The sequence below is a fragment of the Tamandua tetradactyla genome, chromosome 4, assembly GCF_023851605.1.
Source record: "Tamandua tetradactyla isolate mTamTet1 chromosome 4, mTamTet1.pri, whole genome shotgun sequence".
NCBI lineage: Eukaryota > Metazoa > Chordata > Mammalia > Pilosa > Myrmecophagidae > Tamandua > Tamandua tetradactyla.
The window spans coordinates 120,863,148-120,935,236 of NC_135330.1; positions in this window are offsets into that span (position 1 = coordinate 120,863,148).

Sequence of the window (72,089 nt, forward strand, 5' to 3'; positions counted from 1 at the left end):
TATTAGAAAAAGCCTCAGGCATTTTCAGTTGTCAACCCTGACCAGGCAAAGGCAGAATCAACATATGCCTGGGAGACAAAGTCACAAATCAGATGAAGGAGATAATTTCCTAAAGGGTGTATCTTCCCCAAGAAAATGGAGAGCAGGGCCCAGCTCAAGTGGTGGCCTTCCTTCAGAGAATTTAGACCCTAGGTTCTGGGAATCAGAAACAGTGTAAGCTTGCCTTCCATTTCAGCTTCTGTCTCCCACATCCTTGGTAGGCTGAGAATTAAAGACTGTACACCACTTTTGTATCATTGGGGAGCTATGAGCTGAAAAGCAACACTTGCTAGGTAGAATAGGAAAAGTAGAGGTTAAGAGCATCTCAGAAAGGATTATCAAGCTGTTGAGTCTCATCCCCAGGGATATTTGATACTGATTACACCCTCCTCCTGACCTATGGAACTCCAATGTTTGTTACTGGCTCCTCTTATCTTTTACATATAAAATATATAATATATAAGTAATATACATATATATGTAAAGAAACTATATATTACTTTTTGTTTTCCACTCTTATAATCAGGAAAATTTTTGACGTTTTATTTTCTAAAACTTCTGTTTAAGTTTTCTGTACAACAACTTTATTTTAATTTCAAAAAGCACATTCTTATTCTTTCCTTGGAGCATTTTTTTCAAGGTAAAATACGTTTTAAATAATCAAAAAGCAAGCAAGGTCCTGCACTATCCTTTAACATGCTAACTGATAGATAATAATGTGGCTTAAGAGAGAAAAACATCATTGTGGTCAAGAAGTTCCTATGCATAGAATTCATTGTGCCTGTATGTAAGAAACAACAGTACAGTTCTTACAAAGGGGAGAAAGAGAAAGAAAAACAGAGGTCATCATACCAACATGATATCATCAATATAATGGACCAGTGTGATGTCTTGTGGAAGGGAGAAATGACAAGTTCCCTGCGGACAAGATTATCACATAGGACTGGAGAGTTAATATACCCCTGAGGTACGACAGTGAAACTATATTGCTGACCTTGCCAGCTGAAAGCAAACTGTTTCTGGTGGTTCTTACTAACAGCTATTAAGAAAAAAGCATTTGCCAAGTCAATAGCTGAATACCAGGTACCAGGGGATATACTGCTTTGCTCAAGCAATGATACCACATATGAAACAACAGCTGCAACTGAAGTCAACACTTGGTTGAGTTTATGGTAATCCACTGTCATCCTCCAAGACCCATTTGTTTTCTGCACAAGCCAAATAGGAGAGTTGAATGGGGATGTGGTGGGAATCACCACCCCTACATCCTTCAAGTCTTTAACTGTGGCACTAATCTCTGAAATCCCTCAAGGAATCCAGTATTGCTTCTGATTTACTATTTTGTTAAGTGTGGGCAGTTCTAGTGGCTTCCATTTGTCCTTTCCTACAATAATAGCCCTTACTCCATGAGTCAGAGAGTCAATGTGGGGATTCTGCCAGTTGCTCGGTATGTCTATTCTAATTATGCATTTTGGAACAGGGAAAATAACTACAGTATGGGTCTGGGGTCCCACTGGACCCACTGTGAGATGGACTTGAGCTAAAACTCCATCGATCACCTGACCTTCATAAACCCCCATCTGACTGGTGGACCAGAGTGACATTTTGGGTTTCCTGGAATTAACGTCACTTCTGAATCAGTGTCCAATAATTCCTGAAATACCTGATCATTTCCTTTTCCCCAATGCCAGTTACCCTGGTAAAACACTCTCAGTCTCCTTGGGGAAGGCTTGGAAGAAGATTAACAGTATAGATCAGTGACAGTGTAACAGGATCCTCCCCCATTGGGACCTGGTCTCCCCTTCATTAAAGGGGCTCTGGGTCTGTAAACTGTTTCAAGTCTGGGAAATTGATTAAGGGGCCATGACTCTGTTTTTGTAGTTCAAGTTAGATTTCTGTTCACTTGAGCTAGAACTCTTTTGCTTATACAGCTCAAACAAGAATTTAGTCAACTGCCCATCTATTGTACTTCTAGCCAACACAGGTCTCTGGGAATCAGATTATTTCGACTCCTGCTCTAGGTCTGCTGTCCATTATGATAGCTGCATCCACCTTGTCTTTGGCAATTACGTGCTGGTCCCTGGCTTCTGCTAACTAAGGATCTGATCATCCCCAGTGTGTTTAAAGATTCTAGCTCAGTGACAGCAGTCCCCACAGTAATATCTGAACTACAGAGAAGGGTGATTACAGAGCTCTTCAGGGATGATGAAGGTAGTCTTACAATTTTTTTCTCACAGTTCTGTTAAAAGGTGTATCCTCTAGATATTCCTGGGGTGTAGGAGCACGCTTTCCATGATAAATCCACTCTAACATTCCAATCTCTCTAAGCCTCTGGATCCCTTCATCCACATCATACCAGGGCATTTCTGGAATTTCAACTTCAGATAATGTCAGCCACCTTTTCCAAGTTTCAGCCAACTATCCAAAGAAACTATTAATGCCTTTCTAACCCCTCAAGCTATAACACTGGATGCAAAATCTCTGCTTAGTGAGCCCATGTCAATGAATTCAGCTTGATTCAGCTTTATATCCCTCCCTACATTATCCCACACCTTTAAAATCCATCGTCATATATATTCCCCTGATTTCTGCCTATATAAATTGGAAAATTCATGCAGTTCTTTTGGAGCATAGTATACCTCCTCATGGGTGACACTTTGTACCTCACCTTTTGGGGCCTTTTGGGACTTTAGCCTAGTTATATGTCTGGAAGAAATGAGGGGTGTAAATTTGTAACTTAATAAATCCTCTTTATAAAGGCCAATCCATTTCTGATATATGACATTCTGGCAGCTTTAGCAAACCAAACAGTCACATTTCCTAATTACTTGCATGTCAAATACTTGTTGCGATGTTTGTATACTGGACATTGTGGATAATTATTGGTCAACATAAATGATTCACTGTAGAGACCTCTACATTCCTTTTGTTTATCTTTCTAAAACTTTTTTCTTTTAACATACTGTTAAATTAATACTTGGTGACCTTGAATTTGAGGATTCTTCATTTAATATTTTGTCAGAGTCATCTTCTTTGGTTTTGCTCTTATTCTTTGAATGTATCCTTAGTCTGGGGAAAAATTCTCACTCTAAAGTTATGGGTTTTCTGAAATTTGAATGGAAACTTTAAGGTGTTTACAAGTCTCTCAAGGTTGAAGGGTTACAAACTTTAAACTTTCTCTCTTCTGAAATCCATGTTTGGTTTGCTTATTTGTTTGTTTTAAATTCTAGCTGTTTTTTTTTTTTTTTTCAATTTTTGTCTTCTAAGTTCTTTGGACTTTCTTTTATACATGTCCAGACCAGAGTCAGCCATGGATTTGAGGTAACTTTATATGAAGATTTGGGGTTTAGCTGTTGGAACAAGTTGCTATTTGATGCATCATGGGAACACAGGCTCAGGCACAACAGAAACTTCCAGCAAACGACCCCTTAATACTTACACAGAACAAAGGGGAAATAATTCTATCATTGCCACTGTCCCAGGGAGGCCAATGGCTTGGGTCAGGATTAGTGGATGACAGCTTTGCATGCCCCATTTTGTGTTGGAGAGGAGAGGCCTTATGCTGTTTAAGTGTTGAATATTATATACAACCCTAGGGAGAGGGGACCTGACCACTGAGAGTTCTTGCCCTGATAAGCAGCTGGAGCTGCTTATTCCTAGTTTCTGGGTTTAAGGTAGGGTTAGACCTTTTCATTAGACCTTAGGTATCTCCAGGGCTGATGAATAAAAACACACTCAAACATCTGCACACAACAGAAAATGAGGTGGGGCAAGGAGAAAACTGGGAGATGACAAGTAGATGTGTCCCTGACTTTCTCAGTGCCTCACTTAGAAGATCTCTCCTTGCCAGGATTTACCACTTCAATTTAAAGCAGCAAGCCCCAGGTTCTCTGACATGTCAAGTCCCTAAGACTGTGGATTTCTGTTTCAATTATTGCCACCTTCATGGACTAGAGAAACTCTAATAATCATTGATGTCATCCAATGAGGGACCATTTATGTGGGTCAAATCTGCTACAGTATCTGCAGTATCTACATGTGTTATGTCACTTTCAGTGAATTCAAGTGGTATATTTTAATTTTTTTGGTCCAGAATTTGTGATTGTTAATGTATAAGGACTTATTCAAAATAAGGGATTCCATTATTACGGAGCTTGATGTATGTGTACATGACAACATTTTTATATAAAAAGTATATATTATTTGTTTTTTACAGTGATGATATAAGGCTTAGATTTAAAATAAATTCACCTAACAAAATGTACTGATTCATGAAAAAGTATTAAGAATATTAATTCACATAGAAGTAAGTATGTCAAAAATCATGAGGGTGTGACAATGAAAGATGAAAATTTAAGGAACATTTCATTGGCTCTCTTAACCTTTCAGAATTCTTAGCTGGCTATATGACTGAAATAAATTGATGAAATAATCTATGAGAGGCAATAATTAAAAAGGCTCTTAAGGAAATGTTATTTATAACTCCTTTACATTACAAAAATAGAGTTTATTTTGAATTTATTTAATAACTTAAAATTTTATTGGGTTTGTTCTAAATCTTTGATAACCATTGAATTGAGAAGAAGATATAAAATGTTCTCCAAACAAATATAAATATTGCAGGGTCATTTAACACATCATAGCACAGACTTCTGGACTGCTATCAACATGTACACAAAATGATCTTCATTATAACTTCAGTTTAGTAACTGTTTTTTGTAGGTTGAGCTGAGAATTGAAGAGTAACTGGAAATATCCTTTGACCTAAGTTGAAAGGTCTTTTACGTCAGGAAAATGGGTAAGTAAAATGATAATGACAGCAGATATTTCATAGGAAGTTTAAATTATATAAAGTGTTCACAGAACATTTAGAATAGTGCTTGGCACCTAGTAAAGATTATTATATTGTCATTGCTATTAAGGACATGCAGAACTTGAATAAGACTATTTCCTAGAATGATGCAGCTGTGGGTAGAGTGGAAACTAAGTTGGAAAATGCTAGACATTAGAGGCAATTATTAATTTGAATAGAATTGTGGTAGTTTAGTTAAATGATGGAGAGGGAAATGGAAAAAAGGAATGACTATTAAAGACTTGGTGACTATTAATTGAGTGAGCAATGGAAGTAGTCAAAGATGGTACCAATATTCTTCAGTTATGTACTTGGCTATATAATGATATCTCTAAGAAGCATAAGTAATGTAGAATGAAATAGAGAGATAAGGCACCCTAATTTTTTTTGAGGTGGGGTTGGTGCATAGTCCAGGAATCAAACCCAGGTCTCCTGATGAAAGGTTGGTGTTCTAACCTCTGACCTACCCATGCACCCAATTCACCCTAATTTTAATATGTTGACTGAGTGCATTTGGAGTGACCAGCTATTAATGTCTAAGATCTAGTGACTAATTGGAAAAATGACATCAGGAGAGTAATCAGGGTTATCTACTCAACACAAAAGAGAGAACATTGTGCGAGATTACCTTCTGTTTTCTCAAAATCCATGGAATTTTTAATTGTTTATAAATCCACCGACTGGTTCTGTGACATATCTTGCTATTTGCAACTTAGTTTGAGAATCACTCATACAGGGAGAGAATAAGTAAAGAAAGCACATACCTAAATTATGGGAATAATCATGAGATGACCACAGCAGAAGATATACAGGAAGAAAATAGACATATTCAGTGCTTAAGGAGAAAGAGTTATAAGGAAGAATCTTGTGGAAGACATCAAAGCGAAAGAGAAAGAATTAAGAAAAAAAAATGACAACTGCAAAAGGTAAGAAAAGAAAGGATTTTGAAGTGAACATTAGTTGCATTTTAGTATATCATATTTTGAATAAAATACCTTTTGCAGTTATGATTAGTTGTTTATTACTTAGTGCTCTTTAACTGTTATGACTACATGTTAAATATGTCCTGTGGAAAAATGTCATAAAAGGAATATATTAAGTCAAATTATTTAGTGGTTATAGCATCAATGACAAAAGCATTATTATCTAATTTAACCAGTATGGTAAGTTCATTCAACCACCATAATTACATGGGCTCTTGAATAGGATGTGAGATCTTGTTGGTTTGTTAAGATTAGTGTGATGCCCTGATACATCACAGAGTAATTTGGGCAGACAATAAAACAGTATTTGCAAAGTCCCCTTGGAGGACTGGTGAGAAAGGAGGAAATATTAAACTTTCCCATCTTGGAAACTCCTGATATTCTCACAAGCAGTGGAGACAACCAATGCAAACTTATTCCTGCAAAGGAGACACTAAGCCTACTTATAATTATGTCTGAGTCCCCCTCAGAAGAACTTTTTGTTGCTCAGATGTGACCGCTCTCTCTAAGCCAACTGTGCAGGTGAACTCACTGCCCTCTCTCCTATGTGGGACCTGACTCCAGGGTGTAAATGACCCTGGCAATGTGAGCCAGGACTCCTGGGATGAGCTGGGACCCAGCATGGAGGGATTGAGAAAGACTTCTTGACCAAAAAGGGAGATAGAGAAATGAGACAAAGAAAAGTTTCAGTGGCTGAGAGATTTCAAAAAGTCAAGAGGTTATCCTGGAGATTGTTCTTTGCATTATATAGAAATCCTTTTGTAGTTTAGGGTGTATTGGAGTGGCTAGTTGGAAGTACCTGAAACTGTATTCCAGTAGCCTTGATTCTTCATAATGTAATGTTTTTACTGTAAAGGCAGTGCTTTCTCCCTCTATTTTGTCTTTTGGTTTTTATATGTCATATCTATTTTTTTCTCTTTTTTTCTTAACTGATCGTCTTCATTTCTACACCCTTCTCCAGACCTCTCATTCCTGCCTTTTCGTATTGCCTGCAGTGCTCCTTTTATTATTTCTTGCAGAGACAGTCTCTTAGTCACAAATTCTCTCAGTGATTGGTTGTCTGACAATAGTTTACTCTCCCCATCATTTTGACGGACAATTTCCGTGGGTATAGAATTTTTGGTTGGCAGTTTTTCTTTTTTAGAATCTTAAATATACCACACCACTGCCTTCTAACCTCCATGGTTTCTGCTGAGGAATCCACACAGTTCTACTGAGCTTCCTTGTATGTGAGGGATTGATTTTCTCTTGGTGCTTTCAAAATTCTCTCTTTGTCTTTGATATTTGAAAATCTTATTAGTAAGTGTCATGGAGTATATCCATTAAGGTCTATTCTGTTTGAAGTATACTGCATTTCTTGGATCTGTAATTTCATGTCTTTCATAAGAGATGGGAAATTACTGATGATTATTTCTCCTTTTCTCTTCTCTTCTCTTCTTCTTCTGGGACATCCACAACATATATATTCTTCATACATAATTCTTCTCAATTCCCTGAGACCCTGCTCATATGTTTCCATTCTTTCCCCTGTATTTTATTTTGTGTTTTGGATTTCACATATACAGTCCTCTAGTTCACTAATCCTTTCTTTTCAAATGTATTATATCCATTTTTTTTATCTCTTCTATTATGCCTTTCATTCCCATAAGTTTTTTGAGTTGTTTTCTCAAATTTTCAAGTAATTTTTCTTCGTCCAGTATTTTCCTTATATCCTCCCTGAACTTGTTGATTTCAGTTTTGATGAGATTTTACATGTCTGTTTGAACATCTTGAATTAGTTGTTTCAACTTCCGTATCTCATTTGAAGTGTTGGTTTGTTCCTTTAACAGGGCCGTAGCTTAGATTTTTTTAGTGTGATTCACTGTTTTTAGCTGGTTTCTAAGCATTTCACTTCCTTAATTAGTTTATTCTGGTGATTGTTTTCATTCTTTTACCTGGGTTTTCTTGCTGGATGGCTTTGTCTCTAACTGTTCTTTGACGTTCAGTTCAACTTATTCTATACCTCTAGGATAGGTTCTGTTTAACTGATCAGAATTTTTCATTTCTCGCTTTTCTGTTTCTTATGGAGGCTTTTTATGATTTTTTTTGGAGGAGGGCCTCTTCATATATTATAGACCCCAGTCATATTTTCCCATATTTCAAGAGGAAAGAGTAGTCAGCATCAGTTTTCTCTGAGGGTGAGATCCACCTGGTTATCAGACTTTCCTATGAAGCTTCTAAACTCCATGCTTTTCTTATCCTGCCCAGTGTGTAGTGCTTGACTGCTTGTGGCTTCCCACCAACTTAAAATGATGCAGTGCTTTTAATTTCAGCAAACTCTCCCTGCCAGGGGTATGGTTCAGGCAGAGGTGAGGTAGTAGGATGGCTTTAATTGCTTCTGTTTTCCAGGTACTGTGGCCAAAATTCTTGAAAGAGGGGTTCCACTTGAGCTGGAACCCACTCCGTTTTTCTTAGGGAAGGTGCACCCTTTACTTCTACTTACTAGTTACTTTGTCTCTCAGACAAGCTTAATTCTACCCTTCTCTGGAATAGTGCTGGAAGTCTAAGAATGCTTCCAGTTCCATCTAATGAGCTGTTTAAGGATTAAAATAAAAATGAAAAAAGCAAAAAAGTCTTTTCAGAGTCAGATCCCTGCTCTTCAGGTTTGTCAATCAAGAGCTTCAGTTGGTATGTGACTCTATATATCTCCTGGCTCTATATGCTCCCTTTTCCTGGGGTCTAGCCCTTTTCCAGTATTTTGTGCTGTCTTATTAAAACAGCCTCTGTTTTTGTTTTTTGTTTTTTTTTCTGTCAGTACTGCCCCCTCCATGCCAGGGCAAAAACCCCTATATCTTTTAGTGCTTATTCCAGGTTTATCTGTACTGGCGGCCTGTTTCAGTAGTCAGAATTCATTCATTAATTCACAATTGGAGCTTGGTTGAACTAAGCCCTTGCTACTAGTAAAGTGTGTTTTCTTTCCTCTCAGGGAACTAGCTTTCCATGCCCATGCGGGAGGGGTGCCATGGCTGTGGCTTGGGGAACTTACAGTTCCATGTGGGATCTCTGCTATTTCACCTGTTCCAGACTGGTGTACAGTGTGTGTTCAGCCACTGATGCTCCCCCAGAAGTTGTTCTGTACTTTTACTGTCTATTTTCTAACTGCTTTGGAGGATGAATTAAATTCCACATGTCACTATTCTGCCATCTTGCCCACCTTTCCCCACATTTTTTGAAGACAACTGTATATCTATATAGCTTTGACAGTGTGACCATGTAATTGTGAAAACCTTGTGTCTGATGCTCCTTTTATCCAGGGTGTGGATGGATAAGTAAAAGAAATAAGGATAATAAATATATAAATAATAGGATAAGGGGTAAAAAGAAATGGGTAGACTGAAATACTAGAAGTCAATGAAAAGGAGTAAAGGGTATGGGATGTATGATCATTTTTCTTTTTTTTTTAAATTTCTTTTTCTCAAATGATGCAAATGTTCTAAAAATGATCATGGTGATGAATACACAACTGTGGGATGATATCGTGAGCCACTGATTGTGTATTTTGAATAGATTTTATGTATACCTATCAAGAAGGTATCTTGATAAAAATAGTAAAAAAAAAATAAAAAAAATGCAAAAGCATTATCACGATGATAATTAAATTAAATCAAACAGAGGGTTGAATGTGGCCCTTGTCCATAACTTCTTCAACCCAGTGTAGACATTAGCACAACTAAGAATGTGTTTATAGACAAAAAGTGAGTTTGATCCCACCTCATATATCAATGTCAAGATTTTAATCTGGCTGTATGACGTTAAAATTGGGGTAACCAAAAATTCCAGGGGAAAGCACACACCATCTTATATACAAACTATAGGATAGTAGATTAGCTGAAGCACACACACACATTCAATCACCATGGTGGAAAATTCAGACTAAATATTTGGCTGAATGAATTGAACTGTTTTAATATCTTGATGCCAATTTTTCCAGTATAAGGGCACATAGTTCACGTTATCTTATTCAAAGTAGAACACATTATTTTTGAAATAATAACTAATTAATGGAAACTAATTTGTTGTAAATTCTAAACAGATAAGCAGATACATTTTTCAGTAATAATGGAGTACTGCTCCAATATAATTAAGATTTTGATGACTGATAGAATTTAGACACTCCCCTGTTATTATTAATGTTCTTTTCATTTTCTAATGGCTACTATGCATTATTCATGTGAGAAATTAGGGTGAATGGCACAAATGGACCTTTTAACAGCAGCCAAAAATCAGGATTTGTGACTTACAATGGGATAGCTGTTCTACGTCTGAAATCCATTTATCCTACAGAGCCGAAGAATAGCCTTAATACCTTGTATTTAAGCCAGTTTGTTTACAGTTTTACAAATATTTAAGAAGTTAAATATTTTTCCCTTTAAAACTTCAAAGAAGAATGTCAGTAATTAGAGACTTGAGTTCAAAATAAGGAGATTGCTGAGCACTAGGATGGAAAGGATTAAAGGACTTGAAGTGGACTTGTTCATGTTCACACGAGCAGCGCTGGTTTGTGCTTTGTGTGTGTGTTTTTTGTGTGTGTTTTGTGCTCAGTGTTGGTTTACAGTGGAATACATTTAGCCACCCAAAGTCTTGTATGAAATAAGGTGAGGTACAAATAAACACATAAAATAAACAGACTATTTATTATTTCTGAAATATATTTTGGTTGTTTTTTTTTATTATGAAGATAAAGGTTTGGGGTTGTAAAACATAAACCATTTAGCAAAGGCTTCTAGTTATTAATCCGTCCTGATTTGTAAACACACTGAATAGATTCTTTATTTTTTCCCTTTCTTTCTAGTTGCTGTCTTGGAACAAAAGCACTGAAAATGTTAGCTTTATATATGCAACTAAATTAATTAAACAAATAAACATGATGTGAGGGAAAACAATATTTTAAAAGAAGCTGGCAATGGTCAACACAAATATAGCTATAATTAAGGAGGCTATGATTGCCCAACATCTTAGTGGTTTCATTAGCCTGAAAGCTTCATTCTCTCCACCTAGTTTCAAGACATTTATTTCTACACTCCTAAAGTTGTGGATTTCCCAACAAAACCTTCCAGTTGCCACCAAGTTGTGTTCCAAGTTTTTAAAGCATTTAACTAGGCATCTGGGAGATATCAAAATGTTTATTCTGTCATATTAAAACATTTAGCATAATATTTTACATTTTCTAAAATAACTCTATACTTTTTAAGCCGACAGTAGTTTAAATAAAGATGGCTTGAAATACTCAGTATGTCAAATCCTCATCATACTTGAAGATGTTTTACTTCCAGGTTCATGAAACTTCTGAAAGTTTGTACTGATTATCATGAATTGACAGACCACATATATTTCAGCTCCCTCTTTTTTCTCTGATTCATAGACCTGGTGTCAGTTAAACATGTCTTGTGAGCATGAGTTTTTTGAATGATAGATGTTGAACTTTGGGGAGAAGGATCAAGTAAGTAATATAGCATTACAGCATGAAAAATAAAGCATTAATTAAGACAACATCTGTAAAATCTGGATTTTTAATCCAAGTCCTTGAATTGACTTGTTGGTACTAGTTCTGAAATTAATTCATTGATGCTAATTTACAATTGTGTATTACAGGATGTATATCAAAGATAAATGGTTTTAAATCAATATTGATATTGATATTATTATGCTAAACATCAGTTTTTACTTAATACTTATCCATTGTGTTCTTATCACATGGAAAGCTTGGTCCATGTCAGGTCTGTGGAGGGATTCCCATGGCAGATATTGAAGCTTTATGAGACAGTCACTCAGGAAGGAGTTGACGCCATGTCCACTGTTCTGTGTTTCACCATAATGACTATGGGTTTGAGAATACAGAGTTTTCTTTTCATCAACTTTCTCCTCCATCTTTAGCAGAAATTATTTAGATCTTAGTAAAACACAGGGCATTCCCTTTGATAAGCAATTTTTGGGCCCCAAATACTTTGTTTTTAGGGTCAATCTCTTTTGGGTCAAATAGGCAATCAGAGAGTCACATTTAGTTTAAAAAGGAAAATCAATTTTGTGGTATTTAAGATGTGGTGTATATAATATTTATAAACAATCTTGTGCCCTCTTTATTTTCACCCCTCTGTAACTCACCTAGGTCATTAAAGATATTCATTTCTCTCTCCTGAATGTATGGGTCTCCTGACAGATTTTGGCAATACCTTGTGTGATTTTTTTTCTCATGCATAAGATAAAGCCATTAGCAACCTTGAATATTATATTATTAAAATGTTGAAACCTGGAAAGGCAAATGGAATGCTGATTCTTGTTCTTGATCCATTAAATTCTCAGCACTTTTTTTATACAACAACTTCAAAATTCAGAACTTAAATATTTAGTTACATAGAAAGAAGTGTCTTTAAATGGCAGAAATGCCATTCCCCTGTATCTATTTTGAGAATATCAGTGCCAATTAGAACAGCATAGCAATCCTAAGAATTCATTTAAGATAAAGATTTGACTAGGGAAATAAAAAATATTTCTGATCATATTTATTTTATGTTTTACTGGCCAAATGGAAGAACCAATGCTAAAAGTAGAGTAATAAATTTAACTTATCATCTTATTATTTTCATATGCTTCACAGCATTATGTTCTTACTTAACATCTATACTTATAAGCATATAAACAGAGAAGAGGTTGTAAGGAAAATTATGTAAATAATATTCAAGTAGCATATAGTATTTACTGTGTTTGACTATGTTTTAGATTGAAACTTTTACTTAGAATATAGTACTTAACTTTAATTGAAAGGTTTCATAAAAGGGTGCTTACATTTTTATCAAATTCCAGTTGTAAGTTAAAGAAAGCAAATTTTTAGAAAAGAATAAAACTGATGTGAATGTTTTAATTTCTGTTGGTAATGAATCTTTGATTCAACATGAGAGATGTTGGTGAAGCAATCTGAGACTTGGATCTGTATTCTTGAGTGATAGTTAAGGATGGACTCAGGATTTTCCATAAAGGATTAACAGAACAGGGGAAGAGATAATTCTGAGGGGTATTTAAGAGACAGATCTTCTAGAGAGTTGTTGGGGTCAGATTTTATGTGATATATCCATGCAGTCATAAGGAAGAGTGTAAAGAAGGATTACCTACTAATATTAGAGGTCCCCATTAGAAATAGTGCAAAAAATGATTAATTGCTTACTAATAACATGACAATGGCCTATATCCATAATTTCCAGAGACAGTATAGAATGTATTTAGTGATCAATTTATAAATGCTTTTGATGTTTACGAACTGAAATTAAAACATTATTTAAGCCTCACATTCATTACTATTAAAACCTATCCAATCGTACTAAATAAAATCACAATTTTCAGTCATATTCAATATTCTCATGCAAATAATCTTACTGTCTAATCTACACTAAGTGTAATCTAATATGCTAGAAACTAATATGAGGAAAGCAGACGGATACTCCTCTCTGAGAAATGTTCTGAGGACGTTAACGCTTGAAATGGAATATTTACAAGTGGAGGTGACAAGTACATCAATAGAGAAAAAAGTTTAGAGATTTAGGGTAAGAATTTACATTCAGGTACTACTTAGGAAGAAAACAAAGGAAAAAAAAATAAAGAAATACTAAAGGAGCTCCCGGGTTTGGGTAGAGAAGGAGAATTAACTTTCAAAATCAGGTTAAGAAGGAACATCTAGTAATTGTAAGAAAACCAATGATCATTCAAAAGAGGCGAGTCTTATTAGTAAACAGAGGAATCAATTTTTTATTAGAGAAGTTACAGGTTTACAGAAAGTCATGCAGAAAATGCAGAGTTCCCATAATACACCCAATCACACATGCAGTTTTCCCTATCATTACATATTGCATTAATGTGGCATATTTTACAATGGATTAAATAATATCTTTAATAATTGTACTAGTAATGACACTCCATAGTTTATATTAGGGTTCACTGTTTGTGTTGTTACAGCCATATTTTTAAACATTTTTTATTCTAGTAAGTCACAACAGAAAATTTTACCTTTAAACCTCATTAAAATATATAATCCAATGGTGTTAATTACATTCAGAATATTGTGCTACCAGCATTACCATCCATTACCAAAACCTTTGTGCCACCCCAAATAGAAATTCTGTGCCATTTAAGCATTGCTCCCCATTCCCTACCTCCACCCCAATCTCTGCTAACCTATATTCTAGCTTCTGAATTTATGAATTTGTTTATTCTCATTGTTTCATTTCAATGAAATCAAACAATATTTGTCCTATTATGTTGGGCTTATTGCACTCAATATGCTGTCTCTAAGGTTCATCAATGTTGTAGCATGTATTAGAACTTTGTTCCTTTTTATGCCTCAATAATATCCCACAATTGGCATAATGCAGTTTGTTTATCTATTCACCTGTTGATGGACACATGGCAATTGTGAATAATGCTGTTATGGCTATCAGTATTTGAATATATTTGTTTAACACCAGGCTTTCAATTATTTGGTGCATATACCTCGAAGTGTTATAGCCAGGCCATATGGTAATAATACATCTAACATTCTGAGGAATCATGGAACTGGTTTCCATAGCAGCTGCCTCATTTTTCATCTCATCAACAATGAACAGGTGTTCCTATTTCTCCCAATCCTCTCCAACACTTGTTATTTTCTGTTTTTTTTTCTAGTATTAGCCATTCTAGTGGGTATGAAATGGTATCTCATGGTTTCATTTCCATATCCATAACAGCTAATGATGCTGAGCATCTTTTCATGTGCTTTTTGGCAATTTGTATCTTCTTTGGAGAAAGGTCAATGGAAGACTTACCCATTTTCAAATTCTGCTGTTTATATTTTGTTTTTGGGTTGCAAAATTTCTTTATATATTCTGGATATTAAACTATTATTGTATATGTTGTTTCCAAATATTTTCTCTCATTTTGTATGCTGTATTTTTATTTTAATCATGAAGTCCTTCAATGCACAAAAATTTCTTTTTTGAATTTTGATGAAGTCCCATATATCTATTTTTTTCATTTGTTGCTCATGCTTTTGGTGTAAAGTCAAAGAAACCATTGACTAACACAAGGAACTGAAGATATCTTCCCATGTATTCATCTAGAAGTTGATCCATTTCGAGTTAGTTTTAGTATGTAGCATGAAACATGGGTCCTCCATTCTCTTTTGCATATGCATATGCATTCTCTTTTGAATATATATATGTGTGTGTGTGTGTGTGTGTATGTGTATCCAGTTTTATCAGAACAATTTGTTGAGGAGTCTGTTTTCCCCCATTGAGAGGACTTAGCACTCTTGGCAAAATTCAATTGACTCTTAATGTGAGAATTTATTTCTGAACTTTCAATTTGATTTCATTTTCCTATGCGTTTGTCCTTATGCCACTATCATGCTGTTTTGATTCCTGTTCCTTTGCAATAAATGTAAAATAAAATCAGAAAGTGTGATTCTTCTAATTTCATTCTTCATTTATGAGATGATTTTGGCTATCCATGGGCTCTTTCTCTTCTAGATAAATTTGATGATTTTACACTTCTGCAAAGAAGGTTTTTGGATTTTTTTTATTGAGATTACCTTGAATCTGTAAATTACTTTGGATAAAGTTAACATGTTAACAGTATTTAGTCTTCAGTTCATGAAGTGGGAATTTATTTAAGTCTTCTTTGATTATTTTTAGGAATATTTTGTAATTTTTCATATATAAGTCCTTTACATTCTCAGCTAGGCTTATTCCTAGATATCTGCTATTGTAAAAGATGCTTTTTCTTGATTTACACGTAGATTGTTCATTATTAGTGTATAGAAACACTACTGATTTTTAAGTTTGATTTTATTCCCCACCAATTTGCTAAATTTGTTTATTAGTTCTGGTAGCTTCATTGTGGATTTTTCAGGATTTTCTCTATATGGAATAACATCTTCTACAAATAGGGAAAGTTTTACTTTTTCCCTTTTAATATTGAATGTCTTTTATTTCTTTTTCATGCTTACTTGCTTTAGCTACAAATTCCAGTAAAATGTGATTAACAGTAGTGATGGTGGGCATCCCTGTAATGTTCTTGGTCTTAGAAGGAAAACTTCCAGTCTTTCACCATTCAATATGAAGTTAGCTGTTGGTTTTTCATATATGTCCTTTATCATGTTTAAGAAATTCCCTACTCTTGCTTGTTTTCTAAGTGTGTATAAGGAGAAGTGGTACTGAATTTTGTCAAATGCCTTTTCAACATCATTTGAGATGACCATGTTTCTTCTTCCTTCATTCTATTAATTGATTCTCTTATGTTAGAACCACCTTGCATATACCTTGCAAGTGGTATAAATTCCATTTGATCATGGTGTATACTTCTTTTAATGTGCTCTTGGCTTTGGGTTGCAAATACTTTTTGAGAATTTTTGCAACTATTTTCAGAAGAGATTTGGTTCTGTAATTTTTTTTCCCTTGGACTGTCCTTTGGTCATATTGGTCTAATAAAATGAGGTAAGGAGTATGCCCTGATATTCAATTTTTTGGATGAGTTTGATCAGGATCAGTGTTAATTCTTCTTGAACTTTTTGTAAAGTTCACCTACAGACCACCTGTTCTTTAGATTTTCATTGTTAGACAGTGTTGATTACGATCATTTTCATTTCCTAGGCTGTTGAAAGCAGATACAATAAAATGGTTTGGCTTTCAACAATGGAAATTTATTAGCCCACAGTTTCAAAGCTGAGAAAAATGTCCAAATCAAGCCATCATAAGGTGATGCTTTCTTCCCAAAGACTGACTGTCAGTGATTCTGGGCCCTCTGTCACATGGCAAGGCACATGGTGGCATCTGCTGGTCTCTCCTTTCTCTTCTGATGTATTAGTTGGGGTTCTCTAGAGAAACAGAATCAACAGGGAACACTTGAAAATATAAAATTTATGAAAGTGTCTCACGTGACCGTAGGAACACAGAGTCCAAAATCCACAGGGCAGGCTGTGAAGCTGATGACTCCGATGGATGGCCTGGATGAACTCCACAGGAGAGGCTCACCAGCCAAAGCAGGAATGGGGCCTGTCTCGTCTGAGTCCTCCTTAAAAGTCTTCTCATGATTACATTTAGCATCACTAATTGCAGAAGACACTCTCCTTTGGCTGATTACAAATGGAATCAGCTGTGAATGTAGCTGACATGATCATGACCTAATCCTATGAAATGTCCTCATTGCAACAGACAGGCCAGCGCTTGCCCAATCAGATAAACAGGTATCACAACTTGGCCAAGTTGACACCTGTCCCTAACCATGACAGTCCACCCCTTGTCAACTTGGCACCTATATATATATCACCTTAGACCATACTTAATTTCCAAATGAAAACAAATAAGCACACATTTTTTTTCTTTTACCTGACAATACTCAACTGTCCTGCATATAACTGGAAACACATTAAATCTCTCCAGAATAGGGTCCAAATCCTTGGGCAACATTCATTCTTAAACTTGATATCTTACAACTTAAATAGTATAACAGGAACAAAACAGCATTACAGTCCTCATTTCTGTAACTGATCACGTGGTCGAAGTTCATATTTATCACTACCTTCTTCCACTACCCATTCCATGTTCCCTTTCCCCTCAGCAAGCACTTCAGCTGGCCATGGTTCTTTGCCTGGTGGGGTGACCCAAACCTTCATTCCTGAAGTTTCAGAGCCATTAGTGGTCCTGCCTGGATTGTGTTGTTGCAGTTTTCCATTGATTTTAATCACAGGGCATGGTAGTACTAATAGACGGCCCAGGGGATCTCCTATATTCCAAGAAAACTCTTCTTTACCTCCATTATATAGTTGCAGTCCTACTTCCTTCTGATAGTCAGGGTCAATTACCCCAGACAATAATGTAATAGCCTTCTTGGTGTGTTGATCCAGAGGCATAAGTAGCCCAAAGTGACCAGGTGGCAATCTTAACTTCCAGTTCAGTGGTATCACTGTTGTTTCTCCTGGAGGAAGCACACCCTGTTTTGGAACTAAAACCTGTAGACCAGCAGAACTCAGGGTAGCAGGGACAGGAAGCAAAAATTTTCCTAGTGGATCACTAGGGGTAATAGTGAGTGGCACCACACCCATTTCCACCCCTTGGTTCCTGGACCCATGGATCCTGGCTATGGGAGAAACAGCACCATACAGTGGACACTGATTCAGAGCATACACAGCTTCCTGGAGAACATTACCCCAGCCTTTCAAGTTTTTGCCACCTGGTTGCCACCATAATTGAGTTTTCAAAAGGCCATTCCACCGTTCTATCAATCCAGCTGCTTCTGGATGATGGGGAACATAGTAAGACCAGAGAATTCCAAGAGCATGTGCCCACTCCCGCACTTCATTTGCTGTGAAGTGTGTTCCTTGATCTGAAGCAATGCTATGTGGAATACCATGATGATGGATAAGGCATTCTGTAAGCCCACGGATGGTAGTTTTGGCAGAAGCATTACGTGCAGGGAAAGCAAACCCATATCCAGAGTATGTGTCTATTCCAGTCAGAACAAATTGCTGCCCCTTCCATGAAGGGAGTGGTCCAATGTAATCAACCTGCTACCATGTAGCTGGCTGGTCACCTCGGGGAATGGTGCCATATCGGGGGCTGAGTGTGGGTCTCTGCTGCTGGCAGATTGGGCACTCAGCAGTGGCTGTAGCCAGGTCAGCCTTGGTGAGTGGAAGTCCATGTTGCTGAGCCCATGCATAACCTCCATCCCTACCACCATTACCACTTTGTTCATGAGCCCATTGGGCAATAAAGGAGTTGCTGGGGAAAGAGGCTGACTGGTATCCATAGAACGGGTCATCTTATCCACTTGATTATTAAAATCTTCCTCTGCTGAAGTCACCCTCTGGTGTGCGTTGACATGGGACACAAATATCTTCATGTTTTTAGCCCACTCAGAAAGGTCTATCCACATACTTCTTCCCCAGACCTCTTTGTCACCAATTTTCCAATTATGGTCTTTCCAAGTCCCTGACCATCCAGCCAAACCATTAGCAACAGCCCATGAGTCATTATACAAATGCACCTCTGGCCAGTTTTCCTTCCAAGCAAAATGAACAACCAGGTGCACTGCTCAAAGTTCTGCCCACTGGGAGGATTTCCCCTCACCACTGGCCTTCAAGGACAGCCCAGAAAGGGATTGTAATTCTGCAGCTGTCCACTTTCGGGTGGTACCTGCATATCATGCTGAAGCATCTGTAAACCAGGCCCAAGTTTTCTCTTCCTCAGTCAATTCACTGTAAGGAACTCCCCAAGAGACCATAGCTCTGGTCTTGGAAAGAGAAGGTAATGTGGCAGCAGGAGTGGAAACCATGGGCATTTGTGACACTTCTTCATGTAACTTACTTGTGTCTTCAGGACCTGCTCTGGCTCTATCTCGTATATACCATTTCCATTTTATAATAGAGTGCTGCTGTGCACACCCGACTTTATGGCTTGGTGGGTCAGACAACACCCAACTCATGATAGGCAACTCAGGTCTCATGGTAACTTGGTGGCCCATGGTTAAGCGTTCAGTATCTACTAAGGCCCAGTAGCAGGCCAAAAGCTGTTTCTCAAAAGGAGAGTAGTTATCCGCAGCAGATGGTAAGGCTTTGCTCCAAAATCCTAAGGGTCCGCGTTGTGATTCTCCTATAGGGGCCTGCCAAAGGCTCTAGACAGCACCTCTATTTGCCACTAACACTTCCAGCACCATTGGATCTGCTGGATCATATGGCCCAAGTGGCAGAGCAGCTTGCACAGCAGCCTGTACCTGTTGCAGAGCCTCCTCTTGTTCAGGTCCCCACTCAAAATTAGCAGCTTTTCTGGTCACTTGATAAATGGGCTGGAGTAGCACACCCAAATGAGGAATATGTTGTCGCGAAAATCCAAAAAGACCAACTAGGCGTTGTGCCTCTTTTTTGGTTGTGGGACGGGTCAGATGCAGCAATTTATCCTTCACCTTAGAATGGATATCTCGACATACCGCACACCACTGGACACCTAGAAATTTTACTGAGGTAGAAGGCCCCTGTATTTTTGTTGGATTTATCTCCCATCCTCTGACACACAAATGCCTTACCAGTAAATCTAGAGTAGTTGTTACTTCTTGCTCACTAGGTCCAATCAACATGATATCATCAATATAATGGACCAGTGTGATGTCTTGTGGGAGGAAGAAATGATCAAGGTCTCTGCGAACAAGATTATGACATAGAGCTGGAGAGCTGATATACCCCTCAGCTAGGACAGTGAAAGTATATTGCTGACCTTGCCAGCTGAAAGCAAACTGTTTCTGGTGATCCTTACTAATAGCTATTGAGAAAAAAGCATTTGCCAGATCAATAGCTGCATACCAGGTACCAGGGGATGTATTGATTTGCTCAAGCAATGATACTACATCTGGAACAGCAGCTGCAATTGGAGTTACCACCTGGTTGAGTTTACGATAATCCGCTGTCATTCTCCAAGACCCATCTGTTTTTTGCACAGGCCAAATAGGAGAGTTGAATGGGGATGTGGTAGGAATCACCACCCCTGCATCTTTTAAGTCCTCAAGAGTGGCAGTAATCTCTGCAATCCCTCCAGGAATACGGTATTGCTTCTGATTTACTATTTTGCTTGGTAGGGGCAGTTCTAGTGGCTTCCACTTGGCCTTTCCCACCTAATAGCCCTCACTGCACGAGTTAGAGAACCAACGTGGGGATTTTGCCAGTTGCTCAGTATGTCTATGCCAATTATACATTCTGGAACTGGGGAAATAACTACAGGATGGGTCCGGGGGCCCACTGGACCCACTGTGAAACGGAACTGAGCTAAATCTCCATTGATCACCTGGCCTCCATAAGCCCCCACTCTGACTGGTGGTCCAGAGTGACGTTTTCGGTCCCCTGGAATTAATGTCACTTCTGAACCAGTGTCTATGTAATCCCTGAAATATCTGATCATTTCCTTTTCCCCAATGCACAGTTACCCTGGTAAAAGGCCATCGGTCTCCTTGGGGAAGACTTAGAGGAAGGTTAACAGTATAAATTTGTGGCAGTGTAACAGGTTTCTTCCCCATAGGGACCTGGCCTCCCCTTCATTCAAGGGGCTCAGGGTCTGTAAACTGTTTCAAGTCTGGAAATTGGTTAAGGGGCCGTGACTCCGTGTTTTTGTAATTCAGGTTAGACTTCTGTTCCCTTGACCTAGAACTCTTTTGTTTATTCAGCTCCAACAAGAATTTAGTAGGCTGCCCTTCTATTGTATTTCTAGGCACCCCATGATTTACTAGCCAATGCCACAAATCTCTGCGTGTCATATAATTTTGATGCCTCCTTTGAGTTTGTTGTCTATTATAATACCCACGTCTACCCTGTCTTTGGTGATTAAGTGCTGCCACCTGGCTTCTGCCAACTCGGGATCCTGTCATCCCCATTGTGTTTAAGGATTCCAGCTCAGTGACAGCAGTTCCTACAGTAATATCTGACCTACAGAGAAGTGCAACCACAGAGCTCTTGAGGGATGATGGTGCTAGTCTCACAAACTTATTTCTCACTGTTCTGGTAAAAGGTGCATCCTCTGGACATTCCTGGGGTGTAAGAGCAGGCTTTGCATGATAAATCCACTCTAACATCCCAATCTCTCTAAGCCTCTGGATCCCCTCATCTACATTATACCAGGGAAGTTCTGGCATTTCAACCTCAGGTAATGTTGGCCACCTTTTGATCCATGTTTCAACCAACCACCCAAACAAGCTGTTAACACCTTTTCTAACTGCTCTAGCTATAACATTGAATGCAGAATCTCTGCTTAGTGGGCCCATATCAATAAATTCAGCCTGATCCAGCCTTATCCCACACTCTTAAAATCCATTGCCACACATATTCCCCTGATTTCTGTCTATATAAATTGGAAAACTCACACAGTTCTTTTGGAGTATAATGTACCTCCTCATGTGTGATACTTTGTACCTCACCTTTAGGGGCCTGTTGGGACTTTAGTCTAGTTATAGGTCTAGAAGAAATGAGGGGTGGTGGGGGTGGATCATGAAAAGAATTAGAAATATCTTCCAAGCCATTTGCTTCAGGGCCTTCATTTGCAGTTTCATCTGGTGAAACAGGATTAATAACTCTAGGGCTAATCCCTTCAGGAGGAGGTTGGGTGGCCAATATCTCAAGGCAGGCTGGAGGTGGGGCGGCTATGTCTTCAGGGCAGAGTATTACAGGGTTATCTAGAGAAGGCTCAGCATGGTCTAGGGTTTCAACCTCACCCCCAACATCATTATCAATCCACATGTCAACATCCCATTTTTCAGGGTCCCACTCCTTTCCAATCAATGCCCTCACTTTAATGGCAGACACCATGCAAGACTGAGATTTCAGTTTATGTTGTAAAGTTGCTACTCTTACAATAAGATTCTGAGTCTGATTTTCAGAGATCTCACGTCTACAGCTACAGGAAATAAGATTTTCCTTCAGGATACTCATAGGAACGTCTACATCTTTCAGACAGCGCTTAAGCTTCTCGTTTGAAGCCTTAAGCCCATCCCTTTCACCCTTTAATGTAGACAGTGTATCTAACAACAACCAACCAACATCTCTATAACTCTTATTTCTACAAAACTCTATAAAGGTGTCAAAAACATTATCCCCCAGAGTCTGGCTTCGTACAAGCGAAGCATTAGGAGAATCGAATGATGATATTTTGACTATCTCCTTTGCCAACTCACTCCATGGATTGGGAGTGTCATTCTGATTATGGGAATCAGATACTATGAGTATCCTGAAGGAAAATCTTATTTCCTGTAGCTGTAGACTTGAGATCTCTGAAAATCAGAGTAGAAATCAGTTAGAGTAGAAAACAATTCATAAAAACCAATTTTTATGATTCTGTTCCTTAAGAACCACTTCTGGTACCAAGATGTATTAGTTAGGGTTCTCTAGAGAAACAGAAGCAACAGGGAACACTTGCAAATATAAAATTTATGAAAGTGTCTCACGTGACCGTAGGAACACAGAGTCCAAAATCCACAGGGCAGGCTGCAAAGCCGATGACTCCGATGGATGGCCTGGATGAACTCCACAGGAGAGGCTCACCAGCCAAAGCAGGAATGGGGCCTGTCTCCTCTGAGTCCTCTTTAAAAGGCTTCCCATGATTACATTTAGCATCACTAATTGCAGAAGACACTCCCTTTTGGCTGATTACAAATGGAATCAGCTGTGAATGTAGCTGATGTGATCATGACCTAATCCTATGAAATGTCCTCATTGCAAAAAAAGGCCAGTGCTTGCCCAATCAGATAAACAGGTACCACAACTTGGCCAAGTTGACACCTGTCCCTAACCATGACATCTGGGTTTTGTTGCTTTCAGCTTCTTGCTTTCCTGGATCTCTCTTTCTCTCTCTGTACTCATCCCATTTATAACGGACTCCAGTAAGAACATTAAATTCCATCCTGAATGAGGTGGTTCACACTTTAACTAAAGTAGCCTCATCTAAAAATACCACTTGCAATGGGTCTACACCCATAGGAATGGATTAACTTTAAGAACATGTTTTTCTGGGGTAAATTGAATTTCAAACCACCACACTGATCCTATCTCTTTCTTACTGGTCTGTTGAGATCTTCTATTTCTTCTTGTGTTAGTATAGACAATGTGTTCTTAGGGATTTATGCATTTCACCTAGATTATCTAATGTGTTGTGCAGTTGTTCACAATAACCTCTTATAATCATTTTTATTTCTGTGATGTCCATATGAATTTCTCCCCTTTCATTTCTGATTTTCTTTATGTGTGCCCTCTATCAATTTTTTAAATCAGTCTAGCTAAAAACTTGTCATTTTTATTGATGTTTTCAAAGAACCAACTTTCAGTTTAACTGATTTTCTCTATTGTTTTATTATTTTCTATTTTGTTTATCTCTATTCTGATCTTTGTTATATACTCCCTTCTGCTCACTTTGGATACAGTTTGATCTTCTTTTCCTAGACCCTCCTGTTGTGAGGTTAGGTCTCTGATTTGGCAAATTGCTTCTTTTTTTAATGTAAGCAGATGAGCTATAAATTTCCTTTCCAGTACTGCCTTTCTGCAGCCGATCAGTTTTTGTATGCTGTGTTTTCATTTTCACTTGCTGCAAGATATTTCCTAACTGCACTTGTGATTTCCTCTTTGACAAATTGACTGTTTAAAAGTGCATTGTTTATTTTCCACACACTGAATTTTCTAGTTCTCCTGCAGTTATTGATTTCTAGTTTCATTTCATTGTATTCAGCCAAGACACATTATATGGTTGTAATATTTTTCAAATTATTGAGACTTGTTTTGTGACATAATATATGATCTTTATTGGAGAATAATCCATGTGCATTGAAAAAGAATGTGTTTTCTGCTGCTGTTGGGTTAAGTGTTCTATATTTGCTGTTAGTTTCTTTATAGTTTCATTCAAGTCTTGTATTTACTTATTTATTTCTGTTTAGTTTATTTTATTAAGATGCATTATATATTCACATACCACATAATCATGCAAAGTGTACAATCAGCGGTTCACAGTATCATCACATAGCTGTGCATTCATCATCACAATTGATTTTTGAACATTTTTATTATTCTAAGAAAAAAAATCATAACTAAAAATAAGAATAAAAATTTAAATAAAGGTAAAAAAGAATACCCTAAATGTCCCATCCTCCCCATCTCCCATAAAAAAATAATTTTTGTCTTTACTTTCTTACTCATCTGCCAATACACTGGATAAACGGAGTGTCAGTCATAGGTTTCCACAATCACACAGGCACACATTAAAAGCTCTATAGTTACAAAATCAGTTTCAAAAATCAAGGCTTTTGGATTACAGCTCAATACCTTCATATATTTCCCTCTAGATACTTCCGTATATCAAAAATTGAGATGGGGTATCTATATATCTCATAAGGATAACCTCCAGAATGGCCTATCTGAAATCTCTCAATCACTGCAACTTTATTTTGTTTCATTTCTCTTCCCCCTTTTGGCCAAGAAGGCTTTCTCACTCCCACATTTCCAGGGTCAAGCTCATGCCCTAGAGTCTTGTCCCACAATGCCAAGGAGATGTACACCCTAGTAGTCATGTCTCATGCAGCAGGGAGAGCAGTGGGTTCATTGGCAGAGTTGGCTTTGAGAGAAAGGTCACATCTGAGTACAAAAGAGGTTCTCTTGGGTGACTTGGGGTAGATTTAGCTTCTCCTCTGAAGGAATAAGTTTTATAAGGGCATGTCCCAACATCGAGGGCCTGGCTCATCAAATTGGCAGTCCCCAATGCTTGCAAGAATATCAAGTCTTCCCCAGGTGGGGGAAATTTAATGTTCCAACATGTTTCCTCAGTCCCTCAAGGGAATTTTGCAAGTACCTTTTAATCTTCTGCCCAGATTACTCATGAATGTATTGGGACATCACATCAACATATACAAACCAACAAGATCTCACTCCTTATTCAAGTTTCCATGTAATAATGGTTTCTGAATAAACTGACTATATAAGTTAAATTAGATACTGTGCTATAGAAAATATAAATTTCACACCAAATTTAACATCTCTTCTTCTGGTCTCACATAGAAGTTGAAGTTTTAAAATGTAGTCAATATAATCCTCTGCTCTTTAATCTTTACCTTTACCTTAGTTCTATCATGATCAGCTTCACTCATATCTTTTATTGAAACCTGATCACTTTTCCAGTAGTTTTAGCAGTTGCTATATGGAGTAATGCTGATTTTCATAGCTGCAGAACTCTAGTTTTGAATCTCAAGTGTTACACACAGATACCTGAAGTTCCAAGGAATGGCCAGGTTATACACAAACAGCTCAGTATCTCAGAATTTAGAAATAACAGTTACAACTCCAGAATAGATGTGACTACCATAAGAAGTTACAATCCAGGAATCAGTACAATAGACCTTCCCCTGATAAAATATGCTCTTGAATTCAATTCTCAGATTTTGCGCACTATGGTTAGTCCATATTAGTGAGATATTATAATATTTGTCTTTTCATTGCTGATTTATTTCACTCAACACACTGTTCTCAATTTTCATTCACCTTTTTGCATGCCTCACAACTTCATTTCTTCTTGCAGCTTCACAATAATCCATTTTTTATATATATACCACAGTTATTCATTCCATTATTCAATTAATGTTCTGTCTAGATGCTTTCATTGTTATTGGAACTGGTGTACTGAAGTCTCTTAATATTAATGTAGAACCATCTATTTCTTCCTTCAAATCTGTCAATATTTGCTTCATTTCTTTTAGGACTCTGCTGTTAGGTGTGTATATATTTATAATTGTTATGTCTTCCTGTTGAATGACCCTTTTATTGGTATACAGTGATCTTCCTCAAATCTCATAACATTTTAAAATTATGCTTATTTGATCTGATATTAGTTTACCTACCATAGCTATCTTTTGATTACTATTTGCATAGTATATGTTTTTCCATCCTTCCACTTTTGACCTATCTGTGTCTTTGAATTCAATCCTTTTATAACTGCATATAGTTGGGTTATGTTCTTTTAATTCAATCTTCCTGCCTCTGTCTTTTGACAGGAGAGTTTAATCCATTTACATTTAAAGTAACTACTGTTAATGAAGGACTTAATTCAGCCAATTCGTTATTTGTTCTTTGTAAATCTTATATCATTTTGCCCTCAATTCTCCTGTTAATGCTTTCTGTCCTATTTATTTGTATTGTATTACTTGAGTCTCTCCTAATTTCTTTCTCTATATAATTTCCATATATTTTCTTTGTAATTACCATAGGGCTTAAATTTAACATTTTATATCTATAGTAATCATATGTGATTAGATAACAACTTAACTTCAGTAGCGCAAAAACTTTGCTCCTATAACCTGACCGTCCCCAATTTTTTGTTTTAAATAGTAAAATTATATCTTCATACATCATATGTTAGGGATATTTCTTAACTTTTTACATATTTCCATTGTAGACCTATAATACTTTAAAAAGTGGAGTTACATACCCAAAGTTATAGTATAATAGCCGTGGTGTTTTTAATTACCCATATTGTTACCTTTACTGAAAGTCTTTATATCTCTATGCTGATTCAGTCTACTGTCTAATGTCTTTTTCTTTCATTGTGAAGTACTCCTTTTACCACTACTTGTAGGTCAGTTCTAGTGGTGACAAGCTTTTGTTTATCTGGAATATTTTTTCCTCCCTCTTTTTTGAAAGAAAATTCCACTGGATATGAAATTAATGATTGGCAATTGATTTATTTCAATACTTTATCTGTTCCACTGCCTTCCTGCCTCCGTGGTTTCTTGTGAGAAGCTAGCAATTGATACTATTTGGACTCTCTTATACATAATACATTGTTTTTCTCCTCTGCTTTCAGTACTCTCTCCTTGTCTTTGACATTTGACAATTGGACTGCTATATGTCTGGGTATGATTCTTTTTGAGTTTATTATGTTTGCAGTTCTATAATGTCCAATTTTTTCAATAAATTTGGGTAGTTATTTGCCCTTATTTCTTTGAATATTCCTTTTGTCTCTCTCTTTCTTTTCTTTTTGTAACATCCATCATGTGCACACTGGCCCATTTGATGGTGTCCCACAGATTTCTTCTATATGGTTGACCCTTTTTTTAAATTACTTTTACTTATGCTCCTCATTTAAATGATCTTGCCTTCAAGTTCACTGATTCTTTTGATTGTCAGCTCTAATATGCTGTTGGAGCCCTCTAGATATTTTTTCATTTCAGTTATTGGGGTCTTCAGCTCCGATATTTCTGCTTTGCTCTTTTAAAAATTTCTATCTCTTTATTAAGAGTCTCATATTTTTTATTCATTGTTTTCCTCATATTCTTTAGTTTTTTCTATATGGTTTCCTTTATTTACTTGAGCATGATGAGCATCATTTAAAAAAAATCTTTTTCCAGTATGTTCAAATTTTGTTATTCTTTATTGATGCTTTCTGGATTTTTATCTTGTTCTTTTGATATCCTAGAACTGTCTTTTCCTTAACAAGAACACAATATTACAGAGATATCCTTGAATATAAGCAGCTAACAAAAGCAAACAAAATAATATAAAGACACTTTTCACAGTCTTTGCCAATTGGCTTTTTGACAGGTAGTGTTCTCCTTCAGAATTTAGACTTTCTATCAAGATCAGTCAGTAGCAAATATACAGCTCAGGGTTCTCTCCAACATTTACGAGTCTGTGTCTTGTCCTGGGCTTGCACTTGTTCATGGTCTAAGAATTCCCACTTAGAGGAACTCAGATAGACTGTCTACCTCTTCTGGGTTCTGTATTGTATGACTTAAATCAGGGAAATTTATCCCAAGCCACTTGACTTAACTATATCTTACACTGATTTAGCTGTCTGCAAGCTCTTTCTGCTAGTTTTGGGATGTTGAGCCAAAAATTAGTTACCTTATCAAATTTTCAGGGTGCCACTTGTCAGACTGACACTGACACAGTCTCTTGAGTATGCACACAGGGTTCCTCAGCTCCTTTCAGAACAGGGCAGGAGAACCACAAAAGAAAGATAGGCTGTGTCTACCCGAAGCTGGCATGGGGTTGGAGGAACGGCCATCAATGTTGTCATGGAGCTTTTCCTACCATTTTTAAAGCTCCATTTTCTTGATGCAGCACTCTCCTAGTACTGCAAGCCTGTAACTCTTTTCTGAATTCTGAATTTCTGCCAGTTTTTGTTAGTTGTTCAAAGATTCTGTGGGGGAATATCTTATGCAGGCATCTTGGTCAACAAGAAAAACTAAAAATTCAGAGGAGTCAGTTCTCATATGTGTTGCTGAGAGGTCACATATTAGGTGTCCAGAAAGGTGGAGAAGAACCAGAAATAACACAGTGATTAGGGAATGAATGGCAAATTGGGTAGGCAGGTTCTGTGGAGAAGGGTTTTGAGAAGACTGCCTGTCAAGGGGAGGAAAGAAAATGGGCTGGAAGATGATATGGAAACAAGGTATATTTTTTTATTTTATGTTGTTCATTGTTTGAAGGATAAGAGACATGAAAGCATTTTTGCAAGCTGTGGCTAATGACGCAGTAGGAGCAGAGAGTATGATGATGCAGTACATAGCTGGGTTGACTGAAGGAGCACTGTCCTTGCAAAGAAAATAAGACATGGCATCCAGTAGAAATGTGTAGACACTGCCATTTGATGGATGGAAGAAAAATTTCTTATTGAAATAGGACAAAAAATGAAAGCACAGATTAGTAGCCTACTGGATTTTGTGGAGGGAAGAGAAAGAGTTCTTATTGGATAGCTCCTATTTGTTCAACATAGTGTCATGAAAAAGCGCCAACTGTGTGAAGTGATAAGAAAAGTAGAAAATATGTGAGAAGAAAGGTGACATAAAATATCCTCCTGGGGAATGAATGTGAGAATGAGTTAATAGTTAACCAAAAAATAATAGAGTGGATTAGCTGAACAGGCTAAAAGTTCCCCTGATATTGTAGATGATGCGATGAAATGTATCTATTATTCACAGTAGCTTATTTTCTCCATCCATGCTCATCCCCCCACTCAGCATACACACACACACATACACATACCAGGAAAGAAAACAAGTGAAAGACAAGAACACTGAGAGTCCCTCTCCACCAGAACAAAGATTATGCTCGACCATGGATGGGCTTTTAGCATGGGGAAGAAAGGTTTTCGTCGGGGAATAATTTCTGACTACCTGGGATATGAGTCTGTGTGTGGAATGTTGACTGGGACAGTTAGATTTCATGCCAATATTCAAGTTCATCTCCCCTCTTTTCCACCTCATCCATTTCCCTCCCAACTCCCTTTAGTATATGTAAAACTTGAGCCCAAGACCTTTTCACAGTATGTCATGGAGACTATCACTATTCTCTTCTGCAATGTCTTCATAGCACATCCCAAGTTGCTTAAGTGCCCACATTTTAATATAGCAATTTCATGTCATTTCGTGTATGCCTTCTTCCATAAATTTGAGAAAAGCTCTCAATATTTTCTCACACTTGCATTATATTTCCATTATCTGAGTTAACTCCTTTGTCTATGTCTGTACTTGTATTGCAGTGTGGTTTCCCAATGGATGATTGAGTTAAACATGTGTACCTCATCTTTCATTTGGGACTAAAATTTTCCCTTTCCTGTTTTCATGATGCCTTTTGCCTTCTTGGTTTGGTACAAGAATTGCCTTTTCACTGCTTTGTTTTACTTTAATGTACATGTTTTCTTCGAGTATTTTAGAAGGCCCATATCTTAATTTCCTTTCTATTGGTTTATTTCTAACTTAAGATAATATTTTAATGCTCTTTATTTCCATTATATAAATGAAAAAATAATTCACCTATATTTTCTCCTACTTCTCCTTCAAACTTTCTTATCCTAATATGTATTATTTTTACTAATTTAGTGATGTCATGGTTCTTTTCAAAATGATCACAGGAATTCTTCTTAGTTTATTAACTTTAGACAATATTTATAGCCCAATGCCTCATCAAGAAACATGGAAAAAAATACACTTGTATGGCATCTTATTTCTGTTGCCTCTTTGATATGTGTTTATTATATTATTACACTTAATTGTCAATGTTCATCATATTTAGTTTTTGTCACTGTTCTTCTTGTTTAGTTTTGGTGTTGCATATTATAGGTTTAAAGATTGTAACCAATCCTTTCACTATAGTTTGGAAAGAATTACTTTCAAAATTAGCTGGACTTGAACATCTTTCAATGCAAGCATAAAAGGGTCGGGAGAGAGAAGAACAAGAGGAGGTGACCATTTGAGTAGAAGTACTTGCTTTCAGTAAGAAGAGGGATAGCTCTTCCAATATTGTAGGGATGAAAATCAAAGGGAGAAGTGAGAGTAAAGGCAATTTTGAAAACTGAGAATGAGAGATTGATGCAGAGCCCATCTAATGCCATTTTTAAAAAATGTAGATATTGATACTATTGTATGCTAAATGAGGAAGATGATCATGGACTCAGTATTTGAGAATGAACAGAGACTATTTCAAAAGAGGAATGAGCATTAAGAAATGTGGAAATTTGGAGTGCAAACTGACGATAAAAACATAATAAGATCTTAAGGCAGGATATAGGTGTTTAATGAAGTTAGTGACAATGTTCTTATGTAAGACACTTTAATGCCTCCTAAAACAATATCTGTCATGCACGGAATTATTATATGCCAGGGATTTTACACATATTATTTACTGATTCCCATAAAGTTCCTATCAGGTTGCTATAGTCATTCTTATTTTACACATGAACAAATTCAGACAATGTTGAAGGATTGCTTAATTTCACAATTTGAAGATTAACATTCCATATTTTGTCATGCATCAAGGAATAACAAAATTAAAATCATGTCCCTTTAACAAATTTACCATTTGTTGAAAAACTTACTGGCATTTGCTTTATTACAAATCAAGAGGAAGAAAAACATACTGACAAAGTTAGGAGTAACTCGGGTTAAAGGCTTAGGTGCAATTACAAATTCTTTTAAGAACTAGCAATCATATTTGCGGTTAATTGTTAGAAACAGTTCTCATGCCTGCTCGTTGTTTTATTATTGTTATTATTCTTTTCTTTTTAAAAACTCTACTTTCAGTCAGGTATCTCCACTAAAAAAGTAAAGTTAACTATGTCCCAGAAATAATTTTCTCAGATGGATCGTATTGCCAACGTGAGACAATATGTTCCATACAGATTTTTTTACTATACACTACAATACTTTTATTCCTAGATCCACCTTGACTGCTTGAATATATACTAATAACTTTTGCTTAATTTGTTAATTTAGATGAATATATTTTTAATTACCTGCAAGGGAAGGTGAGCCAGAGCAATTTTATGCTTCATATGGTGTTCATAATTTGGCATACTCCAATCATGAAAAGACCAAAAGCATGGAGTTTAAACAGATGTCTTACTTGTATAGCTCCACAATACATTGGCAGATTTTTCATCATGAACTCTGAGACATCCTGCTTTTCAGTTAGGTGGAAGAAGAGACAGGCCTGATAAATGTCTTGGAGAAAAAATAAATCAGTGCAGCTGTGACCCAGGTCAGGATTATTCTTAATATTCACAATTAATTTCTGGAAGTAGCTTGTTTACAACATTACCAGCTGCTCCTTAACAACTCTGTGCACATTTTGGCAACTGCAGACGTAGTAATTTACTCTACTCTCATGAAACCCAAGAGGTGAAATCATCTTGTATGATTTTCTTTATTTTCCATTTCCTCGCTTCCTTTACAGTGATAATACTCGTTATCCTATGAACTGTGCCTAAGTGTAAACTAAGAATGATGTGAGCCAAGCTATGAATGAACAGCTTTCCAGTGAGGATGCATGTCTTAATTATAATTTGGGTGAATGGTAAAAATAAACCTCTCAATGTGGTTGTGTTGTTTGTTCTCTTTTCCCCCTTTTGGTCTTGAATTTCTTGTACGGATCATTTCTATTTCATTTTTGTTAAGTCATTTATGCACATTGTTTAAAATTGTGTAGACATCAGCTGAAATTATATTATTTTGGATTCAGTCAGGGATGACTTCAATCAGCAATAAAAAGATTATCAGACACCATTTTTGTGTATTTTTTTATGGAGCTGAAGAGTTAGAAAGCAGTGCATGTTTTCTCCCAATGCAAGGTTATGCTCTCCAATGTGAGTTTGTTCAGAATCTTTTTTTTCCTGAAATTTTCCCCAGAGGCAAACAGATGAACTAGATGACCTTTTGACATTAACTCCTACTTCAAAATTTGTGGCTAGAACTATGTAACTAGAACTTCTAACAATGGAGGTAGACAAATTAAGAAAATACAGCGGTACTATTTGATTATTATGCAAGTACATTAAAAAATGGGGCAACATCAAAATATGGAGAAAGAAGCCCTTTGTTAGGACACAGACCTTTTTATATTTACACCTTGTGAATTGCAAGCTATATTTTCTAAAATGCCCTAGTATTTTTAAGTTTCATTTGTGGAAATGAGGGCATATGCAAATAATTTATAGGATTACTGAAATAGAGGTTTAAATATCTGCCATGAAGTCAGTCAGGAATTTTGAGATTTAAACAGAAAATGCACTATATTCCTGTTTTCTAAAATGTATTTGAGGCAGCTTAAAAATTAAGTGATGTGGGTAAGGGTGGAGAGATCTCATAAGGGCTATATGAAGATATATATTAGGAGTAAGAGAAAGTGTACAATAACCAATTTTTATTCTAAGCACTGGATATTCAAGGAAAGAATAGAAAAGACCAATTCGTAGCTCATTTTATTTATATTAAAGCAATCCATTTCTACTACTGATTTAAAAAACAAAAGACTTTCCAATAAGTTTTTGCCATTCTTGACTTTTATGGGGGGCATATGTTTTTGGATGACTTCAAATTTCATTAAGATATGTTCACAATATGTAGCCTCTGTAATTTTGTGGGTTAGTCGGGGGAACTTTCTTTATAAATTCTCAAATATTTCATTTATTTGCATATGTCAGCACTGAAAACGGCATCATTTAAATGATCTGTCATTATTTATACCTTACATTTCAATCTCTAACAGAGGGAAATAAATGTGTTGAGTAAGTTTTTGCATTTTATATATTTACAGTATTCAGCAATGGCTTATATGGAAGGTGTTAGGACAAACAATGGTTTGTTCACTGTATACTCATCATTACAAAATATTGTTTTTAATCCGGTTTTTCTATTGCCTTGATTTCAATTTTTAATTTATCTTATAGTAATATTGTTATTAATGTTTTATTTTTTCTTTCTTAGTTTAATATCCATTTGTCTGGTACATCTTTACCTACCACTTTATATTCAATGGTGCCATGTCTTTCAGTTTTTTACTTCTCACCAACAGAACATTGTTAAATTGTTAACCCAGTTTGAAAATTCCTTCTCTTGGCTTTATTTATTTATTCACCTTGTAAAAGAAATTTTAGATAGAATAAATCCAAATTATCCTGCACTAACTGGCACATTTGATTCATTCTCTCCCTAACTATCTGACCTCATTTCTCATACCCTTTACTCCCTTTACCACACTCATGTTTTCAAGGACTCCCTTCCAGTCTCAATTTCTCCAATGTCTTTTATGCCTAGAATGAATTTCTATGGACTGGTGACATTGTTGGCCTGGTCTCTTCATTCAGTATTTCCTTACCCCAAAAACCTTCTGTGACCATGAACTCTATCACAGACAGCCTCCTTCTGTAATTTCTAGTCACTCTCTTTCTTCTTATCCTCCCTATTTCCATCATCAATACCTAAGATTACTTATTTTATCATGGTTTAATTCCAAGTTAACCCAGTCCAACAGAATATTTTAGTTAATGGAAATGTTCTATACTATCACTGCCCAATGCAGTAGCCACCAACCACATAAGACTCTTGAGCACTATTCAAGAGTAGTGGCAACTGAGAATGAGCAACTAAATTATTCATTTTATTTCACTTTAAGTCATTGAAGTTTAAAATTAAATAATCACATGTGGCTAATGATTACTGCATTGGGCAGCAAGGTTTGAGTTTTTCGTCCCCTCCATTGAATGCAAAAGTCCATGATAACAAGTAACTTTTCTGTGTAAAGTGGTCTCCTTTATAGCTTTGTACTTAGAATGTTCTTACCTGGCAACTGGAATTCCATAAAATATTTGTGAAATCAATAAATGATTAAATGGATGAGTGAATCATAGAACATTTATTTTAATTTATTTATTGTATTTACAAATAGGTTGCCTGAAATCTACCTTCTTATCTAAGATCACGATTATTGTGTCTTTTCTCCATTCTCCTGAATTTAACTGAATTGCTAAAATCATCTCCTTTTGTTTTCCTCCAATGTATTTGGTTATTTTAATGACTGTTAGTGTGTATTAATTGTTATTAATTAATGCCAGATATTTTCTGCATGTCTCACATGCATTAAATCATTTGAAGTTTCACAGTAACCCTGTGATGTAGGCTTCATTATTATCCATATTCTACGATACAGAACCTGAGGCATGAGGTATTTAAGTGACATGTCTATGCTACCTGGCTCATAAGAGGGAAAATGAGGTCCCATAGACCAAATTCTTAACTTGAAACCTTCCTTCTGTTATGGTAGGTTTATGGTACTTTATGTGTTATGGCTACACATAAACTTATATTTGTAACTATTTTCAATATTATATTGAAGTATAAATATTAAGAATCAAAAGTCTCTATGAAACAAGACCAGATCCTTTTTTTGAAACTTTCCTTCCTAGCAGCTTCTGCCTTCTACCCTCTCTGGTCCAACTCTGACAGACCAGATATGCTGAAGTAATTTGGAACTGAAGGGATTGGGAAAGAGAGCTAGAGAAGGACAGACAAATCCCTTCTGTACATGACCCTGAGGGAATGCCCCTAGAACAACATGAGCCAGACGTGGGCCGTTACCCTCTCATCACAGATCAGCTGACCCCTAAATACAAAGACAGTGAATGCAGCTTTTTCCCATCATGCATTCTTTTATGCATCAATACTGGCAATTTGGTAAACAAATGAAGCAAATTTGATACACAATTAAATGCTATCTTTTTTTTTTTTATTTCCGCATGGACAGGCACCGGGAATTGAATCCGGGTCTCCAGAGTGGCTAAATGCTATCTTAAAGCTTAGGGCCTATCTAGAGTTAACAAGAAAACCAGCTGCTCTATAGTAGCCCCAAACTTTCAAAACTGCTTATGCTTAGATCTATATATTCATATAAGCTCAAGCCCATCTTTTGGCTCCATCTGCATTTTTAACTTGTCTCCCCTGGGGCTTTCTGTGCCAGAGTGCTGCCTACAGTTATTCCCAAATTAAGTTTGTCCCTCCACCATTTATTCAACATGTCATCAGTGTCATTGTCATTTGAATTTGGAGCCCACACAGCCCAACTTTGAAACCTGTGTCGTTCTTTCTTTATGATGACTCTAAAGCTACTTGATTTTCTTCCAAATGTGCAGAAAATATGTTTCTGTGATCAAAATTATACAAAGAACCAAATGTTTATTTTCTCATCTGTCTTCCTAGTTGGTGTTAAGCTGACCTTCACTATTCTTATCATCATGCATTCATTTTATTGGGCAAGTCTGATTTACTTCAGATTTTTTTTCCAAAATACTATTTGAATTTAAACATGCTAATGTATTTCATCAGTTTACTCATCATCACTTACTCAAAATATATAAAGATACATAAATAGGGAAGAAGAAATACATAAATTCAAATCCAGATGGATTAAAGCTTTGCTTGGCAAAAACAATAGTTTAAAACACATAGGAAATGTAGGTGGCTAATTTTTAGATGTGAAGTAGGAAAGGATTTTCAATGGGATGTGAAAGAACATTTGACTTATTAAAATTAAGTAGCCTGAAAGGTAGAAAAGATAGCTTATAACACTGGTCTGCAACAGATACAACCAACAAAGGATTCATTTCAATACTATATAAAGAATATCCACAGATCAATATAACCCACAGATGAGGGTTCCACCCTATATTGCAAAAACTAGCAAACACACGTGACCAAAGAACATATAAAAAGATATACAATCTTCAGTCACAAAACCCAATTGTGTCTTCTTTATCTTCATTTTACTTTAATTTTCTCTGGCATGGGACAATAAGCAACTTTAGGGTACATAATGCTATTGCAGGTGGTTGTTGAACATATTAATCATATCTTCTGCCCTTAAGTGTATTTGCAAAATAGGAAAAAAGATGAATATTTATCAAATGTAATTTCAAAAGTGCACTGAGCAAGAAGAGGGGAATCAGAGACCATACTGAGAGGTTACAAGAATCATTTTTTAATTGGAGGAATATTTGTGTAGGCCCTGCTTTAGTTCTTACACAAAAGACTTAGACATATTATCATCTCTTAGAATTTATAAACTGATTCCAAGTACGTGCACAAAGAAATGAAGTCTCAGAAATTGTATAACTCTAATTTTACACACATTACTTAGTTGCAGATGAATAGCAGAAACTAGCAGTATGGATAAGGATAAATTAATTTCATTATTTTTGCAAATATATGATTGGCAAGTAATACTCAGAGGGTTGCAAGCATGGGAGTTGGGAAATATTCAAGGAGAAGACTTTCAAAACAGGTAATTAAGTAGGTTACAAAAATCAGTTAGAAATAACCTGACATTTGCCCTTATTTAATTTATTTTTTTGTAGTCTCTATGGCAGGGTCACATTTCATCATTTTTCCATGTGAGTATTCCATTGTTGCAGTACCATTTGTTGAATTTCTTGTTTGTTTCTTGGGAAGTACATGGATGGAGAATTGAACCCAGGTCTCCCACATAGCAGGGGATGACTTTATTTTTTAATGTTACATTTTCAAACATATAATTCGTTTTATTTCTTTAATTCACTCAAAAAACATCTGTGCTATTAGGGCTTTCTCTGTCCTAGACATGATGCTAGTGACTATATATATATGTGTGTATGGTGTGGGAGGAGAATTAAGTAAAAGTCTCCATACTTGAAAAGCTCATTGTCTAGTGTAAGAAGCAGGCATGTAAACAAATGGCAACCCAAAGGGAAAAACAGGTGTGTCTATGTTTTGAAACTGCTGAGTAAAGAGCTGTAAAATTAGCCTCTGAGAAAGAAGCCAACATTTAATAGTACTAGTGATAGTTGAGCTGGCCTACAATCCTAATTATGACACTAGCAGACTTGGGAGTAAGAACATTTTAAGTCATTTCCTTCCATCCTAATTCCAGAATTTCTTGTGAACAGTTTGATTGTCATTCAATTGTTCTGCCCCTAATTCGTGTATTCTTTCATTAAAGCAGCGTCTTGGCACTAAATCAAATTTCTACAAGCAACTTAATAACGTTGACTCTCTCTTGAGGCCAAGACTGGAAACTTTCCAGGTCTTAGATCCTCCCATTTTAACGAATGATTCCTTTACTTCAATTATTTTTATATTTTCCATACATTTCATGACCTACAAAGATCAGTAGTTCAGCTTTCCATTGTAGACGAATAAGCCTAATGATCCCTCTGCTGCCCCAAAACAAGTTCCAAGTGATATGGTCATAAAGCCCCATAAATAGCTCATTCTTTTCTCCATAAATGTGGAGCCACATTCGTTTTGATCATGTTGTCCTGATATATTTCTAATACTAATTTCACATTCTTACAAGTCTTTAGAATCATGCAACCCTCTTTCTCATCCTCCTAATTTGTTCAATCTTCTTATGAACAAATATGCAATAGATGATTTTTTTAATTGTTAAACTACTTTCTAGTTTTGTACATTTATTGCAGTGTGCTAGCAGTGATCAGGAATCATAATTAAAATCACATCTGTACCCACAAAATTAAACTTGATAGCATGAAAAAAATGACTTTAAAATTCATGTAACTTAGCACTTTCTTTTGTAACTTTATTACAAAAGATTATTCATAGGACATTTTTGATAGCAGATGGAAACTTAATTGTATAGAAACAGGGGGAAAAGTTGATCTCCAATCTTCAAGAATACTAAGTAAGAATAACTTGAAAAAAAGTCACTTTAAGAGAAAGTGAGTATTTAAAGTTTTCTCTTTTCAGGAGATTCACAGTCTAATTTAAGTAGGTCGATCCACCAATATTTTTTATCTCTTAATCAAGTGCTCTTTTGCATTTTTTCAATTTTAACATTCCTATATCTTTTAAGATAATGAACTATGTAGTTACAACTGGTCTGCAAGGATAAAAAACAGAGGTTTCCAACCATTAAGACTGTTTGGATAACATTAATCAATTTAATTACTGTAAAGTAGATCTCCCTATCAGGGTTTTCTTCTGAAAGTCTTTTAATTTCCCTGTAGGTTTTTAACTGCATGATGATTATTTGTAATTAAGAGTTATGTACCTAATGACATAAGGTTTGCCAGGGAAAATGGCACTGCCCAAACCACTAACAACTAAACAACTCTCCGTGAAACTGGCTTCATGCCTCAGAGTTGAAAACAGAGGAAGCTAAGCTTTTCTTTACAGTAAATATGCCATACTCTCAGCCCGGTAATTCAGCTGTTTCGTGAACAAAGATTTGCACTCGATAGATTCAATAAAAAATCTTATATTGTTGAAAGGTTTCATATGCTAGAAAACTATATAAAATTTAAAATTATTATCAAACTGGGTGCTTTCATTTGCTACTGGCACGGAAAAAGCCTTTCTTTCATAGCCAGGAGATTCAGTGTTTAAAAACAACACCAGAACGGACAATGGTGGTTCAGCAGGCAGCGTTCTCGCATGCTATGCTGGAGACCCCAGTTCGATTCCCAGTGCCTGCCCATGCAAAAACAAACAAAAACAATATCAACAAGTAAAACCCTGCTCCAAAATGGCAATAGGTTCCCACTACTTTGCTGTGTTGAGTAAAAACAATGACTGATTGTTGTTATTGCATCTTATAGGTAGAGGAATATAATAGCAGATTCCTTAAAAGAGTGATGGTACTGGGTAAGGCACTATGTTCACTTTAATTTCTCTACCTGTATGTTGGAGCTGAAATGAATGGTAGTTATAATCAACATGTAGTATCATTGTATCTGCAGAAAAACATGAAGCAGATGTATTTCATACTCTGCTAATCAGGAAAAGATGTATCTGCAGTTATTTTAAGCTCTATTTATCCTCATTGTAGAGCATTTTTTGTTTCCCCAAATGAAAGTATTTACTACACATGAATTTACAGAGTAGAATTCAGATTGGGAATAATAGATTGATAACTATATATTTAGTATCTAATATTTATTCACAATAAATCAAATATGTATTTCCTTATTAGAATTAGTTTATATATGGTAATTGAGCAGACTTCCTATGGAGAATTAGAAATTTCAACTCTATTATACATAAATATAAATACAGGCTCTATTTATATACCTTGGACCCTAGTACCTTTAGAAAAGTTTAAAATACCTGACTAAGACAATTTCAACTTTTTAAAAGTCAAGAGGGTGAAAAAATTAATTGAACTTACACGTCATCCAAATTTTATCACGTGGTCAGTTTGCTTTATCTATAATCCAAACTGCTTTCCTTTCAAATTATTTGAAGCAAAAGCCATGCATTATATCACTTTCTCTATAAATATGTTTATAGACACTTCTACAATACAAGACTTAAAATTAATAATATAACTGCAACATAATTATCACCCCTAAACTTTCGATAATCCCTTAATATTACTAAATATCCCGTATTTCTACTTCTTGGGTAATCTTATTTTTTTTGTTATTTGTTTGTTTGCTTATTTTTATAGCTTGCATTTTTTAATTAGGGCCCAAATCAGGTTAATGTATTGCAACTGGATATATGGCTTTACTATATTGCAAATGGATATATATTACTGTGTTACAGCTGGACGTATGCATAGTACCTAACACCTTTTAGGAATAGTATTTATAATGTTTGATGACAATTATTAAAATAATTCTGAGCTTTGGTTCATTCACTCAATGAATAACTGGATATGAAGTAATTTATTAATCATATTGGCGATCCATATTGTAAGACGTTGGTAAGCAACTTAACTGCTTAATATATTTAACTTTTAAGTTTAAACAGTATGTGGCCTAAATGATTACTCCCCAATATAACAAGAATAGGCTAAGCTGTTCCTCAAAATAATTGGAAGTGAGGTCAACTTTAATTTTCAACTCATTATATCCCTTTTGCTTTAAAGGAAAGTGATTCTTTTTTCTCTTTTGGCTGGATATAATGTCCCAATGTACAGGCAGAAAGGCAAATTCTACTTTTCTTTGTTTCTTCGATCAACTATTATCTACCCACACCTATATGTCGATTCCATCAGTCCAAATTTATGGTAGCTTATATGATGAAATTATTCTGGCTTAATAACTCAGTGTGCGTAAAATTGTATTGTTTTACTCACCTAAGTGATATGTGCAGGCTAGCAAGTGATTTATATAGAAAATGAATAAACTAAAGAAAATAATCTAATTCTAAGAATTTCAGAAATTCTTACATATAGTAGAAACATTTTCATCAGATTTATCTTTCTTGCCCTATTACACCTTGAAGGGAAGTACCTTGTTGCTTATAGGTAGACTTTTCCCTGATTTTAGGCATATATTCAAATAGTTTGGTTGCCTGGCCTTGTGAGGGTAGTAATAACCTAGTTAGGATGAAAAAGAAAGGGCAATAAATTGGAGAACTTGTTTATATCTTGGCAAAAAATTCTGTCTTTTTAAGGAGTATAGAGTTAAATACAAAAATCAATAGGAATATTTAAAGAATGTGAGAAGTCTCCTTCCTAAAGCCAACAGCAGACTTCTTGTTAGTTTTACCTTTATTTATTTATTTCATTGTGAGTGATCCACTAATAATATATTCCCAGGGAATGTTCTTATCAGAGTTACTCTTTAGTCCTTTCTACCTCCCACACTTTATGATTTTGTCACTCCTATATGTTGGGTGCAGATGAGACAGAGGCCACATGCTCTCTGCAGACATACAGTAAAGCTGTCTCTGTGGAAATAGGCACCTGATGTCCTGAAAAGACAAAAGCGTTGCAAAGCTACTTGAGTCTGGGGCAGAAGGAGGCCTTGGGAAACATCTAACTTTTGACCTATCCAGGCACAGGGAAGCAGATGGTTCAGCCTGTGCTTCCTTCTTCCCTGTCTTTAGTTACACTTTTGTTACTTTCTTTACCTTGCAGCCCTATACAATAAACAGTGCTGAACCTCCTGGGGTCTTTGAGACTCCATCAGAGCTCAGAGTCCTACCTGGTCCCAGCTTTAACTATATCTCTGTGTCTTGTGTTTCCTTCTCAATTCCCCATCGTCTCCCTTCAGTCCCGACCCCAAGCCACACTGGTCATGCAGGTGGCGCCCAAACAGGGACCTGAAATCAGAAGAACTGTCTGCAGAGGGGAGAGAACGCTCCCGTGATATGCACACAATTTGGAACTAAGGTAAGGGGGAACACATAAAAGAGTAACAATCATGGGACATTCTGGTTCAAAGAAATGGGAATTATACGTGAGTATGTTAAAGACTATGCTTAAGGCTAAAGGAGGAGATATTAGGAGAAGCCAGCTTAATACCTTTTTATATTTGGTTCAAAAAACTTGCCCTTGGTTTCCCGACGAAGGAAGGGCAATCCAGAGACCTGGGTCAAGGTGGGAAAATGGCTAAGAGACCACTATACAGCAGAGAGTCCAGATAAAATACCCATTTATACCTTTTCTATGTGGTCCTTAATTCAAGAATGGATTGATGTGGGCCCACATTGGGGCCGGCTCCCGAAAACTGAGACAGCAGAGTCAAGTATTGAGGAAACTCTAAAGGAAACTGTACGGGGATATGACAATCTTAGAATATGCTCAAAGATCTTCGCTCCCGTACAAACTACCACCGCCCCCCAGCCCCCAGTTCTGAGAAACCCACTCTGCATAAACCGTCAGATGGGGGTGATGAAATAAAATTACAGGAGGGAGCAAGAACAGAAATGTATAATTCTGGCCCAGAGAAAGAGAAGGCGAACTATCTAAATTCAATTTTGCAAGACATTCATTTGAGTACTGCTACTAGCGGGGCTCCTAGTGGTAGGAAAGTGACCTTTGAGTCTAAAACCCCTTCCTCTGTGTCACTTTCTCCTCTAAAGAAAGCATTCTTGAGGCTCAGGCTGCAGGTGAAGATACCACCGGTTTCCGGGTTTTTCTTGTCCTGGAGAAACCAGACCCTAACCACTTCTGCAGTTGCTCTTTCTCAAAGTATACAAAATGCCCATTTTAACCTAGCTCAAAACCCTTCTGTTGCCTTGCAAGAGCAAGAAAAAATAGATCTTAAATTAGAAATAATGCTTAATGCTTTAGAGGCTGCAGTCATAGGCATTGGTAATGAGGTAGAGAGTTTAAAATTCAGACAAAAGTTGCCATGCCACGCTAATTATCAGTACATATGTGTGACACCAGTTTTGTATAATGTCATTATGGAACTGGCCTAAAGTTCAAAAGCATTTGCAGGGAGTTTGGAGCCACCATAATATCAGTTTAAATTTAAAACAATTGCATGAAGAAATTCTAAGCGTGGAAAACAGACACGACGGAGTTGTTCACCCTGCTACGGTGGCATAAGACATCTTGAGTGAATTACAAGGCTTTAATCCTCTAAATATTTTGAAATACTCAGTTTGGTATTTGATGGCTATAATCCTTTTACCACTAATCTTGTTTCCTATAATTTCAGTCTGAATCCGGATCCTCTGAAACCAAATCTGAGCCCTCCAATTAAACACCTTTGAGCTACGTCTAAAAAATAAAAAAGAAGGAGATGTCCGGTGTGGATGAGACAGAGGTCACATGCTCTCTGCAGAGATACAGCAAAGCTATCTCTGCGGGAATAGGTACCCGATGTCCTGAAAAGACTAAAGTGTTGCAAAGCTGCTTAAGTCTGGGGCAGAAGGAGCCCTTGGGAAACATGTAACTTTTGACTCATCCAGGTACAGGGAAGCAAATGATTCAGCCTTTGTTTCCTCCTTGTTCTTTAGTTCCACTTTTGTTACTTTCCTTACCTGGGCAGCCCTATAAAATAAACAGTGCTGTACCTCTTGGGATCTTTAAGTCTCCATCAGAGCTCAGAGTCCCACCTGGTCCCAGCTTTAAGTATACAGTTGCCTCTTGTCTTTCTTTCTTAATTCCCTGTCACCTTCCTTCAGTCCAGACACTGAGCCGTGCTTGTCCAGGCACCTACAGATAATATCTGTTCTGAGCCCAGTGTAGTTGCTCATTGCTTAAAAATGTATTGTCTTATGAGTTATGTACAATCTTGAAAGTTAATGAACTAAAAGTTACAATAAACGTGGAAACAAAGTTTTAATCCATTCAGCACTCAGTGAGTCTCCAGATCCAGCAATCACGTAATAACCATCCAAAGACCAAAGGAACAACTGTACAATCGAGTCCATCCTGATTTCCTCACCTATAGAATCATAAGCAAACAGAATATTTGTTGTCCTAAGCCATCAAGTTTTGTGATTCCACAGCTATCTGTAATAAATAATTGAGATAATAATAATAATATTCAACAGTCTTAATGAAACATACTAAACAAATGTGATATAATCCGTTATTCCACTTATTGGCAAATATAAAAATTGAATGAATACAATTGCTTAGCGGTTTGAGGTCATATGAACTCACAAATACAGTTGACAGAACCATTATAAAAATTTTCAGAGTACCTTAATACAAAATTTCCTTTTCTATGAATTAATATATGTAGCTAACATAATTTTTACATTTTTATATTCTCCTTTACACTTATCCCCCCCCTCAAAATGGGAAGCAAACCATATATTCATCAAGCATTGACTGGCAAGCAAATCCATCTATGTTATAGAATAATAGAAACCATTTTTACATCCCACTCCCATATTTATAGCCCACCTGAAATACATAGAAAGTATGACAAAATATATGAAAACAAAAGATTTTTCAAACATTGGACAAAAGGCAGAGCAAGAGCTCTGACTAAAGAGCAACAAATGAGAGAGGCCATATAACTACGGTGGGTTACTGTCTGAAGACAATTTCCACACTGCATTATATGTGGAAGGACATCAAACAGAGCCCAACGATCTTAATCAGTTGGGACAGAATTCACTGTTATGTAAGGCCAAGGTGGTTATACTTTGTGGGGCAGAGTATTGTAGTATTACAGAGGAGAATGCTGTTCCAGATAGCCTCAGTGGAGTGCCCTGAAATCTTTGGCTTAGAGTGATCTCTCATGCATGTGAGGAATGGAGAAAAGAACCACCAGAAAGAAATAGAACAGGGTAGAGTTTGAATTTCACTAGACAGAATGCAATGACCTCAAAAAACAGGTTGTCATCGAGTAGGATCTGAGAAGGGTGCTTTCTTGAAAGTTCAGCAGAATAAGACATATACTGAAGGCTATTCTGAAACTGCCATAGGAAAGATTAACAGAGAGCCTTGGGTAGAACAAAGTAATTAGAAAGTAATTTAATTGTGTCTCAGGACAAAGCTCAAAAATATTTAAGGAATATAGTAATATCCAACAGCCAAAAGCAATGTCTTACATCCAATCACATATTAATAGGGTTGCAAATAAGCTGAGATAAAAGCAGGGGAAAAACCAATCAGTGGAAACTAACTCAGAAAAGACAGACGATTGAAGTAATAAATAAGGATATTTAAAGAGAATTCTACCAATAGAATCCACATTTCAAGAATACTGAAGTAAACATGAATATAATGAGGGGAGAAATAGAAGCTATAATAAGGAACCAGTGCAAACTATTAGAGATGAAAAATCTTAAATGAAAAATGCTGTGGCTGTGATTAACAGCTGATGTCAGTGCAAAAGAACAAAAATCATTGAATTAGAAGATACTGCAATAGAAGCTAGCAAGAATGAAATAGAGAAAGGAAGATGTTGATAAAAGAAAGGGAGCCTTAGTGAACTCTGGGAAAAAAACAACCAGTTAAGATATATGCCACTGGAGTCCTAGAAGAAAGACTGGGAAAACAGAGAAAATTTTCTTTGAAGAAAAATGGCCCAATATTTGTAAAGTTGATCAAAACTATAAATCCTTAAAAGATCAATGAACTCCAAATAAAGAGATAAAGAAAAAAATATGCATCATAATCAAATTGCTGGAAAGAAGAGTTAAAGAAAAAAATCATAAGAGGCAACAAAAAGGAAAACCATATTGTGTCCAGATCTGCAAAGGTAAGAACAACTGCAAATTTCTTGTTAGGAAAACTGCAAGAGAAAAGATAATACAGTGATATTATTAAACGACTGAAAGGAAAAAAAAATAATACTGAGAATTCTATAGTGAGCAAAATATCTTTACAATAAAGATATTGTTAGTCATATAAAATATGAGACTTCACTGACAACAGACTTACATTATGAAAATGTTTAAGAAAGTCCTTTTGGCACAAATTAATAATAGCTGAAATCGACTCTCAAATAATTGAAGAGCACTTCAGAGCATATTTCGGGAGATATAAATTTCTTTTCTTATTATAAAAAAACAGCAGAAAACTGCTGAAATTGGTATAAATTGGTTAACAGTATTGTGCAAAGGTAATTTCCCTGTTTTGATAATTTTACTATGGTTATGTAAGATGTTCATATTTGGGGACTCTGGTTGTGGGACACATGTTTGTGGGACTTATAATTTTAGCAACTTTCCTGTAAGTTTAAAATGAATTCTAAATAAAAAGTTTAAAAATAATGGTAATATTATTACCATTTTTATCAGTAATGATATCATTGCCAATATTACCAATATTTGATTGCTAATAACAATAATTGTTTATTATGGGCTTGATAGCAGATGTAGGATAAAATATCTGACAATAGCAAATTGAAAACCCCTGGAAAAATAAAATCTGGCCAGAGGGGAGGACTATATAAAGATGAAAATTTTAGATTATTTTTCAAACTCTATTTTTTGTCTCCTTTTACATTCTTATTCTTCATCAGTTCCACTAGATTTACAATATCCATTTTGAACATCTAGAAAACAATTTCTTCTCCTCAATGTTCCTCTTACTTCATTCGCTCTTATTTAACCATACTTCTTGAAAATTATTACATAATGTCAAGAATGCTTGGAATCAGTTATTTTCACAATGCTGCAATATTACTTGAAATCATTTTATTATAGTGCTAGAATATAATTTGTTACAGTCTGTTCACCAGCTGCTAAATAATTTTTCAAACAACTGAAACTTTTTTGTTCAAAATATCTCAAACACTGAACAAGAAAATCAAGCATGGATAAATATTATAGAGACTGTTTTTTTCTGGAAGAAAAAAATATGTTCATAAAACTCCCAGAGATATTAATTGTAGTAAATCCAGTGCTGTTTTGTTCTCGCTGAACAGATTTGGAGTTGATTTGTGGCATTCCTTAGTGCTACTTTGCAAGGCAAAAAATCCAAACAAATGCAATAATTATTATACTGCTTAGAAAACTCGGTCGAAAACGCTGTCATTTCTTTATATTTTATATTTTGACAAAAACCTTTAAAAAACAAATACAGAATAATCCAAAAGAGAAAAACAATACATGGATTAATTACACCTCTGATAAGTAAACTAATAACGTCTCAGGTGACTCTGCCTATGCAATGTTGCTGAGACCCTGGGTTCAGAACTTGCCAGAGGCTCGGAGCCAGCCCTGGAGCCCTGGAGCCTCTGAGACTCTGAGACTCTGGCTCCTAAAAGCCCTGGTTCTCCCGCCGAAGATGGTCGGGTTTCCAGCCTGGACCTTCTGTCACTTTCACAAGTTTCAGCAAAGAAAAAAAAAAAGCAAGCACTTGAAGCCATTCTGGGTAAGATCCAGCCATTTATTGCTACTTTGGAAGGGGGACTCCGGAATGTTCCCCGACCTGGCTCCCACCCTCACCCCGACCCCCTTTTTTGCAAAGGTTATTTCCGGAGACGCAAACTTATCCAAACAAAGTCAGAGGAGCTGAATGTCGTCCTGTCGTCCTGCACTGGGGACACCAGGTGGCTCTTCCCCTCCTTCAGTGAGAAAGCTCTGGGGCCTCTTGGGTCCAGGAGCCTGGATGAGGCGTGTGGAGGTGCCCGGGAGAGGCACCCGCCCCTGCCTGGACTAGCGCCTTGGGCTTGGGTGAGTGCAGGAGGTGCCCTGAGAGAACAGGAGGGGCAAGGTCAATTTACGCTCGTTTCTTTTTTGAAAATGGGAGTGTGCGGAGGGGAGAGAGACAAGAGGCAGACCCTCTCACCTTCTCTTGCTCCACCTGTAATCCGGCCGAGTAAGATCAAGGCCCTTTCCCTTCCACTGGTCCCATCACAAAATGCAGACAGTAGCCCAGGTAAGGACCAGTTTGAGGCAGAAAAAGCTGATGCACTAAGTAAGACCTCTTCTGAAAGCAGGACCGGAATTTGACTGAGAGGAGGGAAAACCAAATATGAAACACTAAGATTATCTGGAGCCTCTGCTGAGATTGCCTTCCTCACAGTTATGGTTAAGTATTTAGCTCAAGGAAAAATATCTTCTGCTTTTTCAACTTCTTTATGTTTTCTGGTGCTAACAACCAAAAGCCTTCACCTAACTAACTCCAAAATGCTCAAGGTTTTTGGTCAGATATACATCTTAATTATTTTGCTAATGTTTTGTTCAATAACAATGGAACTTTGGATCACCATCCAATCACTTTCTCTCATAGGAGATAACAGAAAGGTTACTTCTACACAGTGAAGTATCTCAATTTAATCAGACAGCTCTCTAGTTTGTAGTGAGTCAGAATCCAATCGAGTCTAACTTGAGTGACAGGAACATAAAGGACTGGTGGAGTTAATTTCAGAAATAATTTTTGATTCAAGCGTAGCACAAACGTTTTAGCTTAATTTGCATGCGTGCATGGTAACTTTTATGCTTAAGTAAAGGTGCTTTTAATTTGGCCTTCTTCTTTTCATTTGATTATGCTTGGCAGCTCCAAGGTATCATTAAGAACATGGTACCTGATTGTATAGCCTTTAAATTAAATTTTGGTTTCATTTAAGATGTGCTCATATTGACAAATAGTTGGTTTCACTTTTATGTCCAGATATTCTGCCATTCTTTTTTCCTCCAGAAAAAAAAGTCAAATATTTATAAACTATCACTTAATTCTTAAAATTGTAGTATGAATATCTGGGTGAGTGTTTGAATGTCTATATTAACCTTGTATAAAACATTTATGCCTTTACAGGAAGGAAAACTCATTATATATGAGCATCATTTCAATAGGATGATTTTATCTTTTTAACTTTAATCAACACTTGCAAAATACAATATAAATCTTTAGTACATGCAGATTATTTAAGCCTTCTGATTTTAAATCTCGTGACTTACGAGAGACATATACTTTCGGGCTCAATAAATTACTTCCCTGCAATACTTTTAAAATACATTTTACAGGTGCTCCCATGACGAAAACATAGGAGTTATAGAAGAGAATGCTGGTTGATTTAAGGCAGCACATTTTCTTTTCCTAAGGCTTAATAAAATCCTGTGGATTCTGCTGAGAGTTCTTAGGAAATGTGCATGTATGCACATATATTTATGTTTGTATGTACATATATTTTAAACGAAATGTAATTTTATCTAAATGTGATTTTCTTCCAGGTATTTTTTACTGATGTTATTGGACTGTAATTTTAGAGTGTATTGTTGTTTTGTTCTATTTTGTTTTGTTTGACTTTGAAGAATTTTCAGTCTGATAATTATTCTCAGAAATTTCAGTCATAGTCAGCTATATGCTGATTTTCTCAGACTTGAGACACTGTTTCATCAGAATCTTCAGATTATTTCTGTATTACTCTACATTTTAGGATAACTAACATATCTTAAGTTGCTTTGGAGAAGCAGCAAAGTGGCAATCCTTTTCTGTCCATGTTGAACTATAATGTATGTAGACATGACTGTATGCAAATTATATTTCTAGAGATCAAAATATTTCAAGCAGAGTTGTCCATTTATAAGTGAAAACATGTCTCATGAAACTTTTAGATGTATTTCTAAGGTTAGAAAAATATTCAAAACTTTGGAGTTAACAATTTCTTATAAAATTCCCAACTAATAAAATACTAGAGATTATAACTAATCATTCATCCACCAAATGTTTCATTCATTCACTCTTTGCCTGGCACTCTTGTCAGTGCTTGGTGAAGGGACGTGAGACCCTGCACTTTGGATGCTCACTCTCTACCCCTGATACCTCCTTTTCAGGACGTTGATCTTAGAGAAGAAACAACTTCTGTCTTGCTTAAGCAATCACATTTTCTGTGTAATCACCATCTTAACTAATTCTAACTGATATACTTTATTCCCAACTTCTACTTAATTGATTAGGGTTTCTCATCTATATTATGGAGCATTATGTACTTTCTGCTGTTCAGATCCCGACTGAACTCATGCAGGGTAAGGGAGGGTGGAGCTGTGAAACCGAAAATCATCAGGCACAGAAGCAGACATGGAATTATTGGAATTTACAGGCAGAAGTTCTCTGGTTGTAGCCAACCAGAGGTTAGTGCTCCACAAAGGGAACAGAAATGCATGAGGCAATATATGATTTCAGAACATGACACTCCGTATAATTTGAGGACAAGTCTCTAGTAAAATCATTAAAGGGGACTAAGACCTGATGTCTTACTAAGGTTAGTGTTTAAAACTAAGATTACAATCAATGGTATTTTTACCTCTTACCACTCTGGGGGGATGGTTTGCTTTCTTGACCTTTGTCCTGATCTAAAGAAGGTCTGTTAGGGGCTTGTAGGACGGTGCCCAGGCATCATGCCACCACATCTGCTTGTTACAATCTGTCCATACTTTAAACATCCATTTTTTTAAATCTCATCATTGATGTTTACATACTTACTCTTTAAGAACCTTTGTAGGAGAAAACTCAGAGATAGGCAGCTGAATATAGCATTGGGTATGTGGAGAGAGACCTCTTTTTTGGTGACAGAGATTCCACTTGTAAACCACCTCAAAATTACAGCATGCTTCGGTGTTATTCTAGAAAAACAAAAAGGGATTCTCTATAGTTCTTTTGTCTTGTAATTTATCATTTAATTGAGGCTATCGTTAGGTAGATGTAGGTAATTGTTTATTCTTTATTTGAGGCCCTCATTGCCAATCACAATGAGTTTAATAAATTTCTGCATCACAGATCGATTACTTTGTGAATCATTTTTCAGGGATGGAGTTTTTCTCTGGACTAGTCTAGAGAATTTTCTTTATTAGCCAATTAGTTTTGTACATATCACACTGAAAAAAATCAGTACATGTTATATATTTCTAGATAGAATTATTCTCCTGTTGATTGGTAATAGTTTATAAGTTATTTGTTAACATTTATTTCTTCTACAATCCATACACACAAAAAAGGTGTGATGCAATTTTCAGTGAATATAAGCAATGATAAACAATAAAAAGAAAGTAAATAAAAAAAAAAGACTCTCAGAATTTAAAGATCTTTCTCTTGCTGTGTTGAAGAGGTTATAGTTATCTTTAAATGTGACCAGTCATGAATTCAAGTATAGAAGCAAAGATTTGTTGGTAGAAGAAAGGACTCCCCAGGTTTCATGAAGAATTAGCCTTGGATGCTTTCAAATAGGATGTTTGTGTATATTAAATGTTCGTCCTATTATAGATTGCTTGTCCTACCCCGACCCTGAAATTCAACTATAAAGCAAATTTTGTTATGCAGGAGTCTCACACAAAAGTGCTTACACATCTGTCATTGTCCTCTACAAGGAAAGCTTAGACTCTGTAGTATATTTATTATGCAAATTCCTTTGAAATCTGTGGTGCAGGTGCCTCATGCCTTTCAAAATGAGTTTGCATATTTAATGTTGCATAGAAAGTGATGGTCCACAAACTTTAGCTGCTTGAGTTTTAATAAGAGACAGTAGAATAAAATGCACTGGATATTCAGGGTAATTCACACACGTTCTCAACAATTATTGGGAAATACTGCAGCACACCCTTTGTTTCATACTATACAAATTGAAGAAAGCAGCTGTTCCCAAACATGTTTTCTTCAATTGTTGTGTTTTATTTGCAAAATATCTAAAAAGAAAAAAATAGTGCAGTCCTTGCTAGAAGCCTGTTAATGAGAGTTATTTTCTTCAAATTTACTCTTTTTTAGGTGCGAATTGACGAAATTGCATAATGGTGTCAAATACACATTTTATAATCTATAATACTAAATGACTTATTAAAGTCTTTATCAAAAAAATAAGTCGTTTGTGCTTTATACTTTAAATAGATAGAATTTTAAATAAACAAGTTGTAAATCAGCAAATAAATTAATGTGTAATTTCAAGCATTACAGAGATGGAATAATAACTCTATTGCTTGTTTTGTATTATGAAATCTGAAGTACATGATACTGAATATAAAATATATTTTTAAAAGATTTGAAGGTAATATTTAAATACCTCTTTAAGAGGCAATTCAAGATTTACAAATCAGTTCCAACCTATGAAAACCTGGGAAATTTTTGCTCCCATCCTTACAACACGAAAAACCATGAATAAACTGAAAAACAATAGCTTTTCTTGGACCTGTTGGAGAACTGAGGTTGTGGATGAAGTGACAGTCCAAAATCAGGAGAGACAGGCAAGTCCAGAATCACAACTGAGATTGTGTTACCTGGAGCAGAAACTGTTAGGAGCACTTATGTGACAATTTGATGAGTTGCTGGAAGCGAACTTTAGAATAGCCTAAGAGTGAAAACCTACTAAGTCAGGAGGCCTCCACCATTTTAAAAAATAATTTGTTGTTGTAACAGATAAATAACAAAAATATTCCATTTATAATTGTTTTAATGCATAAATCAATGTTAATGAGTTATTTTTACAATTCTGTGCCACCTTCACCATCATCATCCATCCATCCACCTTCACTATGTCACCCCAAATAGAAACTCTGCACATACTAAGCAATACGCCCCCATTTCCTTTTCCCAATCCTGGCCCCTGGTAACCTGTAAGCTACTCTCTGTCTCTATGAATTGTCTTATTCTAGATATGGACATATAAGTGGAATCATACAGTATTTGTCCTTTTTTGTCTGGTTTATTTAAATCAGTATATTTTCAAAGGTTCATCCATGTTGCAGCTTGTATAAGAACTTTACCCTTTTTGTGCCTGAGTAATATTCCATTTTATGAAAATAACACATTTTGTTTATCCATTCATCTGGCAATGGATGCTTGAGTCATTTCCACCCTTTGACTACTGTGAATAATGCTCTTATGAGAATTATTCAACTCAACACATATCTGGTTGAGTTCCTGCTTTCAATTATTTTTTTGCATAGACTTACAAGTGGAATTGCCAGGTCATATGATAACTTCATGTTTAAATTTTTCAGTCATTCCTGGAGAGTTTTCCACAGCATTTGTACCATATTACATGCCCACCAACAATGTGCAGATGCTCCAATCTTTTCCAGATACTCACTGCTTAAACTTCCAGAATGCAGTATACCAGAAATAGGTTGGCTTTTACAATGGGGATTTATTAGTTTAAAAATCGACAGTTCTTGAAATACTGGTGATGGGGGAGGGGGAGAGGGAGGGGGTATGGTATGTATGAATTTTTTTCTGTTTTCTTTTTATTTCTTTTTCTGAATAGATGCGAATGTTCCAAGAAATGATCATGATGATGAATATGCAACTGTGTGATGATATTGTGAATTACTGAATATATACATAGACTGGAGTGATCAAAAGTTAGAATGTTTGCATTTGTTTGGTATTTTTAAAAAAATTAAAAATTAATAAAAAAAATGGACAGTTCTAATGCCATGAAAATATCCAATTAAGGCATCAACAGAAAGATACCTCCTCTGAAGACAGTCTGCTGGCATTTGGGACTCTTCTGTCACATGGGAATGCACATGGGCCAACATCTGCTGGTCCTTCTTTCTGAGGTTTCATTGCCTTCAGTTTCCGGCTTTATTGCTTTTTCTCTCACTCCAAGTTCTCTCAGCTTTTTTATCTTTTATCCTCTCATAAAGGACTCCAGTAAGGAAGAAGGACCACTTTGAATGGACTGGGTCACATCTCAATTGAACCAACCTAATTAAAAAGTCCCACCCACAATAAGTCTGCAACCACAGCATTAGATTAAAAGAGCATGGCCTTTTCTGGGGAACATAACAAGTTTAAACCATCACAACCACCAATACTTATTTTATTTTTTGCTTAATTTTTAGTTGTGGTTTTGATTTGCATTTCTCCAATGATCTATAGTGTTGAGCACCTTTTCATTTTATTGGCCATTTGCATATGTTCTTTGGAGAAATATTTAAGTACTGTACCCTTATTTTTTTTTTAATTCTAAACAGATTTACAAATGAACACTTCCCCTTTCTCCTTTTCCCCATCTTTCCTCCCTGGTAACCTCTTATCTGCTTTTAATCTTTGCCAATTTGGTATTTCTGGTCATATCTTTTTTTTCCTTTGGGTCACATTTCATTATTTTTCTATGTGAGTATCCTGTTATTGCCGCACCATATGTTGAAATATTTGTTTGTTTGGGAAGTGCATGGGCCAGAAATGGAGCCTGGGTCTCGTGCATGGCAGGCGAGAATTCTGCCACTGAACTACCTTGCACTCCCCTCTAGTCATATCTTGTAAGTGATATGATGCAATTTTTCTTCTTATGTATCTTGCTTATTTCCCTGAGGATAATGTTTTCAAGGTTCTTCCATGTTCCATAACTTCATTTTTCTTATGGCTGAATAATTTCTCTCTGTGTATATATAACTTATTCATTAATTAATATATATAATATATAATACAGCATATTCATTACTTTATTCATGGGCATTTGCATTGCTCCCAACCTTGAGCTATTGTAAATAATGCTGTTTTAATCATATATACAGGTATCTGTTTGTGACCCTGTTTCCAGTCTCTTTGGGTATACCTAGAAGTGGGACTGCTAGGTCGTATGGTCATTCTGTATTAAACTTTTTGAGGAACCACCATATTTCTTTCCACAGTGGCTACACAATTTTATGTTCTCACAAACAGTGCATTAAATTTCAATTTCTCCACTTTCTTTCCAACAGTCATTATTCCATTTTTTGTTTGTTTTAATCAGAGCCATTTTAGTGGGTGTGAAATGGCATTTCATTGTGATTTTAATTTTAATTTCCTTAATTGCATCTTTTCATGTGTTTATTGGCCATAATCTTCTTTGGAGAAATGTCTGTTCATGTCCTTTGCTCATTTTTGTTTGGAATATTTGTCTGTTCATTGTTGATTTCTTCATGCATTCTGAATATTAAACCCTTCTACAACATATGGTTTCAAACTGTTTTCTCCCATTTGGAATTTTGTCTTTTTACTTTCTTGATCATTTAGTTTAATGCACAAAAAAATTTCATTTTGATGAAATCAATTTTATCTATTGTGTCTTTTGTGCTCATGCTTTTTGATGTCGTATCTAAGAATCCATTGCTGAATTCAAGATAATGAAGATTTGCCTCTATGCTATCTTCCAAGAGTTGTATAATGTTAGCTCTTATATTTAGGTCCTTGATCAATCTTGAGTTGATTTTGGTACATAGTGTGAGGTAGGGGTCTACCTTAATTCTTCTGTATGTGTATATCAGTTTTCCAAACATAATTTGTTGACTGTTCTTTCCCACAGCATTTAATTTGTAGCCTTATGAAAAATTGATTGGCCATAGACGTGTGGTATATTTCTGGATTTTCAATTCTTTTCCACTGGTCTGTTTGTCTTTCTTTGTGCCAGTACAACATTCTTTTGATTACTGTCACTTTGTGACAGAATTTGAATTGCTAGTGTGAATCCTCCAAACCAGTTCTTTTTCACTTTTGTTTTGGGTATCTAGGGCCTCTTTATGTTCCTTACAAACTCATGGATTGGTTTTTCTCATTATTGTAAAAAAAGCCACTGGAATTTTAATAGTGATGGCATTGAATTGTTTATTACTTTGGGTAATATTGCTATATTTTAAAAATGTTAACTATTCCAACCCATGAACATGGGATGTCTTACCCTTTATGTAGGTATTCTTTAACTTCTTTGAGCAGTGTTCTGAAGGTTTAATAATACAAGTCTTTTGTATCCTTAACGAAATTGTTTTCCTAGATATTTCATTTCCGTATGCTATTGTAAATGGAACAGTATTATTAATTTCCTCCTCAGATTTCATTCTGAGTGTATAGGGAAGTCATTGTTTTTGTGTTGAGCATGTGTATACCACTTTGTTGAATTCACTTATTACATCGAATAATATTCTTGTGGATCCCTTTGAATTTCTATATATGATATCATGCAATCTGCACACAAAGGTAGTTTTACTTATTCCCTTCCAATTTGGAGCCCCTTCTCTTCTTCCTTCCTTCTTTCCTGTCTTTCTGTCTGTCTGTTTTTGTCTAACTGCTCTGATAAGAACTTCCATTACATATTGACTAATAGTGGTGAAAATGAGAGTCCTTTTCTCATACCTGATCTTCCGGGGAAAGCTTTAAATAATTCACCAGTGAGTACAGTGTTAGCTGTGGGGTGTTCATCAATGACCTTTATTAATTTAATAATAACACAATTTTAATAAAAGTTCCTTTCCATTCCTGCATTTGAGTATTTTTATCAGATAGTGTGCTGGATTTTGTCAAATGCCTTTTGTCTTTTTCTTTTCTTTTCTTTTTCTCATGAGGTTTTCCCTTTATTTTATTTAGTATAATGCAGTTGATTTTTGCATTCCTGTGTTGACACTCACTTGGTTACAGTGCATGATTTTTTAAAATATGTTGTTGGAATTATTTTGCTAGTATTTTGTTAAGGAATTTTGTGCCTATATTTGTAAGGGAAATTAATCTATAATTTTCTTTACCAGGCTTTAGTATTTGAGATATATTTCCTTATAGAATGAATTAGAACAGTTCAATCCTCATTAATTCTTTGGAAGATATTGAGAACGATTCGTATTAAATCTTCTTTAAATGTTTGGTGGAACTTACTAATGAAGTCATCCTTTCTCAACTTTTCTTGGTGGAAGGTTTTTTGATTATTGCTTTAATCTCTGTACTTGTTATAGGTTTGTGGATGTTTTCTCTATCTTTTTGCATTAGTTTGGAGTTATTGATGTATTTCCAGGAATTTTTCCATTTCTTATAAATGATCAATTTTTGGTGTATGTACAAATTTTTTAAATTGGTTCGTTTTTTCTTGTTTGTAAGTGGTAGTATTTTTACATTTTTTTCTATTATACCCTTATCATTAATATGATTTACAGTTATTTCTTTCTCATTCTGTAGGTTGTCTTTTCACTTTTTTGATAATGGCCTTTGATGCATAAAACTTGTTAACTTTGATAAAATTTAACTAACTTAATTTTTATTTTGTTGTTCATGTTTTTGGTATCATATCAAAGAATTCTTTTCCAAATCCAAAGTCATGAATATTTCCCTGCTTTTGTCTGAGAAATTTGTGGTTTTAATTCTTATATTTAGATGCTTCATATATTTTGAGTTAGAATTTTTATATGGTGAAAGATAGGGGTCCACCATCATTTTATTTATTTATTTTTGCCTGTGGACATCTAGTTTTCCAACATAGTGTTTGAAAAGATTATATTTAACCATTCAATACATCTGATACCCTTGTCAAAAATCATTTAGCCAAACGAGCTTACCTTTGACCTCTCAATTTTATTCCATTGTTCTGTTTGTCTATCCATATGCCAAAATCTCATGGTTTTAATTACTGTAGTTTTGTAGTAAGCTTTAAATTTGTCCTTTAAATTTTTTTTAGCTATTTTAGAGGGCCCACACACGTTTTGTAGTCATTACTATCAAAATCCGTAACAAGTTTTATGGCAAAGGTCAGAGAAAGATCTTCTTGTTCCTCTGGTAAGAGAAGGGGAAAAGTAATGTTTTAGTTTCCACTGCTGGTTTAAAGCAAATATCACTAACTGTTTCAGACTTAACAATGGGAATTTATTCACTTATGGTTAAAGTATGGAAAAATGTCCAAATCAAGGCATCATTGAGGTGATGCATTCTTCGTGAAGCCTGCCTGCAGTTGGTCCAGCCAAATGGTGGTGTCTGCTTGCCTCCCCCTTCTTTTTCAAGTTTCATTGCTTTCAACTTTTTGCTTCTGTGACTTTCTTTTCTATTCATTCCATTTATAAAGGACTCCAGTAATAAGATTGAGACCCATCCTGAAGTAGTCTCATCAAAAGATACTCCTTACAATGGGTTTATATCATAGGAATGGATTAAATTTAAGAACATGTTTTTCTGGGGTACATACAATTTCAAAGTACCACAAGAACCAATTGTGAAATGTGCTTAGCAAATTCTACATAGGGAAAAGCTACTTTGGGGAGAAAGGAATTTACCCAATCCTTATCCTGCTTAGGTGAAAGACATTTTTCCATCTCCAGACCTCTCTAGCCTTCATGATTCACCTACTTGGGGTGAGCTAAAAAATGACTTATGCAGATCACAGTCAAGAGATACAGACACACTGAAAGACAAATATTAAATCATAAGATTATTGAATGCTTCATTTACACATACCTTACTGCCATGCCAACAAGGTTCCAGGTTAATAACAGAGTGTTACGGCATATGGAACTACAAACAAATAGCCTCAGTCTAAGTAGGCATTTGTAGGGAAACCGAAAGACAACCGCAAAGATCAAATCCAGGGCACTGGAGGAATTTGATATCTCTGACATATATTAAATACACCAGAATACTTAGACAAAATAACCTAAGTCTCACACTAAAGACATATTTACTTTAATTCCTATTACCCAATACATCATGTTTGACATCTAAGAAAAAATTACATGACATGTTGAAAGTAAAGAAATAAAGCATTCTAAAGAGACAAAGCAAGCATAAGAACCAGACGCAAAGATGAAACCTGTTTTGTAAACATCAGACAGGGAATTTAAAGTAACTATGATTCATATGTTCAGTGTTTTAATGGAAAAAGTAGACAGCATGAAATAAAGATAGGTTATGTGAACAGAGGGAGAAACTTTTAGAAAGGATCAAGGGAAATGATAGAAATTAAAACAACACTGTAAAAGAAATTTTTAAAATGTTTTTCATGTGTTCATCAGTAGGCATGGCATGGGTGAAGAAAACCCATGAAAAACAGGTTTTCAGGCCAAAAAAGATTTAAAATAGAAACCAATAACTGGAAGATATCTGCAAAGTGCCCAACATATTTGGAAACCAAGTAACATGCTTCTTAATATCACCTAAGCCAGAGAATGAACCTCAAGAGAATTTAAGAATGAAAATGTGACATCAAAATTTGTGGAATGGAAGGAAAACAATGCTTAGCAGATAATTAATAATAGCATTGAGTGCATATGTCAGAAAAACCTAAAAAGTGGTCATTTAAATCATAGAGAACTAGTGAAACGAAAAAAACAATTTAAGCCTAAAACGAGGAAGAAAATAAAAATGAGAGCATAAAACAATGAAATTGAAAATAGGATAAGAATAGAGGAAACTGATGAAAGCAAAACCTGGCTCTTTGAAAAGATCAATACAATTGATACAATTCTGACCAGGGAAACAAAGGAAAAGAAAAGAGACAGAAAGCACAAATGACCTATATCAGATGTGAAAGAGGGATCAGCGCTACTGATCCTGTGGGCATTAAAAGGAAATAATAACGATTAAAGACATTACAGGACTATTATAAAAAACTCTATGCCCACAAATTTGATAAGTTAGATTAAATGGACAAATTCCTTGAAAGACAAAGCTAAAACACTCATCCAAAGAAAAACTGGCCATCAGAATAGGTGGATATCTACAGGAAAATTTAATCAATAAGAATCACCTTCCAAAAATAAACTAGTAGACACAAATTGTTTTACTAATGAATACCAGGCATTTAATGAAGAACGATTCCAATTTTCTGTGGTCTCTTCCAGAAAATAGAAGCAGAGTACTGCTCCTTAATTTATTCTATGACATGTTCTATTTCATTACCACCAAAACCTGATAAAGACATTATAAGGAAGGAAAAGTGTAGTCGCATATCTCTCATGAACACAGCTTAAAAACCCTGCACAAAATGTTAGCAAATTGAATCTGAGAATGTATAGAAAGAATTATGCACCATGACCAACTGGGATTTATTATTCCAGGTATGCAAGGCAGTTAAATATTAGAAAATCAATCAATTTGACCCATAACTTCAACAGACTTAAGAAGAAAAATCACAATTGTATCAATTGATGCAGTAAAAGGATTTTGCAAAATCTAACACCCATAATAAAAACTCTCAGCAAAGTATAAATAGAGGGTAAATTTTTCAATTTAATAAAGAGCATCTGAAAAAATAAACCCACATCTAACATCATATTTACTGGTAAGGAACTGGATGTTTTCCCCTTAAGATCAGCAGCAAGTCAAGTATTTCTTTTCTCATTCAGAATTCCTATTCAACATTAAACTGAAAGTCCTAGATTGTACAATAAGAATAAGACAGGGTGTAAGAGGTAAGAGTTTAGAAAAGAAGGAATAAAACTGTCTTTTTACGCATATGACATGATTAGCTATATAGAACCCCCCCAAAAAACAAATAAAATAAGCATTTCAATGCCACAGAATATTAGATTAATATTAAAATATCAATTGTTCCTCTACATACCAGAAATTACCAATTATAATTTAAAATTTGAAAGTATGCCATTTATAATAACTCCAAAACATGAAATACTTAGGTGTAAATCTAGCAGTGTATGTATGGTATACATGTGTAGAAACTACAAAACACTGATGAATGAAATTAAAAATCTAAACAAATGCAGAGATAATTCATGTTCATTGATTAGAAGACTCAATAGTATTAAGATTTCAGTTCTTCTCAACTTGATCTTTAGATTAAATATAATCCCAATCAAAATCCCAGCAAGTTGTTTTGTAGGTAGTGACAAACTAATTCAGAATTTATATAGAAAGGCAAAAAATCTGAAATAGCCAAAAAAAAAAAAAAACTGAAGCAGAAGAGCAAAATTTGTGAAATCATATTATATGATTTCAAAAACACACATAGCAAAGAAATTATGTCTCACATATACAAATAACCCTGCAAAATAAGGAAACAAACAACCAAATTAAAAATGATAATAATAAACAGAGGATCAGAATAGACCCCTACCAAAGAAGATATAGAGATAGCAAACTACTTTGTGAAAAGATGACAAACATCATTTGTCATTAAGGGATTGGAAATTACAGCAAGAATGAGATAACAGCACAAACCTGTTTGAATGGCTAAAATCCATAAAACTGGCAAAAACCAAATGATGGTGAGTACAGCATCAGGAATTAGAGTTCTAACAAGACCTCAAATTTATTGCTAATTGAGAGGCTAAAGGGTACAGCCACTTTGGAAGACAGGTTGGCAGATTCTTAGAAAGTTAAACATATCTTGCCATACGATCCAGCGATCATACTCCTAGATAATTACCCAACTGATTTGAAAAGTTATGTTCGCACATGCAAAAAATAAGTGCATGAACGTTTCTAGCAGCTTTATTCATAATTGACAAAAACTGGAAGCAACTAAAATATCCTTCAATGGGAGACTGGAAAACAAGCTATGATATATATGTATAGTGGGATATTATTCAGCAATAAATATATATGAACTATCAAGCCAGGAAAAAACATGGATTAATCTTAAAAGCATTTTGCTAATTAAAAGAAGCCAGTCTGGAAATACTATCTACTGTATGATTTTGACTTGTGACATTCTGGACATGGCAAGACTATAGAGACACTAAAAGATCAGTGATTACCAAGAACTTGGAAGGAGAGAAGGGAGAGTTGAATAAATGAATCACAGGGGTTGTTTTAGGGTAGAGAAACAATTCTGTATGAAATTGTAATTTGACTGTGCTTTTGTCAAACCCCAATGACATTTACAGCACAAAGAGTGAAGCTTAATCCATGCAGACTTAAATAATGGCAAAAATTAAGGGAGGTAAGGGGTGATCAGGTAAGAACACAAACTGTACGAGAGAATCTAACTGTATTACAAATGTATGAAACAAACTCACTGAATGGAGCAAGGGAAGGTTGCTGATCCAGATAACTTTGGAAATGATTGGAGACTACATAACTTATTATAAAGTAAACCACATAAGCATTGTATTCTAGTTAATAAAGATGAATCCATGGAAAAGTAAGTTCTCAGTTCTGATGCTGCTAAATATGTTTACTGGTATTGAACATTTAAGCAAATGGTTGGTAAATAGTAGGAAGCAGGTTACTCACAGTTGGAATGTGAAATCGTTTAGCAGGGAGAATAGGCTAAAATAATCCATCTGGTAATGGATTAGAATTGAAGACATCATTCAGTATGCATGTAAATCTCAATATAGGCATAGAAGTATTAAAGGTATATATATTTACACAAAATGCTAGACAAATATATTCCCTTGATCACTCAGCTGAGAAGGCCTAGAATTAAATGATGACTCAGTAACAATGAGCACAACTTGCTCTCAAATCTTGGTTTCTAATGCCAGGCAAAGGAATCAGAGCTTCTTGGGGAAAGGCAGGTTCTTGGACAGTGACAGTAAATATGCAAGAGGAGCCCTGAACATCATGTAGTGTTAGAAAGTAAAGAAAGGCCATAAATGAAAAAGAAAGGGAAAAAATGATGGTCCAGTATCAAAGGTGAAAGCCAAACATAAAGTAATATTGGGCTATAACCCAAGTTATAAAATAAATGCTCATAAGTCCCTATTTATATAAATGATTATTGAACAAATAATAAATGATGAGAAAACAAATCTACTATGCAAAATAATTCCAAATACTCTGCATAACTCCCCATGCATTAAATGTGGGCAGTACATAATGACTTCCTTCCAAAGTGTACAATATGGAAATAGGGAAAAGAATAATTTTATAACGGAGAAACCTATCAGATGCTACCTTATGCAAGTAATGAAGATTAACCTCAACAGTGTTAAGTCATTTTGATTTTATATACCTTTGATATGATATGATAAGAATAACACTTTATCTCTGTGGCCTTCTTCCATAAAACTAACAGCCACAGCCTAATCATATGAAAAACATAATAGAAATTGGAATTGATTGACATTCTACGTGATGTCTGACCGTTACTCCTCAAGACTGTCAAGGTCTTCACAAGCAAGGAAAATCTAAGAAAATGTCACAGAAAAGAATTGCATAAGGTATCATGAAGATTAAATGGAATATGGTATCCTGGAACAGAAAAAGGACGTTAGTTAAAAACTAGTGAAATAACACTAATGATGTGTCAATATCGGTCCATTAACTTTAACAAATATTCTTTACTAACTTATACGAAGTTAGTAATAGGAGAAGTAGGGTGTGGAGTTTGTGGAAACTATCTGTAACATCTTTTCAATTTTTCTCTAAACATAAAACTTCTTAAAAATTAAGTTTAATACAGGCAATTCAACCCATTCCAAACCTATATTAGAAATCTTCAGACAGTATCATTATATTTCAGTAATATCATTCCCTTAAGCACAGAAATTACAGTAAGATGTGCATAGCTAACATTCTACCCAAAGAGATGAGTGAAAGCATAATGTGTATAATAATACCCTAACTATTTTAGCAACTTCTTCAGTTATAACTCCTTTTAATCCATAAAATAAACTTGGCAGGTAAAAACTCGTATAGCCCCTTTTTTACAGATAAGAAAGAATATAAGAGAGTAAATTTTCAAAATTTGACTGCAAATAAATTACAGAGATGTTGCTTGAACCCAAGCCAATGAGAAATTTGAAGGAATTTGTGCTTGGTGTGTCCTTATAAGCTAGTCTTGTAGGTTAGGCTGTTGAATAGAAAGAGAGAACAACGAAGAAGTCTTAGTGAAACAGGTATAAGGCTCCAACATTGGAATGTGAATTTGGCATTTCTGAAACACATGAACTCTGATGAGGATTCATAAGCAGTGGTAGAAAATCATCTAAAACTAAAATAATGAGCAACAATTTGAAGCAATCTATGACTTTGGAAGAGCCAGACATGTATTTGAAATTACTGGTAGGGAGGAAAGCCGTCTTCCTATCATACACATCTCAGAAACAATGCAAAGCCTGTGAAAGCTCATCAAATTTCTCACTATGGCAGATTTCTGACTCTGAGAGAACAGGGTACAGAGTTAGAAGACCTGTGAAATGTGTTATTAATAACATCGACAACCTTAGTTCAAAACTACAGGAAATGGGGTTAGAATGTAGTATGCAACCTTTTGCAAGTGAACATTTATGAAGTGAAATGAAAATTGTGGTGATGAGGTTGGAAATGTTGAGGATGATGGTAGTAACGTCGCTAAGGAAAAAAGCTTCCATTCGATGAGATGTGCAAGAAATCCATGTGGTAAATTGTGCTAGTCATTCAAATGCATTTCTAGTTTAACCTTGATGGCACCTCATCTTGGTAAGAGCTAGAGGAAGAATTTGAAAACAGATCTACTTTATTATCAAGCCCATGCTGTTTAAAAAAAAAAAAACTATCCGAAATTGAATTGCAAATTAAACATGAAAATATGAATGGATAAAAGACTGTACAGATATTGTTTTATTAATTAAAAATAATGAAACCTCAGTAAGCAAGTCATCACATGAGGATCAGAAAGTTTGTGTATATTGAGCAAATCCTTGACCTAATCACAACTGATTCCTTGTAAAATATGCTTTTAAATGCTTGTGTAAACTTTCTGAAAATAAAAAATAAGTAGTTATTATAAACAATGTTAGATGTTCAGGGTAAACTATTTACTAATATTGTTGTTAATCAAAACATGCTATGAAGGACATGGCTGATAGAAGAGGTTGTTCCTGGAAAAAGGAGTTGAATGGTATGACTCCTTCCAACTGATTGGGTTTTTCATACTTTTAAAATGAATTTGGTTGTCAGCAAATTTTGCCTTGTTGGAGGCAATTATGTTTTGGGAAAATTATTGACATTCTCTTTTTTTGGTAATCTAATTAGGACTCTTTTCTTGCAAATGACAGACCCAACTAAAATAGGCTGGTGCCAAAAAAGGTGATGTAGATTTATTATTCAATAAACTTTCAGGGTCCACAGTAGGTATCATCAACCAGTATATTTTCCCCTTTATGTATCGTACTTTTACTTCCTTCCATTCAATAAAAATTCAAATAGACTAGTATATTCAAAGCACTGTGTCAGGCACTGTTGAATATGCTGGTGAACAGAGGGGTGAAAAAAAACAAGACAAAACCCTGCCATTTTTATACACCATGTCATCTTTGTTATATTTCATTCATTCTAAAAGTTAGTTGCCATCCTTTACCTCTTAGACTATTTACCTTATCAACTAATATTTTATTTTTCCTTTCTTTGCATTCAATGTTACTTTTAATTGTAAAAAAAAAAACATTCTTTGCTCAACAGACTTTTTTTCTAATGTTTGGTGAGTAACATAGCAGGCATCCTGCTTTTAAGATGCTTGCATTCTGATGGAGGTGCACAAAATGAACAAAATAATAAAATGTGAAATAAGAGAATAAAAATTTTCTTCCAGACAATGATCGTAAGAAATATATTTAGACAGGCTGGTCTGGTACCCTTTGTGGGAAGGTGCCATTTGAGCAGAGCCCTGAGTGGCCAAAACAAAATGCAAAAATCCAGAACAAAAAAAAAAAAACCCAGCCAGATATGCCAAGATATTGGGGGCATCCTCCAGGCAAATGAAAAAGAAAGTGCAATGGCACAATGAAGGATGATTCACTATATTCCAGAAGCATATAGAATGGTGTCTACTTTCTTAACATCCCATTTTCATATTTTGTGTACTTCAAATTATACTGAGAAAGCAAACCAGGCATCTATCATTTAATTTCAATACCCTATTTTTTTCTTTAAAAAATATTATTGGACATGATATCCTTTTAGAGATGATATTCGTCATTAAATGTGTTGTATGTTTTTATTGTATTCTCCATCATTTCCATTTTATGCTGTTAATATCCGAGGGTGACTTCCTGCCCTCTATCTTTCTCTTCTTGCAAGTGTGCCTGCACATCAAGGACACACCCGCATCCTGCCCTCCCTGTGTCCTGACTTCTGTGCCATGTACCTCACACCCCACATACCAATGAGAATTTTATGCCAGATTTTTAACATTATACTAACAATGGCAATAAAGTAGCAAGGACCTGGGATTCTTGTCTGTCCCAACATGTAATCTCTAGACCTCCATTTCACCAGGGTGGTAGACTAAGATATTGCAGGTTGCCATTTCCCCACAGGATCTTTGAACAACTAGCAAAAATTAGCAGGGCCATTTTCCTCAAACACTAGCAAATAGTTTAAAGGTTGCAGTAACTGAGCAAGTACATAATCAAGAAAATGCAGCTTTAAAAATGGTAGAAGTTTGTGGTGTTCCTACTTGACCCTCCCACCACCTTTCCTCAGTGCTGTGTGGAGCCAGCTTGTGTTTCCATTGTTGGAACCTGACTCTGCTCCAGAGGGAGCAAAGTAACCACTATGCACATACTCAGGGGTTGCTGCATGTTGGTGCCAGTCTATTCAGTGTCAGCCTGAAAGACTGAGCCAGGACACTCATTTTGGGCTCTCCTTCTCAGAACTTTCCCTATGGGAAAAAACTGTTGCAGACAGCTAAAGCAAAGTAAGAAATAGGTAAGTCAAAGAAGCCTGGGGTGAAGGATTACCAAATTTAAGACATAAAATAGAGGATCCAAGTGGGAGAGTCTATTTCATAGGGAGTAGAGGGAGGGGAAAGTCAGTTCCCTATAAACAAGGAAATTCCTGAAGCCATAAAAGCAAGCACAGAATTAGGACAGGATGCAGGCTCAGAAAATATAACAAAGACCTTGCACTTCAATTTGCCTCAGACGATCTTCTTGATAATAGGGCTAAACTCTGAAGGAGAGCACCAACCAAGGAAGAGCCAATTTTCAAAGCCTGAAAAAGATTTTGTTTTGTTTTCTTTTTTTTTTTTTTTAGTTAGTTAGTTTTTTTCTTTTGTTTTGTTTTGCTTTTGCATTAGCTCTTGACACTTAAGGATACATCTTTAGTTGGATACAAAGTTAAGTAACAGATAGTTCAGGGACTAGAGTTAACACTTAAAATATTAAAATACATAATGTGTGAAAAAAGCTTATAAGACAAATAAAATTTAGGAAATGATGGTACATCTGTAGAAACTATATATATATCTTTAATATGGTAAAGGAAAACATATAGAATAAAAATGAAGGATGCCATGAAAAAATGAACACTTTAAAGGAATATGTTAATCTCTACATGATGTTTATTCCTGTATTAGCTAAACCTCTTATGAAAATGCCAGATATCTAAATCTAATGTCGTTGTTATATGTATGTTATCACATTACCAACAAATTTCATGGCATGGCTAACTGCACATCCATTCATGTATAATTCTCTACACACTTTTGGTAGAGGAACAAGACTTAATTTCTTGTCTTTTGGTATATTTACTTCTTCATTTGTCTCCTCAAAAGTATGTCATTCCATCTCTCTCCCATTCTCCTCTCACTAATGATGCATTCTTGGTCTGTATCCACTTTGATCTACCTAGTTTATATTAAGGTTGACTATCACATCTGTGCTGGTTTGAAATTTTTATGTACCCCAGAAAAACCATTCTCATTAATCCAATCCTGTGAGCACAGACCTATCATAAGTGGAACCTTTTGATTAGGTGTTACCATGAATTTATGACCCAACAAATTCAAGGTGAATCTTAATCCATTCCTGGAGCTGTTTATGAGAGAGACAGAGACATTTATATATAGAGAAAAAATACCCCAGGAGAAGCCAGAACAATCCACAAGAACTAAGGGAGCCATCTGAAACCAGAGCCCAGGAGAAAGGGACCAGCAGATGTTTCCATGTGCCTTCCTATGTGGCAGAGGACACCTAGAAGCCAGAAGCCTTTCTTAAGCGAAGGTATCTCCCTGTTGATGTCTTAATTTACCATTTCCATGGCTTTAGACCTGTAAACTTTCAACCTAAAAAATCCCCTTTAAAAAATCCAATCCTTTTTTTAATATATTACATTTCGGCAGCATTAGAAAGCAATAACAGAGTTTGGTACCAGAGAAGTGGTGTGTTGTGATTTGTAAATACCAAAAGTGCTGAAACCGCTGTTAAAATGGATAATGGGAAGATTCTGGAAGATTTGTGAGATACTTGATAAGAGAAACCTGGATAGCTTTGAAGAGACTGTGGATAGAAATGTAGATAACAAAGAAACTTCCAACAAGGCCTTACCCAGAAATGATAAATGTTGCTAACTGGAAGAAAGGTGATTCTTGTTTTAAAGTGGCAGGGAATTTGGCAAAACTGAGTACTGGTGTTGGATAGAAGGCAGAATTTGAAGACAATTAGCTTGGTTATCTAGCTGAGGAAATTTCCAAGCTAAATGGAAAATGCAGACTGGCTTCTCCTTGCAGTTTATAGTAAAATGTGACAGGAAAAGGATAAACTGAGAACTGATCCCTTGGGTAGAAAGAAACCAGAAACTCATAGCTTGGAAAATTCTGAGTTTTGGAAAATTAATCCCAGAGAATATTGACCTACATGAGGATTTAACCAGTCAGCCATCTCAGTGCGTGTCAGAATTGGAAATGGATTTATCCAGGAAAGATTGTCTGATACCTGGGATCCCTGTATGCTGTATGGAATACTGACAAGTTTGATGCAAGATATGTATAAACAGAACCACTGCCAGTCTGGCCTAAAAAGGACCAAAAAGGGACAGATTGAAGGGAAAAGGACTTTAAAGTCAGAACAATGGAGCCAAGACCTGGAGCTATGACACCTTGGGCTAGGAAAATGGACCCACCCATGTATGTGGAAAGGATGAGTTTGCCCCAGAGTTTGCAGAGGAAAACCTGGCCACCTCACTTTTCAGAAAGGGTTTTGCTGTCCAAGGCTTCAGAGAGTATGGAACACATTCTCTTGGGATTGGGGAGAGCCTAGTCACCATCCAGTGTTCTAAGGGGGGTTGAGAGTATGATCCAGAGATGGTAGTGTCTGGGTGACATCTAGATACCTGACGAGGGTGGTATTAAGAACAAGATGCTTTGCCAATGCTTGTAAATGTTATAACCCTCACCCTGGTGTTTGGGGAGCAGGGCCACTGCATAAGCCCTTGGAGAGTGTATTAGTCAGATTCTGTTTCTCAAGAAGCACTCTGATACCAAAACTGTATTTGTCAGGGTTCTCTAGAGAAACATAACAAGCAGGAGATATCTGTACATGTACATAGTATGCAATTTTATAAAAGTGTCTCATGCTACAGTGGGAATGCATGAGTCCAAATTTCACAGGACAGGCTACAAACTGGCACTCCAGTGAAGGTCTTTGGTGAATTCCCCTGGAGAGGCTGGCTGACTGAAGAAGAGAGAAAATTTCTCTCTTCTAACTGCTGAACTCACCCCCCTCCCTTAAATGCCTTCAAATGATTGGATTAAACATCTCTCATTCCAGAAAACACACCCCTTAGTTGATTGTAGATGTAATCAGCCATAGAGGTGATCAACTGACGATTTAAAACCACAGAATGTCCCCCACAGTAATGGCTTGGCCAGTGCTTGTTTGATCAGACAACTGGGTGCCAACACCTGGCCAATATGACACATAAACCTATCATAGCACAACCCTCATCAACTCTGCAGCTATACACATCACTTAAAATCATACTTAATCTCTAAATAGAAAACAGTAGCAAATATTTTTTGCCTAGCAATGCACAACTGCCCCACATACATTCAGAAATAAAATAAAATTCTCCAGAATAGGGTGCAAGTCCTTGAGTAATATTTACTGTTAAACTTGCTATCCTAAAACTTAAATACTATAATGTGGACAATACAAAGTAGGTCATATGGTAAAAGTTTAAGATAGAAAGTAAAACAAAGATATTTGCTTTGTGAAAAATATGAACATACTCATAGCAAACCAAGGATGAAATATTCATACAATTACAGTCTTCATTTCTATAAATGATCATGTGATTATAGTCTATATATATATATATATCCTTTTTTTTCTTTTTTTGGCATGGGCAGACACCAGGAATCAAACCCCATTCTCTGGCATGCAGACGAGAATTCTGCCACTGAACCACCATCACCCCACCCTATAATTCATATTTATCCTACCTTCTTCCACTACAGTTTTTTCACTAATGTTTTCCACTAAACATTTCATGTTCCTTTTATCCTCAGCTAGCACCTCAGTTGACCATGGTTCTTTGCCTGTTGGAATGACCCAAACCTTCATTCTCAAAGTTTCTAGGCCATTGTTAGTCCTACTTGGATTGAGTTGTTTCAGTTTTCCATTGACTTTAATCACAGAGCATGGTGGTAATAAGAGATATGATAGGAATCCCCTGTATTTCAACCAAACTCTTCTTAACTTTCATTTTGTGATTGCAGTCCTAATTCCCTTTGATAGTCAGGATCACTCACCAAATTCACTATAGTAATCCTTTCTCTTTCCTGTTGATTCAGAGGCAAGAAAAGCCCACAGTCAACAGGAAGAAGTCTTAACTTCCAGCTCCTCATGGGAGCACTCTTTTTGGAACCAAGATCTGTACACCAGCAGTGCTTAAGGCTGCAGGGATAGGAAACAAATTTTTTCTAGTGGATCATTAGAGGTGATTGTGGTTGGTACCACTCCCATTTCTACCCCTTGATTCCTGGACCTGTGAATTCTGGCTGTTGAAGAAATAGCACCATAGAGTGGATGCGGATTCAGAGCATACACAGCTCCTAAAGAAAACTACCCCAGCCCTAAAAGGTATTGCCACCTAGGTACACTTAGTTGGTGCAGTAACTAAGTCTTCAAAAGGCCGTTCCACCAGTCCAGCTGCCTCTGGATGATGGGGAACATGACCAGAGAATTCCATGGATATGTATCCATTACATTGTGTGGTAGATTCCTTGATCAGAAGCAGTGCTGTGTGGAAAACCACAGTGGTGGATAGAGCATTGCATAAATCCATAGATGGTAGGTTTGGTAGAAGTATTGTGTACAGGAAAGGCAAAGCCATATCCAGAGTATGTGTGTATCCCAAGTAAAACAAATTTCTGCTCCTTCATGATGAAAGTGGTCCAATGTAATCAATCTTCCAGGTAGCAGGCTGATCACCTTGGGGAATTGTGCTGGTTTGAAAGGATGTATATACCTTAGAAAAGCCATGTTTTAATCAAAATCCCATTTTGTAGAGGCAGAATAATCCCTATTCAATACTGTATGTAATTAGATCATCTCCCTGGAGATGTGATTTAATCAAGAGTGGTTGTTAAAAGGGATTAGCTGGAGAAGTGTCTCCACCCATCTGGGTGGGTCTTGATGAGTTTCTAAAATCCTGTAAAAGAGGAAACATTTTGGAGGATGAAAGAGAGTCAGAGAGAACAAAGAAGAATGACATAACCACAAGAAGCAGAGTCCACCAGCCCAATGACCTTTGGAGATGAAGAAGGAAAATGCTTCCTGGGGAGCTTCATGAAACAGGAAGCCAGGAGAGAAAGCTAGGAGATGATGCCATGCTTGCCATGTGCCCTTCCAGATGAAAGAGGAAACGTGACCATGTTCACCATGTGTCTTTCCAGATGAGAGAGAAACTCTGATGGTGTTCACCATGTGCCTTTCCACTTAAGAAAGAAACCCTGAACTTCTTCAGTCTCCTTGAACCAAGGTATCTTTCCCTGGATGCCTTAGATTGGACATTTCTGTAGACTTGTTTTAATTGGGACATTTTCTCAGCCTTCTGTAAATTAGCAACTTATTAAATGTCCTTTTTAAAAAGCCATTCCATTTCTGATATATTGCATTCCTGCAGCTGGCAAACTAGAACAGGAATGATGCCATATCAGAAACTGATTGTGCATCTTTGGTGCTGTCACAGTGAGCACTCAACAGTGGCTGTAGCCAGGTTAGCCTTGGTAAGTATAAGTCCATGTTGCTGAGCCCATGCATAACCTCCATCCCTGCTACTATGAACACTTTGTTTGTGAGCCCATTGGGCAATGACAGGTGTGGGAAAATGAGGCTGACTGATATCCACAGAATAGGTTATCTTATCCACTTGTTTATTAAAACCTTCTGCTGAATTCATCTTCTAGAGAGCATTCACACGGGTTTTTTGCCCAAACAGAAAAGTCAATCCCCAGAACTCTTTGTCACTGGTTCTCCAATCTTGCTCCATCTAAGTCTCTGACCATCCAGCCAAATCATTAGTAATAGCCCATGAGTCAGTACGCAAATGCAACTCTGGTCAGTTTTCCTCCCAAGCAAAATGAAGAACCAGGAGCACTGCTTGAAGTTCTGCCTGCTGGGAGAACTTCCTCTCACCACTGTCCTTCATGGACATCCAGCAGCTGCCCATTTTCAGGTTATACCTGTATATTCTGCAGAACCATCTGTAAACCAGGTCTGAAATTTCTCTTCCTCAGTATTGTAAGTAACTCTCCAAGATACCATAGCACTGGGTTGTGAAAAACGAGGTAATGTAGTAGGAATTGGGGCCATGGGCTTTTTGGCCACTTCCTCATATAACTTATTTATTCCTTCAGGAGCCACTCAAACCCTATCATCTATATATCATTTCCATTTTATGA